This window comes from Hylobates moloch, unplaced genomic scaffold, assembly GCF_009828535.3.
Source record: "Hylobates moloch isolate HMO894 unplaced genomic scaffold, HMol_V3 SCAFFOLD_15, whole genome shotgun sequence".
NCBI classification, from domain to species: domain Eukaryota; kingdom Metazoa; phylum Chordata; class Mammalia; order Primates; family Hylobatidae; genus Hylobates; species Hylobates moloch.
Window position 1 is genome coordinate 34,921,062 of NW_026652290.1, and position 67,924 is coordinate 34,988,985.

General features: G+C 37.7%; 1 protein-coding gene across 2 annotated transcripts; it reads right to left on the bottom strand.

Annotated features, from left to right (window-relative positions):
- Positions 1-26,864: 26,864 nt before the first annotated feature.
- Positions 26,865-53,831, bottom strand: SLC5A7 (solute carrier family 5 member 7). Of its 2 annotated transcripts, XM_032177376.2 has the most exons (9): positions 53,591-53,831; positions 52,028-52,256; positions 48,180-48,293; positions 47,264-47,419; positions 42,448-42,596; positions 38,702-38,845; positions 34,607-34,760; positions 32,132-32,349; positions 26,865-30,608 (listed from the first exon to the last, which is right to left on the bottom strand). In XM_032177376.2, exons 2-9 carry the CDS (start codon positions 52,203-52,205, stop codon positions 29,979-29,981), a joined length of 1,743 nt encoding a protein of 580 aa, XP_032033267.1. In that variant the 5' UTR covers positions 52,206-52,256; positions 53,591-53,831; the 3' UTR covers positions 26,865-29,978. The 2 variants fall into 2 exon arrangements, with proteins under 2 accessions (XP_032033267.1, XP_032033269.1); XM_032177378.2 differs by lacking the exon at positions 52,028-52,256.
- Positions 53,832-67,924: the final 14,093 nt, after the last annotated feature.

Sequence of the window (67,924 nt, forward strand, 5' to 3'; positions counted from 1 at the left end):
TAAACAAATGAATTATTATGAGATATAAATTTATCTCAGTCTTTTTTTTAAAAAGAGGGTTTTCAGTAGAATTCAGAAACATGTCCACTTCTGTACTTGGGAGCCAATAAAATTTTTGTGCTCTCTCAGAGAATTATTAAAAATGTTAGGTTATAGCATATAATGGGACAATAGAGTGTTGAAACATTTTTAGTGAAAAAACTTAAATCACTGGTGAATTCTTTTTCCTTGTCAACCATGTCTTCTTGTAGACTCTTCAGTGTTTCTTCATGGCATCTCAATTTACTATGCAGTAGACTAGACATGTGAGTATCATTTCTGATGCCTTTCTTTAGTCCTTTTCTCAACCCTGCCTGTATTTTCATCACAAGTTCTGTCTATTAAATCCTTTCCACCTATTCATTCTATAAGTACATGAACATTTTTTGAGCTCTCATAATGTGCTTGGCATTGGGTTAGGTATTAATGCTACAAAGTTGAGTATGGCATTACATAAGTCAAAATCCAAACAGGAAAACAGAGCTACTCTGAGTATTAAAAATTAAGGGACTTTCATGAAGAAGTTGATTAAAGAGATGATGGAAGAACTGAATACTTTAACAGAAGACAGTGAATTGAACAGAGATTGGCAAACGCCAGATGTTACTGCAACCTATAGGTATGAGATAATGTCATCAGACCTTTGAGGTGGGATCATCAATGGAACCTGATCACCTGTTCAAGATAAAAGGAGCCATGAAGGAAGCACAGGTGTGACTGAAGATTCTACTAGAGGAAGAAAGTCATGGTAAGTACTCCTCCTACCAGGGAAAGGTGGTAAATGGATCTACAAGAAAGAGGCTTGGGACTTGCACAGACATTGACCTTGTTCATGAGAAACTTGCAGACCAGTATAGGATGTAGACAGCTAAACAGGTAAGGTGTGATTCAGACCCCAAAATACACTGAAAAAAAAAATAAATCATACATATAACTGAGGAGCTGATTCTACAAGGGAGGTTCAGGGTAATGTTTTAGCAATATTTAAAGTATGAATTCGTTTGATGTCAAAGAAAGAGACAAGCCATCCCTAGAAATGGCGATAGTGTATGAAATGCACAGAAGCCTAAAACAGCAGGCTGTGTTTGGGGACCTGCCAAGCTTTAGGACTGCTGCCTGGTGAAGTTTGAGGTCATCAGTGATGCGGAGGGTTGTTGGCTAGGGGCAGAAAATGGTGGATTTTCTAAAATGTAAAAAACTACTTGGGTGTTTATAATCAGGAGATTTGGAGCTTTCAGGCAGTTTGAAGCAGATGAATGACATCATTGGATCTAAATTTTGGAAAGCTCTTTTTGATAAGAATCTACTGTATAGATCTGAAAAGTTAAGACTTAAGAAAATGGCTCTGGTGTATAATGATGAGACGTGGAATTAAGTCAATGGCAGTGGGAATGGAGAGAAAGAGCAGCTGAGGAGAGAAGACAGAAAAAACAGAAGGGCCTGGTGACCGTGCACATGTGAGATAGTTTCAGTGCCTGAAGGGACATTGGTGCCACAAATTAAGAAATAATATCCAGGAAGAAGTGTATGCTTGAGTAGGAGGAGTAACACATGAGTTCTGTTTCAAATGGGCAATAATTAAAATATCTGCAAAAAGTTCACTGAAGCTGGAACAATCAATGAGAAATCTGGGTTAAAAATAAGGATTTGAACCAACCTTGCATCCTGGGAATGAAGCCTACTTGATCATGATGGATAAGCTTTTTAATGTGCTGTTGGATTCAGTTTGCCAGTATTTTGTTGAGGATATTTGCATTGATGTACATCAAAGACATTGGCCTGAAGTTCTTTTTTTTGGTTTGCTTTTGTTGTGTGTGTGTGTGTGTGTGTGTGTGTATTTCTGCCAGGTTTTGGTATCAGGATCATGCTGGCCTCATAGAATGAGTTAAGGAGGAATCCTTCTTTTTCATTTATTTTTGAAATAGTTTTAGTAGGAATGATACTAGCTATTCTTTGTATACCTGGTAAAATTCAGCTGTGAATCTATCTGGTCCTGATATTATTTTGGTTGGTAGGCTATTTAGTACTGCCTCAATTTTAGAACTCATTGTTGATCAGTTCAGGGATTCAATGTCTTCCTGGTTCAGTCTTGGGAGGGTGTATGTGTCCAGGAATTTATATAATTTCTTCTAGCTTTTCTAGTTTATATGCATAGAGATGTTAATAATACTCTTTGATGGTTGTTTATATTTCTATAGGGTCAGTGGTAATATCTCCCTTACCATTTCTGATTGTGTTTATTTGAATCTCTCCTCTTTTCTTCTTTATTAGTCTAGCTAGAGGTAAATCTATTTTATTAATTTTTTCAAAAAACCAGCTCCTGGATTCATTGATCTTTTCAATGTTTTTTATGTGTCTCTGTCTCCCTCAGTTCAGCTCTGATTCCGGTTCTTTCTTCCATTATCCTTGGGGTTTGGCTGCTCTTGGTTCTCTAGTTTAGTTTTGATGTCAAGTTGTTGCCTTGAGATCTTTCTAGCTTTTTGATGAGGGCATTTAGTGCTATACATTTCCCTCTTAACACTATCTGAGCTGTGTCCCAGAGATTCTGATACATTGTATGTTTGTTCTCATTAATTTCAAAGAACCTCTTGATTTCTGTCTTGATATCATTATTTACCCAAAAGTCATTCAGGAGCAGGTCATTCAATTTCCATGTAATTGTATGGTTATGAGTGAATTTTGTAGTCATGATTTCTAATTTGATTGCACTGTGGTCCAAGAGACTGTTTGCAGATTGGCTCAACATATATAAACCAATAAATGTGATTCATCACATAAACACAACTAAAGACAAAAACTACATGATCATATCAATAGACATAGAAAAGGCCTTTAACAAAATTCAACATCTTTTCATGTTAGAAACTCTCCATAAACTAGATATTGAAAGAACAAAACTCAAAATAATAAGAGCTATATATGACAAACCCATAGCCAATATTGTTCTGAATGGGCTAAAGCTAGAAGCATTCCCCTTGAAAACCAGCACAAGACAAGGATGCCTGCTCTCACCACTTCTGTTCAACATAGTAGTAGAAGTTCTGGCCAGGGCAATCAGGCAAGAGAAGGAAATAAAGGGTATTCAAATAGGAAAAGAGAAAGTCAAAGTATCTTTATTTGCAGAAGACATGATCCTATATCTGGAAAACCCCATTGTCTCAGCCCAAAAGCTTCTTAAGCTGATAAGCAACTTCAGCAAAGTCTCTGGATACAAAATAAACGTGCAAAAAGTGCTAGCATGCCTGCACACCAAAAGCAGTCAAGCTGAGAGCCATATCACAAATAAACTCACATTCACAATTGCCACAAAAAGAATAAAATACCTAGGAATAGAGCTAAAAAGGGAAGTGAAGAAATTCTACAAGGACAACTACAAACCGCTGCTCAAATAAATAAAAGATGACACAAACCAATGGAAAAACATGCCATACTCATGAATAGTAAGAATCAATATTGTGAAATGGCCAAACTGCCCAAAGCAATTCATAGATTCAATGCTATTCCCATTAAACTACCATTGACAATCTTCACAAAACTAGACAAAACTATTTTAAAATTTATATGTAACCAAAAAAGAGCCCAATAGCCAAGGAAATCCTAAGCAAAAAGAACAAAGCTAGAGGCATCATGCTACCTGACTTAAAACTGTACTACAAGACTACAGTAACCAAAATAACATGGCACTGGTATAAGAACAGAAACATAGACCAGTGGAACAGAATAGAGAACCTGACATAAGGCCACACATCTACAACTATCAGGTCTTTTACAAACCTGACAAAAACAAGCAATAGGGAAAGGATTCTCTAGTTAATAAATGGTACTGGGATAACTGGCTAGCTATATGAAGAAAATTGAAACTGGACCCCTTCCTTACACTATATATAAAAATCAATTCAAAATGGGTTCAAGAGCTAAATGTAAAACTCAAAAATAAAAATCCTGGAAGGCATAGTAGGCAATACTATTCAGGATATAGGCATAGGCAAATATTTCATAATGAAGACACTAGAAGCAATTGCAACAAAAGCAAAAATTGGCAAATGGGATCTAATTAAATTAAAAAGCTTCTGCACAGCAAAAGAAACTATCAACAATCAGATAACCTACAGAATAGGAGAAAATGTTTGCAAACTATGCATCTACAAAGGTCTTATATCCAGCATCTTTAAGAATCAAACCTATGAAAAAAAAGCTCAACATCACTGATCATTAGAGAAATGCAAATAAAAACCATATCATATCACACCAGTCAGAATGGCAATTATTAAAGTAAAAAAATAACCTGCTGTTGATGCTGTGGAGAAAAAGGAACACATTTGTACTGTTGGTGGGAGAGCAAATTATTTCAACCATTGTGGAAGACATTGTGGTTGTTTCTCAGAGACCTAAAGACAGAAATACCATTCAATCCAGCAATCCCATTACTTGGTATATACCCAAAGGAATATAAATCATTCTATTATAACGACACATGCACTTTTACATTCATTGCAGCACTACCACAATAGCAAAGACATGGAACCAACCTAAATGTCCATCAATGATAGACTGGATAAAGAAAATGTGGCACATAAACAGAACAAAATACTATGCAGTTACAAAAAATAATGAGATGTCCTTTGCAGGTACATTGATGGAGCTCGAGGCCATTATCCTTAGCAGACTAACACAGGAACAGAAAACTACTACATGTTCTAACTTATAAGTGGGACCTGAATGATGATAACATGTGGGCACTTTGGAGGCAACAACACACACTGGCCCTACCAGAGGGCCAAGAGTGGGAGGAGGGAGAGAATCAGGAACAGTAACTAATGGATTCTAGGCTTAATACCTGGGTGATGAAATAATCTGTACAACAAATCCCCAAGACACATGTTTACCCATGTAACAAGCCTGCACATCCTGCTCATGCACCCTTGAACTTAGAATAAATGTTAAAAAAAAGGATTTGAAGAATATGGTGGTGTAGGTCATTGTAAACTCCCAAAAGGTGGATGAAATCACACAGTGAGGATATTCATGAGGAAAAGGGCCAATGGCAAAATCTTGTAATTAAGAGGTAGTGAGAGGAAGGGACTCTAGCAAAAAAAAGGGCCCACAGCACAGAGTATGCGGTGTTCAGAAAACCTGGAAGATGGAGTTTAAGGTCAGTTTCATTTTAAAAGCTCCTCTAGAGAGTCTAATATGCAGTTACATTTGAGAACCACTGAACTAAAATGGTAGGGCTCAAACTTTGGTGTTTGTGAGGATGATCCAGGGGTCTGCATAAAATGCAGGTTGTGTTTCATTAGGTCTAGGAAAGGCTCAAGATTCTTCACTTGGACCAAGTTCCATAGAGCTCCTGGTTCAAGGGCCACATTTTGAAACACAAGAGTTTACTAAACAATCATGTAATGTCTTCCACCATACCCTTAGGTTGTGGTATTTTGTCTGCCTTAAAGAATTTCTTCCCTGGTACCTGTCCCAGTAGATGGGTGTGACTTGTCACCAGAACCTAGCATCTCCTGATGTGGCCTCAAGACAAGGTTATGCCCTGTCCCTACATGCTGCCCTCATTTGGTCTCTAGCCTAGGCATCAGGCTTCTCTGGTTCTCAAAAACACTGCCCAAGCAGATGAACTTATTCTTGAGAAGCCAATGGGAGAAAAAGTTCTGGAATATCCTTTTATTTTTTCTATGGTTGAGTTTCTTCCCCATTACCTGTCCTTTTGCCCTAAGTACTAAAGGCATGAAGGTTATGATAGAATTTTCTTCTGCAGGTAAAGCTACTTTGGTCTTTCCTCTGGTTCTAGACAATAACAAAAATAGAGTTTTCTCTCTGCCTTGGACAAAATGCAGAATTGAGCCCTGCTGCCTTAGGGGCATCCTTGTACAGCACATCTAACTGGATCCAAGACCTCTCTTCATCTGACTCTCCCCCACCTCTATCTATGGTACTGTCAAAAACAAAACAAAACAAAAAAACGGAAAAAAAAAAAACCAAAAACACCTTTCCCACTAGCTGTCCATGGCTTACGTCAGGGTATAGGCACACACTGGCCAGGGCCTGCCTCAAGGAGCTAAGAACAGTAAACTTCATGCTTTCCGCTTCGTTGCAGAGAGTCTGCCCTTGAACTTTGATGTATATGATATTCAGGGTAGAGAAGCTGATGTCCTATGCTTCTGGAGTCCAAAGCAAAGACTCTGGAGGCATGCAAGTTTTAATTGTCCTGTGTTTGTTCCTAGAAAACATGTAGCATCCAGCTCACTGAGACCTTTTAGTCACACAATGCATACATAGCCCATGTGCCCCTTGATTCCTGAGGGTTGGCTCTGCATGGGCTGGAATCGATGCTGTTTGGCAGCTCCAGGCAGGAAGGTGAAGATCCATGTAACCTGCCTCATAGACCCCCAGAGTCCCAGTTCATGCTACCCATTCTTAACCAAGAGAAGAAAGAGAAACTATTATTGATTACCTGTGTACTGGTTGAGATGAGTTTTAGCCAAGCTGGAACGTATCAGGATGGTGAGATTTCGACTCACAAAGGATTTTCTATAGGCACTTCCTATATGCTAGTAAGGTAGTGAGTAGGCACTTAAAATTTCAGAGAGGACTCTAAGTAATGCCGCCAGGAACTCAGCAATGTGGCTGTGGATGTTCTTGGAGTCACAGCCATGAGTGAGAACCGTCAGAGGTCGTCCTGTTCTGTGTGCTAAAGAGAAAAAGGGATCCGAAGTCTGTCTGAGATTTGGTCAGCTGCAGCTTTAAACAGCACAAGTATGAAACCTCAGGGAGTTTATCCAAGTGCCAGGGTGGACTCAAGAAAAATGAAACGGGGCACGAGCCTGCAGAAGAACGGGGGGATTTCTTGGGGTCATGCAAAGAGGTGGGGATGCACCTTGTGAGAGGTCATAGTTTGGAAACTACAGGAATCTTATGGGCTGCTGCCCATGGCCCATTTGTACAGCAACCTCACCATGCACCAGGTGCCTACTCCTGAGGCCCCATCCTGGTGCCCTCATTTCCCAGGTGTGTGGCCTCGGGAATTCCTTTAAGCTCACTGCCCTCTAGAGTCTCATCTGGAACGTGGGATACAAGGGGGTGTTTAAGAAGTTAAGAATATGTGAAGGATGGAGCAGTGTCCAGCATAGTGTGATTGCTTAATAGATACTACTTGTTTTTATCATTGTGGGTAGTTATTCCTTACAAAAGATAAATAATAGCTATGATTGGCGATAATAGTCAGTGAATTATTATCTTGCTTCATAAAATAAAATCCCATACCCCTCAGTGTACCAGTGGAAGTTGTGTCTCCTGGCAGGAAGAGGCAGTTGAATGATAGATAGAACTGTCCCCAACGTCTCTTCCACCTGAGCTCAACTCTTCTATCACTTAGGCCCCAGGCAGATATAGTATAGGGATGTTTCCTGTACCATCTACCTCTGAGCCAAGAGTGGATCCAAAAGTCCTCTGATCTTTCAGCAGAAACAGTAGAACCTATGAAACTTCACCTATGGAATAATAAACGTGAGAGAGATGAACAATGTAAAAAAACCCAAATATCTTGAAAGTATAATTTTCTTTCTGAAACTTATGGGTCTCCATTTTGAGTGAACTCTCCACCATCTTAAGTGAGATCTCAGAACAGAGATCTTTGTGCCCACTCCTTATGGCTGCCCTGCCTCTGATGCCTTCTTAATTGCTCATCTCTCAAAAGTCCCTTCAAAGATATCTCTAGGAAGTGCTCCACCCACCTACAGCCTTCTCTCTGATTTCCCCTTTTTATTCTAAGCTATTTTTCGTGCAAGTGACCTCTACTAAAATATAATGAGGGCATTCTACTGTGCACTCCAAAATAACTGTGTCAGAGTGTGTCCGGAATTGGTGGGTTCTTGGTCTTACTGACTTCCAAAATGAAGCTGCAGACCCTCGCGGTGAGTGTTACAGTTCTTAAAGATGGTGGGTCCAGAGTTTATTCCTTCTGATTTTTGGATGTGTTGGGAGTTTCTTGCTTGTGGTGGGTTCGTGGTCTCACTGGCTTCAGGAGTGAAGCCGCAGACCTTCGCCGTGAGTGTTTCAGCTCTTATGGAAGCGTGTCTGGAGTTGTTCGTTCCTCCCAGTGGGTTCGTGGTCTCACTGGCCTCAGGAGTGAAGCTGCAGACCTTCACGGTGAGTGTTACAGCTCATAAAGGCAGTGCGAACCCAAAGAGCGATCAGCAGCAAGATTGACTGCAAAGAGCGAAAGAGCAAAGCTTCCATGCTGTGGAAGGAGACAGGAGTGAGTTGCCGCTGCTGGCTGAGGCAGCCTGCTTTTATTCCCTTATCGGACCCCACCCACATCCTGCTGATTGGCCCATTTTACAGAGAGCTGATTGGTCCATTTTACAGAGAACTGATTGGTCCATTTTACAGAGAGCTGATTGGTCCATTTTACAGAGAACTGATTGGTCCATTTTACAGAGAACTGATTGGTCCATCTTGACAGGGTGCTGATTGGTGCATTTACAATCCCTGAGCTAGACACAGAGTGCTGATTGGTGTATTTACAATCCTCTAGCTAGATGTAAAAGAGATTAGCTAGACACAGAGCACTGATTGGTGCATTTACAAACCTTGAGCTAGACACAGGGTGCTGATTGGTGCATTTACAAAACTTGAGCTAGACACAGAGTGCTGATTGGTGTGTTTACAAACCTTGAGCTAGATACAGAGTGCTGATTGTTGTATTTACAATCCTTTAGCTAGACATAAAAGTTCTCCAAGTCTCCACCAGATTAGCTAGATACAGAGTGCTGACTGGTGCATCCATGAACCCCGAGCTAGACACAGAGTGCTGATTGGTGCATATACAATCCTCTGGCTAGACATAAAAGTTCTCCAGGTTCCCACCTGAGTCAGGAGCCCAGCTGGTTTAGCCTAGGGGATCCCGCTGCCCACCAGTCCCGCGCTGCGCACCTGAACTCCTCAGCCCTTGGGTGGTCAATGGGACTGGGCGCCGTGGAGCAGGGGGTGCCCCCTGTCGGGGAGGCTTGGGCCCCGTGGGAGCCCACTGCGGGGGAGCTCGGGCATGGTGGGATGCAGGTCCCAGGCCCTGGCCTGCGGGGAGGCGGCTGAGGCCCAGTGAGAATTCTAGCATGGCATGGTGTGGCGTGGCTGGTCAGCAGCTGCTGGCCCGGGTGCTAAGCCCTTCACTGCCCGGGGCCAGCGGCACCAGCCAGCCGCTCGGAGTGCCAGGCCTGCCAAGCCCGTGCCCACCTGGAACTTGTGCTGGCCTGTGAGTGCGATGCGCAGCCCCGGTTCCCACCTGTGCCTCTCCCTCCACACTTCCCCGCAAGCAGAGGGAGCTGGCTCCGGCCTTGGCCAGCCCAGACAGGGGCTCCCACAGTGCAGCGCTGGGCTGAAGGGCTCCTCAAGCGTGGCCAGAGTGGACCCTGAGGCCGAGGAGGTGCCGAGAGTGAGCAAGGGCTGCTAGCACATTGTCACCACTCAAGAGCACCACAGCAAAGGCATAGTGGCTCCACAATCAGAATTGTGTACACACCATAACCAAGTTGTTTTGTCACAGGAGCCAAATGACTTTCTTTAATTTGCTTAAGTATTCACTGAGAAAATATGGTTATAATGTATATTTTTCATTGACATTTACAAATTCAGAGTCTAGTGATGAGAATTAAATTTATTATTCCAAAAATAGGTACCATTTTAATCTAGGTTTATGCTATTGTCCAGATTCACTTTCGTCCTGGCCCCTTGGCTGTGACACACAGCTGTGTGGGTGGTAGCTCAGTTTCCCTGGGTGGCAGACATTGGCATGAAGGGGTTTCTTGTTGACGTTGTGCATGTTAATACTCAATTCAGTAGTTAGAGATCATCTACTTTGTGCCAGGCATTGTGTGAGAAAGTGGGTAATGGAGAGGACATCAGTCCGACCTTTCTGGCTGCCCCACATCTTTTGCAAATTGCCTGTCCATTTGACAATCTCTCCACCTCACCCTATGGAAATCCAACCCGTAATACAGAAAATATATTATGTTTTCTTGCCTTCTTGTGAGCACACACCTCCTTTTAGACTTTCCTGGGAGAATCGGGGGCTTGCCCTCTTCACACACGGAGTATTTCCCATTTCCTTCTTCCAGGGGTGCTGACACAAAGCCTGACAGGCCTCTTGGACCTGGGATCAGGGGACCCTTGAGCCCCTTAGGCTTCTCATACCTAAAATATCATTCCCCTGCGGTTTTGTGCTTCCTCCACCAAATTCCTTCTTCTATTCTATGCAGTTTAAGTATATTTCATTTTTCTTGTAATCTGTTGTAATCCTTTACATTTTCAGAAAATTAACCCTGGTTGTTCTTTAAAGACCCTATATTCTTTTTGGTTTTCTAGGTTGGAAGCTCCTTGTTCACCCACACCTCATGTTGTAAGGCCTAGAGAATCCATTAGTATTATCCCGCTCTGCATCTCCACTTTAAAACATTATTCTTCCTCTTCAAAGCATTCTTTTTCTTTGAAGATCAAAGCCTTCCTCTTATCATCACTCTTGTTACTAAAACTGACAAAAACTTCCTCTGACTCGCCCTCATTCATTAAGGACTTTGGCAATAGGCTTTCAATCTTTCTCCAATGAACCAATGTGTAACTTCGTTTTAACTTTACTCAATTTTAGCTTCCTGCTTTCATGGCTACATTCTGGATTTATAATGGCCCAGAACTTTGGCACAACTTTTTAGCCTAGACATTTACACTGAAACGTTGCATGACCATATTTTTTTTTCTAAATGTCGACCTTTTTGGCCATCTGTCTGGGAACTATTAGTCTACAATCATTGTGCAAACTTAACATGAACTAAGATAACATCTCCAAAATATAATTAGCCTCAATGTTTTATTTAAAAATAAAAGTAATATGTTTTTCATAAACAAAGTGGGCTTATTTTTACAGCTAGTTTCCAAAGAAAGTCATACTTTAAGGCTTACTGCCAATATTTATGTATCATAATTTTGTTTTCTATTTTATATACTGATATTATAGCCTGTAGTGTAGAAAATAAAACAACAACACATCTGTTTTTTTCTTTCTTTCTGCCTCTTACCTTTGGGATTAATATACATGCTGAAAGGTAACAGTCAGTACCTGCAGAGTGTGAGAGCAATTTGAATGTGTTTGCACAGGCATACATCTTCATGCCTAACAAAAGATTCCCTCTGGAGTGCGTGCGTGTGTGTGTGTGTGTGCATGTGTGCATGCGTGTGTGTAGACAGTCTTATAAAAAATACATTCTGCAGAAGAAATTACATTTTGAAGAGAACCGTTTTTTTCATTGCCCTGGAGGATCAGGGTTCAAAATGTATCCAGATAAAGAAGGCTGACTTCTTCCCTTGAGCCATTTGCCATCTCTATGCTAAGCTCCCTTAGTATTTGATGCTGTTTTGGGCAAGTGCAGCCTTAGCCTCACTCAGCCCTGTTCTGCTGCCGCTACCTCCTGGGCAGCAGTCACCCATGATTTTGGCCTTCATCCTGGGAAGTTATACGAGAAAAGAAATGTGTGCATGTGACAGCTCTGCCATTTACTTGTCTGTCCCTAGGCTGGTGTTCAGCCTCTGTAAGAGATGAGCCTATTAAGAATATACTCTTTCAATGTCCCCCGGGAAACATTTTTCTATCTCTTTCCCATTCTCTGCTAAGTATATGAGGGTTAAACAGTTCATATTTAGCCAAGCTTCTAGTTGTGTGTTCAGTGGTGTCCTTTTATTTTTCTTTAAGCCTACACACCAGCTCACGTTGGTGAAGGTGCCCTTTAGTAAGTACAGTCATTAGTGCATTACTGGAGCCTGTTGGTTTAGTGAGTGATTCACACAGGCACTTGGGTCCTTGGGCTGACTTACTTCAGGGTGAACCGAAAAAAAAAATAAATTCAAGAAACTGCAAAGCCCCCTAGTTCAGAAAATACTTGGAGGTGGAAGACATCGACTCCAAAGCCTCAAGTTAGGGCCTGGGGCTATTTGTGGATTTTAATTTGCTGTTAATATCTCCTGCCTCCTTGCCATTTTGGTGTTTAATGCCGTGGCAGAGTTCCAGGAGTTATAGGAGGTACACTGTTGTTGGAACCTCAGAGAGCCATAAGCTATGAGTTTCAACAACAGTATTACTTCAGATTTTCTGAAATGTGTCAAGTGTCAAAAAATACATACCATATTAACATAATGCAAAATTGGCCACAGAAGCAGGTAGATCCTTAACGTTTTCTCCTTTAGGCTAAAGTTTCAGTTTCTCAATAAATTACCCTTGTGGAAGAAACTATATTGCCAGTGTCTCTATTCTGATTCATTGTCAATAAGCTAACAGCCCGAGATAGATAAATAATTACAGGTGTACCTCTGTATCTTTATGTATCTTTATCTTTTTGCGTTACTGAGAAAATATGAAACTATAACAGTTTTCTATACACATATATTGAAATAACCACAATTTTATATTTATATAAATTATATTTGTGTGGTTTTAGGTTGCAATTATACTAGCAGAAGCGTATGTGTGCAATTTTTATAACAAGTATTACATAACAAGAGAGTGAGATTTTAATACAGTAGAAAATTAATAGAGGACTAAAAATTAAGATTATTCAGGACCAAAGTGGCTGATAGAATTAAAAAGAAACTTGCAACTTCTATTTGTCAAATGATAATTGGCCTTAAAATCTCATCCTTTCTGTAAATGGAACAAAAATGTTCCAGCAAGAAATAACATCTGAATTAAAGGGTGTTTGTTAGCCCAAAGCGCTGGTATCTACTTCAGGGTTCTATTTCAGTAGAGTAGATTATTAAATTTGAAGAACTAGCCAGCAGGAAGCTACAGTATTTTCTGAAGATTTAGCTGAAGAGTCAAGTTTCTTTTTGTTAATTTTGCACAAAATTATGAGCTATAGGTCTATCTAGCATTAACTGGAGGTGAGCAAGCCTGATTGATAGGCTCGTTTAAAAGGGAGTTTCATAACCTGTTGGTGAGTGGAACCAGCAGCAGGAGGCTGGGGGAAGGACTTGGGGCAGGTTTGTCTTCCAGGACTCAAAAATAATTTCCTTCTTGAATCATTTAAAAATATATTTAACTATTAACTGAATTAAATTACCTAGATACAGCCGGCCTTCTGTATCTTTAGTATGGCAACCTCCTGTTTCGTATCTGTGGATTCCACATACTAATGAAAACAATAAAAAAAAATATGAGAAAAAGCAATACAGATTAAAAACAATACAGTATTACAACTATGTAGTATTTATGTTGTATTAGATATTTTGGGCTATTTAGAGATGATTACACAGGTTATATGCAGATACTACATCATTTTAGATCAGGGACTTGGATTTTACTATCGTGGGGGGTCCTAGAAGCTGATCCCACATGGGTACCAAGGGACAGCTGTATTTAATCTTAAGGTTACTTCTCCAGTGGTATTTAGTTAAGTCCATTTACTTTCGATAGTGAATTTAGGGAGCTTTATACTAAAAAGGGCTGACTATCCAGGAGGTGCTTTCAAAGCACCACCTTCCCTGGAGGACGCAACAGCTGTGAGCCATCCCCAGCACCTCTGCAAAACCATGATACATCTACAGACTTGCCTATCATCACAATATAATTTTAGAACATTTTTATCACCTCAAAAAGACAACTGTGCTCAGCTACAGTAGGCCTTCACTGCCGTTCCCAGGCCCAGATAATCACCAGTCTACTTTCTAATGTACATTTGACTTTCTGCATACAATTCATATAAATCGAAGTACACAGTGTTTATTTTTTAATATGGATGATAGATTATCATTATTGTGGATATATATTACATGTTTTTATATGTGATACAGCTCTTAGTAAATAAATTAAAAAACCATAAAAATAAAACAGTCATGTGTTTATGAGTTGAAATTTTTAATCGTTAATTATTTTAAATAAATTTTTTCAAATTTGCTTTAATAATTCCTATTGGTAATGAATTCACTATGCACAAAGCAACTCACAACCTCTTAGTTTTGTCTGTAAAATGGGATGCTGTGTAGATTAATAAAAATAGTGCTATGTACAAAGGACATTGCAAACAGTAAAGAATCATTATGACAAGGCTGTTGTATTGCTTCTTTATTTTTTCATCAACAAGGCCAGTTTTCAAACTAGAAAGTTGGAATAACATGATTTAGAGAGATGTGGAAACCAGGAACTAATCACAGAAGAGTATCCATCTCTTTAAAAATAATTATAACTCAAGAGGCTAAAAAACAAACGTGATCAAAGACTCTGGTCAGGCTCTACCCTACAAAACACCGTTACTCTACATTTAAATGAAGAGACACAGGAGGTATTTTACCTAATTAAATTGAGCCCTGAAACTGACATTACATTGCAGGGTCATGTTTTTATCTTTCCTTTTATGAATCTAATTAACAGAAAATAATCACTCATTTGCTGACTGTTCAAGCCTTGCTCATGGAGACCTGGGAATATGGGTATGTAACAAATATCTTTGGTGATTCTGGTTATTAGAGACATTTGGGACATGATGCCTAAGTCGTATTTGTAAGGTGAATTTGCTGACTGGGAAAAAGAAAACAGCACTCTGATTATGAATCATTCCAAGAGTCAAAGCATTATATTGCAGTAAAAAGGAAACACAGGTATTTGTAAAGCATCTCAAAGAAAATGCTGGGTCTGCTACTTAAAACTTTTGTGTGGTTGGGAATGGTACCTTTGCTCTCTCAGCTATTTAACAAAGGTGGATACTATTAACTCTCTCTGCCAGCCTCCTAAAGTTATGAAGGTAGATACTTGGCAAAGACACAGTGAAATCTGCATTTATTTGATTATTAAAATGACAGTTTGCTTGTGGTATAGACGTGATTGGGTTGTATGTACAGCAGAAAGGTCACAGACCAGAGAATGTAACTATGTTAGATTGAGCCAGATTTGGTAGTGCCTTTGGAGTTGACAATTATTACTTGTCAGAAGAACAGAAATATAAGCTTGTTTCTGTTGCAAATGTTCTGTGGTTTTTGAGGCATCTCTGATCCTCTCTGGATTGATGGGGCCCAAGGCCGCCTCTCAGTTGAGTGAGGAGACAGGCTGCACTTGGGAGTCACTGCATAGTCTGAGGCCTGGGTCTCTTGCAAAGGACTGATCGTGGTTTTGCAGAGGTGCTGGGGATGGCTCACAGCTGTTGCATCCTCTAGGGAAGGTGTTGCTTTGAAAGCACCTCCTGGTTAGTCAGCAGTTTTTAGTATAAAACTCCCTAAATTCACTATCGAAAGTAAATGGACTTAACTAAACACCACTGGAGAAGTAACTCTAATATTCAATACAGCTGTCCCTTGGTATCCATGGGGGATCAGACAGTAAAATCCAAGTCCCTGATCTAAAATGATGTAGTATCTGCATATAACCTATGTAATCATCTCGAAATAGCACAAAATATCTAATTAAAATAAAAATCATTGAATTGTACAATTCAATGTACAATTCAAAACAACACTCTCGGGAAGCAGAGTGGAAAAATTTGGAAAATTAGTAGCCCAACACCGAGTAAGCACTGGAGAGGCTGAGGATGGAAATCAGCCTCATTAACAATTAAATGAAGGAAAATTTTGAAATTATTATAGCAAGGAAAATAATTTGAAAATGGTAACAATAAATTCTCTGAATGGGTAGCAGGTTAACAAAAAGTTTTCAAGAAAGGACATTTTTAAAACTTCCAACTCACATCTCCTTGAATGGTATTATATGCTCTATTTATAAACACAATAATTGTTTATAATCCTCTTGCTTAGCAATAGGTCAGAATTTTTTTTTTTTTTTTTTTTTTGAGACGGAGTCTTGCTCTGTCACCAGGCTGGAGTGCAATGGCGTGATCTCGGTTCTAGGACTCTACTGCCTCAGCCTCCTGAGTAGCTGGGATTACAGGCACGTGCCACCACGCCCTGCTAATTTTTCTGTATTTTTAGTAGAGACGGGGTTTCACCGTGTTAGCCAGGATGGTCTCAATCTCCTGACCTCGTCATCAGCCCGCCTCGGCCTCCCAAAGTGCTGGGATTACAGGCTTGAGCCACCGCGCCCAGCCTAGGTCAGAAATTTTAGCAGTCACTGTAATGAACATCCAAGTCACAATAGTTTCTCAACAGCTTTAGCCTTTCTACGCATCACAAAACTATTAAAAGAAAAAAGCCCCCTAGAAGTGTGGCTCACACTTATAATTCCAACACTTTGGGAGGCCGAGGCCTGCGTATCGCTTGAACACAGGAGTCAAGACCAGCCTGGGCAACATAGTGGGATCTTGTCTCTAATTAAAAAAAAAAAGAGAGAGAGGGAAAGAGAAAAGCTAAATTACATAGTCTTATTTTAAAACTATATTTTAATAAAATTATTTTTCTCAATTAAGCAGCTTTTATTTTTTTCTAACGATGTAAACTAATCTGTTGGTGAAATTGTACCTATCATTGTTTCCAAATGAATACTATTTAAACAACATAAATGTATATATTAAAAGTCACTTAAGAAGGAAATACATTATAAAATCTTAATTGATAAAGTGCTTGAGGCAGTGCAGGGAGTAAATGGTAAAATCAGTCATTTTGTTCAGAATGTTTTTTGTAGTATGTTTTATTAAATAAAATCAGAATGTGTTTCCCAAAAAATAAGAACTCTCTCTTTCACAACAATACAGTTGAAAGTATTACTATTGCTTGATCTTTGATTTCTACCAGTACCTAATAAAGTTGTTTTTCAGATTTATAAAACTTAATAAATGATTCTCTTTCAATCCCAGAAATACTCTTGCCAGTCTTAGGGGCTTTTTTGCTTAGCTAACCAAGTGTGACGTGTGTTTGCTGGAAGGTACCTGGATGTACGCTTCCAGCCTATAAACTTATTAATATCTCATTGAGGGAAGCTATCTGAGGTCCTTGAATCTCCATACATCTCAATGTTTTCTAATGACTGCATTAACATGAGCAAAGGTACAGGGGCTGGCTTCTATTCACATTTGTTGCCGTATGATCAAGAACCAGAGGAGAAGACATGTTCAGTTTCATTTCTTCTTACTTCTAATTGGCTGAAACATCTCTAGTAAGCAACTATATTCATTTCTTCTTAGTTCCAATTGGCTGAAACATCTCTGGTAAACAACTACAAAGACAAAGGCAGGGAATCCTATGCTTTGCCTCCATCTTTTTATTACATTTTTGACGTATTTATAAGGATCACAAATTAGGACACTTCCCCTGAACTATTTGAAGGTTTCGGTACAATCTGCCTGAAATCAACAGCCTTTTACTATGGGCAAGAGGCCAGACAAGATAAGTAACCTCCAAATAAATGATGGATGAGCTCATGTGTTTATTGTGGCTGTTCCCTTGGCGAGGAGGGAGGATTAATGTACAGAATATGGAATTCTATAACTTTGTGGGTGAGGACACTAGTCAGTCTTGGATAGGCAATGCCTTTTACCTGGAAAGTTAAAAGCATTCCTCTCATTTGTTTTCATCATTCTAATTTATTTTGTTAATTGTTTGGATTTTGTAACCATTTCTAAAATATGGTTTTAGAAAATGTGAGAAAGTTGTACTCTAGAAAATTACCAGAATTGACATGCCCAAGTATTGGGAAAGTAGGTTTTGACACAAATGGAAGTGGGCTGTTTTGTAGGTTTGCCACTTTCATCCTACTGGTCCAGGGTACTGGATGAAGATACAGGGTTGAGGCAGACTTGAGATTATGGAATCCTTTCAACCTAAGGGAAAATAGGCAAGACAAGTTTGCAAAGAAATGCTGGTCAGATATTTTGAAAGGAATAGACAGAAAAGGGAGATAGGGTAGATACAGGCCCTGTGGGATATTGCAGAGTAAAGTGGATAAAGTTCGGCTTTATGTGGACTGGAATATAATTGTCTCTTTGGGTAAATACTAAAAGTGCAATTGCTGGAACTTCCATTATTTTTTTCAACAAGAATTATGGAAAAGGAAGGTATAATTAGAACTCTGTATGTAAATAAAATTTTTATTTAAAGTTTTTGGGAAACGCAGATTTTATTCAATAAAGTCAATATGCAGGAACTATGTTGAATAGTAGGAACTGTTTAATATTTGAGTAAGCTGACTCAAGATGGTGTGTATCCTTGACTGGTATGCTCCAATGTGAACTGGAGGACACTTGGAAAGAGGGACTAGGCAAGAATTACTTAGGAGTCTAAACGGTCATAGCTTTAAGTGACCTCCTTCAGGGTCCCAGTGGACCTCTTCTTGGGTGGAGACTTAGAAGAGGAAAGTAACTGGGCAAACTACAGTCCCCATCACTGAACCCAGTTTCAGGGCCAAAACTAATACTCGTTGTTTTCCTTCTCTGCTGTCCATTATAAATTCCCTTCATCCTCAGCTAGCAACTCTGCTGGCTTTGGCGGAAAACTTTGTGAGGTACCCAGACTCTCAGCCCTGAAGGGGTCTAAGGATAGGCTGCCACATCCTTTTCAGGCTGGTGTGTTGCACCTGCCCATGTGTTTTCACAAGCAAGCAAGCGAGTACCAAAGACATTAAAGGAATCACTTTGGTTCCAAATGTATTTATCCCTCTTCCCACTGAGTAACAGCAAACCTACCTCCTTCTGATGACCAGGGTCAGAAACCCCAGTTAGGATGGTGACTCCTCTTCCTGCCTGGGATGACTTGATAATGGGAGCTCAAAGTGTCCAAGTGGCAGTGTGGCTATTCGTCCGATGAAACTCTTGGGAAGCAGAGTGGAAAAATTTGGAAAATTAGTAGCCCTACACCATGTCAGCACTGAAGAGGCTGATGATGGAACTGGCTTGGATCTTGTACACTCCATCCTTATGGTGCAATGTGGCAGCAGCCTCTCCAGTGATGGAAGCACTCTCCTGGGATAAAGGTGTTACACCCTGGCAAAGACTCCTGAAGATGATGTATACTCACTGCTAGGACAGCTCCTAGAAACATGAAAATGTTTTGGCCCAGCTCACTGAAGTTGAAGACACCAGAATTGTCATGTCAGACAATGAAGGAAGGGGCCAAAACACTCGGAGAAGCGGGCTTGCTGGAATGGACATGCCAAATAGTGCTGGAAGAGCACTATATGGTGTTTCATGGAAGGTTCAGAGGATCACAACTATAAAGAGTGTGCTGGTGAGAGAGTTACCAGCACCATTAAGAAATTTAGTGATATCCTTTGTTTGACAAGGAGGATAGTAGCAAGAGCCCACTAGTAAACAGTAAGGATGATAGGACACCAAAACAGTAGAGTCCAGGTGGAGGTGCTCAACTATCAGAAGACAGGAGACACAATTATTGCAATAAGCAGCTATATCAGCGGCAGTCAATGGGTGTTTCACTTGAAGAAAGGCATGGGGGTGGTTTCTGGAACACAATGTTCCTGTGTGCTGGGTGCTCCATGGATGATGGATGAGAAAAAAAAAAATGATCTTGCTTTGCTTATAGAGGAGAAGGAGGAAGCTGTGCTCCTCACCTCTTGAGTCTCCTTGGAAACGTAATGGGTATAGGTCGTAATTTCAAGCCTTTAGTATTTAAATAAAATCTCTAAAATTCAGATATACTAATGTGCCTTGGCTTTTATGACCTAGAGGTGTCTCAGATTTCTGGAACTTTATCTCTCCCAAAATATAAGTGTGTAGGAAGGTAACACTCCAGTCTCCCTGACACACTCGAGTGTACATTAGAGCCCTTGCTGGGCTGTGGTCATTTGACATTCTCAGGGGAATGAGATACGCGTTATTATACTTTCAGATCAGATCAAATAACTGGTTACAGAGCTAATTATCATGCTATGTGGCATCTTAGAACACTAGGTCTCTTATAAGAACTTTCTCCAGGGAAGCTGTTTCCCCAGAGTTCTGTGCAATTAGATCACATGTATAAATTTCTATAACCACAAGTAACAGTCAAGATACAGAACAGATTCGTCACAAGTTTCTCATCAGCAATTCCCTCCAGGTTATTCTTCATCAAGACTGTTTTAACTATTTCAGTGCATGTGTTCACTTGTGGGTCACTTGAACATTTTTAGAGTTATTTTTTGACTTGCTTATGGTGTTCTTGAGTACATCAATTTACAGTTTTCTAAGTGGTGTTCTAGGTGTTATAATATACATATATCTCATGAGTGTGATTCCAGAGCTTTGGGAGGCCAAGGCAGGAGGATGGCTTGAGCCCAGGAGTTTGAGACCATACTGGGCAACACAGTGAGATTTGTCTCTACACACACACAAAAAAGTTATCCAGGATGGTGGCACACACCTGTGGTCACAGATACTCAGGAGGCTGAGGTAGGAGAATCGCTTGAGCCCTGGAAGTTGAGGCTACAATGAAAAGCAATCAAACCACTGCACCCCAGCATAGTCAACAGAGTGAGACCTTGTCTCAAAAAAAAAACAAACCCAAAAAGCAAAACAACAAACAATATACACATGCGTTTCATCAGTACACAGCTGTTGACATTTCGTGACATAGAGTGAAATAGGTAGAAAACTTACCTCTGTTTAGAACCCCTTACCCTCCATGTTTTAAATATGTAATTTTCTTAACTATTCCCTCTACACATGGTGGGCACTTTATTAGATGATTTACAATTTTTGCTTTAAACAATCAAATGAAGAACCCTTCATTTGAGAATGTTTTTATTTCCTCATCATTAGTAAAGAATATTCTCCAGATATATAGTTCAGGGTTGACACCTATTTTTTTTTTTTCCTAGCACTTGAAACATGTAGTGTCATTTTCTTCTGGCCTCCATGCCTCCAGGTGAGAAATCAACTGCTATTTGGATTGGAGTTCCCATGTAGGTAGGGAATAGTTTATCCTGTTGGGAATTTGTTCAACTTATTGAAACTTTAGCTTTCTATCTTTTGTCATGTTTAGGAAAATTTCAATTATTATTAGGTTAAAAGTAATGTCAAAAACTGCAATTACTTTTGCACCAACCTAATATTTATGTGAATACTTTTTCAACTCACTCTTTTTCTTCTCTCCGTCTATGCTCCAGTGATATAAGTGCCAGATCTGTTGTTGTCATCAAATGTGTCTCTGATATTCTGTTTAATCCTTTTTGTGTCCATTTTTCTCTGTTATGCAGTTTCAGTAATTTCTATTGTTTTATCTTCAAGTTTGCTGATTCTTTTGTCTGTCATATTCATTCTGCTATTGAGCTCAACCAGTGAGTTTTTGTTCTGATTATTTTAATTTTAGTTCTATGCTGCCCATTTGGTCATTTTAGTACCTTTTATTTCTTTGCAGGCATTTCATGTTCTCATGCTTTTCATTTGTTTCCAGAACATTTGGGTTTGCTCGTGGGAGTCATTTTAGGATGACTGCTTTAAAATCCTTGTCATATAATTTCTACATCTTACTCATCAGCCTGTTGGCCTTTGTTGATTTACCTTTTCTCTTTTAAGTTGTGATTTTCCTGGCTTTTGATATGACTGATATTTTTTATGATATTCTGGATAATTTGAATAGTGTGTTTGCAGTCTCTGGGTTTTATTTTTATTTTATATTTTAGCAAGTAGTCACCCTGTTTGGGTTTAGAGTTTAAAGTCCCTGGCCTACTTCTATGAGCTGTGGATCCAATGGCAATTCAGTTTTTAGTTGCTGCAGCACTGTTCTGTTTGGCTATACTTAATTGGTGCAGCTGGGTCTTCTGCTTCATCACTGGAAGTGCCACCTGTGGGTCTCAAGGGTGTGTTGTACACCTGGTGCTGCTAGGTGGGGGAGGAAAGCTTTCCCCTGGCTGCCCTGCGAGTGTGGCCCATGGGTAGGGTACAGCTGCACTTCCCTGGTTGCTTAGGGAAAAGGGCAGGGGTAGGAGGATGAGAGAGACTCTCATAGGGCAGATGGCCCACTCTCTGGCTCGGTTGCTTTTTTACGTGATCTCAGTGGTCATTGGTAGTTTCTTTGCTATCTATCATGCAAAGATATTCCAGGCTCCTCTTAACATTCTTTGCCACAGACTGGAATCAGCCATTCCCTATAGGGAGTCCTGATTTTCTTTAATGGGAAATGGTATTTGGAAACAATCTGAGCAGAGATTTAATGTTTACTTATTATATGAATGGCACTTCATCATTTCACGTATTAAATAACTGAGGATGTACTTGCCCAAATGCACAGATTAGATTTGTTCCCCTTTTTAGGCACTCATACATGCCCCATACACTCTCTTTTACAACACTTTTAACCCTTAGGCTTCATTGTTCAATGTTTATTCTTCTTGTTAGATGAAATCTGTAATGCTCAGGAGCCATCTGTCAGGCAAATAAAGAAAGGGGAAGCTATGCTTTCATTTCCTGTCTAGGCATCAGATTAGTGATTATGAGTTCTTTATATCCCAGAGATACGGATTCTAAATCAATTTTACTTAACCACGGCTACATATTAGAATAATTTGAGAAACTTTTTGAAAAATACTGATGCTAGTCCCTAATTCCAGAGATTCCAAGTCAATTGGTCTAAGACGGACCCAATACTTCTCAAAAACTTCTCAGTTTCTAGTATATATCCAGGATTGAGAATCAATGATCTAGATTAAAGACTCATTCCTGAATAAAAACTTAATCTAGAATAGCTCCAAGCATGAGAAATACATTTTCTAATGCATGCTATATTCCCCCTCCTGGAAACTGTGTAAAAAGCTCAACTGAGTATATAAAAAAGCAAATTAATAACTTCTCCCCAATTCAGCTCCCCCCAGCTCTCTCATGCCTGTGAGTGGGCTCACAATATAATAGGTTTAAATCCTTGGAATCAACCTTCTGAATCTACTGGAGAATCAACTTTCGTTAATCTCTCAAGTCCATTTTTTTTGGCGGGGAGGTTTCTTGGGTCTTTGTTGCCCAGGCTGGAGTGCAGTGCCTTGATCATAGCTCGCTGGGCTCACACAGTTCTTCTGTTCAAGCCTCCTGAGTAGATGATGTTCAATAAACATTTGTTAAATAACACATAAATAAGTGGATGAAACTCATATAAAAAATAACCCAGTTTTGGAGGGCAGCTTATGGGTCTTAGAAGGCTCAACATAGAGTAGGAGGCAGATATTTCAGAGGCTACAAGAATAGGCCAGTGATTCCAAGGGGCTGCCTGCTGGGTAACTCGGAGTTGTTCAATACCTTAGGCTTTTGCCAACTACCTGGACAAAGTGAAGGGTATATTTATAGTGAGACTCGATTGTATGTTGTTAACATCACAAGATGGGCCGAATTCACAAATAGAGCATTTCTGATGGTAAGACAATAGGACTTAGAGGGGGCAAATGCGTGTTATTTTCCTTGATAAAAATATTGTGCCTCCCCTTTCTATTTTCTAGAAGGAGAAAACGGATAATTCACTAGAGAAGATGGTATCATGGTATCACTAACCAGCTGGCAGTGGCAATGAGGGGGAGGATAGGACATGAGATCTTGGGGTAATTCGAATAGCTTTAGTGTAAGTAATAAATTACGTCTGATCTGACATGGAGGGGAGGTGTAGACCAACATACGGTTAAATTTCAAGTCAGAAAAAGGCCTTAAGGAGCCTTTATAGAAATTTATATCATTTATAGAACATGATTTGATATGATGAAAGGTCAATGAAGCCATCCAAGACCAAACAGTTAGGAGGAAAGCCAGGACTGAAGGCAACATCTCCTAACACCTAGGGTCAGAAGATGATGAAGATAAGAAAGAAGAATCTCCAAAGTAGACTCTAACAGGCCACCAATATCAATGCTGAAAACTTGCTTCTACTTCAGATTTTGTTTAAAAAGTCTTGTTTCAATTAGGAGATGGAGTGAACTAAAATTACTTTTAAGGATTTTTTTTTAGCCCCTCTAAATAATTGTGATATAGGAGACTGCACCAAATGTGTACAAAGTCATAATCAGGTCTTTTTATTTTATATTATGTTTTAAAATCTGTAGTTTTAAAAACTTATTTTTCTGGGACTTCGTAGTTCTCTCTGGAAATGAAATGTGGGAAATATTTACTATGTGTGTTGTTATTTAATGGAAATTTTGCTATACAAATGAAAATGTAAAAATGAAGTTATTATAAAATAGAACACTATGTAGGTTAGATTTTTTCTGAAGGATAAATTTGGACCTAATGTTGATTAACAGAAACCAGAACATGTGGCATTCATTGTGTATGTTCAAACTCTGTGAACACGAACAAATGAGTTTCAGACAGCAATTGCTCTGCATTCAACCCAAATTGTTCCTTGCACTTAAGTCCTAGCTTACATTTTGTGCCCATGGCCATCATCTATGCCTGGGACATTTTAACCTACATAGAGTAATGTGATTTGCAATGCTTTCTTGACCTTGATGTTTTCAAATTTCATGTTAATTTTTATTGGAACCCGTTAGCATGTATTTCCCACCCCTAATTCACCCTCAACATACACATTTATGAGCTTTGAAGGCCAACTTTGGATGATTTACACATTAAAAAAATAATTTTGAATATCCTATCATTGTTATTACTTCTTTAAAAATCATTTCAATCATGTGGTATCTTCTAATGAAATGATCAGAAATACAAATGGCAACTAAGCTAAAGAAATTTTTCAGACTTTCCGAAGTCTGCAAAACTGCCATTGGCTTTTCTCTTTCTGTTCTGTACTCTGGGCACAAAGTACTCTTGATAAGTGGTATTGCCCCAAAATTCCAATATAAATGCTGAGGTAAACTGTACGGTGGACTTAGCCATGCCTAGTTAAACCAATGGTCATGTGTGGAGCACAATTTGGGTGCATGCAGCACAGCATAAAATTTGTGTTGAGTGAGGTCACTGAAGAGCCAAATAAAGCAACTATGACCTATAGGTCAATATATTTTAAAACATATCCTTTTTTCTTCATCCTTATCATAGAATCCATGCTGATAACTAGTTGAATACAAGATTCAAAGTCAAAATGATTTCCCAAAAGCTAGATAAATTTTGTCAGTTTTCCCAGTTGGAAAGACAGTTTCAGGAAAGCTTGTATGCATCATATCATGTACTAATAGCAAGTAAATACCATCTGCATCTGGGAAACTGAGGCCCACAGAGGTTAAGTGACTTGGCTAAGACCATGCAACTCTTGTGGCCCTCAATCTGATGCTTAGCTGCTATTCAAAGCCATGTGTGTCTTGTTCTATAGTCCCACTCTCAACTACTGTCTACCAAGCTATGCTACAATTCTCCGAAAAAGTTTCCTAATGAGGGTGCAATGAAAAATCTAGAGATATAAAAGATCTTAAAGATTATCTAAATAAGAAGACTCACAAAGATAAAAGGGACCCAGAGAGTTTCAATAATTCTCCCAGCTCCATCCATTTTCAGGCCCCAAAAGAGTGTGATTCCTGACACCATCCTTCTACTGTGTTCTCTTCAGCTCCACGTGCGGCACTGCACTATCAGAGGCTGGTTTCAATTACTTCTTTCAGTAATACCTACTTCTCTAAATTCTATCACTAGGCTTTTAGTCTTATCTGGTTTATGCTTTTAACTGCCTCTATATGACAAACTGATAAACCAACACTGCAGTTTGGCTCCAAAATACATAATGCAGTACCTCTTTTAAATAGGTAACTATAGTTTTTCAAGCAAAAATAAGAGCAGAATCACCACATATTCTCTGACTTTAGATCATTTAAATAAGATACAATGGCTGTTTTTACTGTTTTGGAACTTTTCTTGAGGTGACAGTATAAAAATTGTAGAAACAATAATTATCATTATCCCAAAGCTTCCTGGATCTCTCTCAAGAATGTCTGTTCTAGGAGAATGTTAATGATCAAATTTAAGCTCTCTAGATACAATGGTTAAAATGAAGATAACATCCACGGGCCCTAATATTATATTCAGATACAGTCTCTTTTCTGGCTCTTAATAATTCCCCCCACACTATAGATTTGTGATAAAGCAAAAATGTATAATTTTTTATACATTGTACAAGATGACAACTCGATGTGATGTTGCCCTGACATATCTACTTATTCTTTCCTTCATTCGTTCCTACACTCATTATAGACCCTTCTGCCCTATATACATCCAAAGGCACTAATGCTTATTATAATCAAGGCATGAAAGGCCAAAGTTCTTCTGAGAGTGTATATAACTATATGTCTAAAGACATCTTGAGAGAGTAAGATGAGAGATACAGAGCACATAGTTGGAGCACAATGACAGCCACTTGTCACTTAGAGATTGACTTCATACAACAACTGTTGGTCAGCTGTTTAGTTTGAAAAATGCAGACCTTCTTTATGTGATTAGAATGAATGTAATTGGAATCACCTGGCTGGCTCAGTCAGTAAGCATGAGACTCTTAATGGATATTATTCTATTGATTTCTTTGATTTACAAAAGACCTGTGTACAATGGTAGAATGTCTTTTCCAAGAAAAACAATTTACATTTGTTTTTGAGCTATGATATATATTGCCCCAAGACTTACGTGAGGTGCAGCATTTCCACTTGGCATTTGCCTATCCTCCAGTAATGAGATGGTTTATTTTGATTTCACCGCATAATTGTCTTGAGGCACCATATATATTTAGTTTAAGAGAGGGCCCCCAAAAGCCAAATTTAGACAGTGATATCCTAAATTGACCAGCACAATTTAATACTTTGCTGTTACACTTAAAGCATTTACACAGTTGCAAATATACTTATTTTAAGCATAATTTTATATAATAATTTGACAGACAAAAATATATGTTCTAGAACCATTATATGCATCTGTCTATGAAGTAGCAAACTTACAATAAATTATACATCATACCAGTGTAAATTTACATGAAGGCTAAAACAGAAAAAGAAATCATAATTTATGTTTAAAATATAATGTTAATTTATTATTTCCAAGTAAAAAGAGGAATAGCCATTTTATTAGATTCACTTATTTTAAGCTTATATTCATTTCATATTCACATAAAATTCATTACTTGTAAGTGTATCAGTGAAGCTGTATTTTGATGCTAAGTGTTGGAAACAACTTGTTGTTGATATTGCAGTCCAGCTACAAGCTTGCTGATTTGAATATGGGTGGGAAAAAGAAGCATTTAAATTACTCAATAAATATGTTACAATCATATCAAAAGTATGAAAATAAAATATATGTTTTCTTCTAATGTTTTATCCACAGATATTGCCTTCCAAGGTTAATATAGCCATTGTCTAAATGTTTTGTTTATTTTATTTTCATTTGAGAGCAGATTTTGAAAATCAGGTCTACTGATTGAAGCTAGAAGGACACGTAAATGTCTGCGTTACTCATTATGTCAAAACAGAGCACATGATGGGTACAAAGTATACTCTTGCACATTTCACAGCTTTGTGATACAACTGTCTTGGAAATTGGGTGGAAATTCATGCACAAATGTGCATAAGTAAAGACCTTGTGACCACTGTTTCCTTCCTTGCAATCTTAAACTTTTTTGTACTTGAAAATCATGTTGCTAACATTTAGCACATTTGTGGATTAATAACAAACTAGTCTTTTATATACCTACTTTGAGGGTAGGTGAGGAATAAGGGGTTAAATACAATATAATATCATTTATTGGCTTAAATTATTTAAATTATCTAGTTTTAGTATTTTGAACAGGGCAAACATTTTCCCCGTTTCCGTCTATTGTGAGAAATTGAATTACATGGAAGAAATTTTTACTGTTAACCCTTTTTCCCCCACTGGATTTAAGTGTGGTTGTTGGGACAATTGTTGCCCAACAGAATGGTACAATGTAAAGAGACCTATAGAGAGACTATGCCTCCCTGTTGCATTATATGACAGTATGAGTGAGGTGTTTCCTGATGCACATGGTGGAAGTCTATGCCTCAGCAGGTTGAGACAGATGCTCAGGGTGACAGGATGGATAAAATCCACCGTTCAGGTAGCATGCTGGGGAGCATGGTGCATCTGGAATAATGGTGTTTGCCAGGAATTGTAGTCTCCAGCAATTAATTACTTTTATGTGTCAAATTTAGTATCTGTGGTTTTTCTTTAATGAATTTCTTGCCCCTTTCTCTTTTTTCAATCAATACCTGAGAATCGTGGACTCCCATACTTACTGGTTCCAAATATATACTCCTTCCATGTACTCCATAGGGTACTGAATAGATTCTGAGAAAATAGATGAATAAAAGTAATTCTCTTTTCATTTAGATATATATGATATGCAGTGAAGATTTTGAATGCAATGTAATATTCACCATCAAACTTTGATAAAGCACTGAAAATATGAGACATGTAAAATTATTTAATTTCCTCTTTTAAAAATTATCCTAGACATTAAATTCATGTTTAATGATAAAGATGTATTATTTGATGCTTTGAGACAATTACAATTAAATCTTATAAAAGGAATTCTAGGGTCAAGATACAACTTTTATTCTTAATGCTAAACACTAAGTTAACTTCCTTTTGTTCATGAGTTGCAAAAAAGAAGTATTTTTGAAAAAGAAGTGCTTTAGTTTCAACAATTCAGACTGACTTTCTTTATGGGATCAGATTCCCTGATCTCTTTTCAGCTCATCACTTCACTTTGCTTTTGTAGACATGGCTCCAGTTATTTCTATAATGTGTGACTGGTGTGAAAACACTTGAAATGGACACAAATCAATACACACACACACGTGTATGAGTGTGTATGTGTAACAGCAGAAAAGGAGCAAAATAGTATTTAATGACCAATCTCATTAATGTTAGCTAGACATCAAATGTTAAAATCGATGGCTTCTTCAGTTTAGGACTGATTTTATTTTCTGCTTTCTTCTACATTTTAAAATTCACTATGTACTTTTTGTAGTAGTTATTTGTCTAGTCTCTAAGACTGGCTTATGTGAAAAAGTGCCAAAGAGTAGATCCTGTAACACTAAATCTTTCCTATTAATGAATATCTAAAAATTAGTAGAGTTTGTTTTTTCTCATTTTACTACTATCAAGAGGTGTTGTGGGGGCTTCCCATAATAAGTATTCAATGAAATATATGTAATTTAGCAGTGTGCCTCTCATTAACCATAATAGATGCTGTGTAGCTACTTCTCCTTACATAAGGCCCAATTTCACTTCTAATATTAACTTATGTATTAATTTAGATATTACTTATTTTATCATGGGGCAAAACTTTATATACTTGAGATAAAGATAAAAATGTACTGTTCTTCCCATTACTTTCTGTTTAATGAACTTATTGCTTTAAGGTTTCTTAATAATCCTTCAGGTACTCTTGTTTATGCATATAGTAGCTATGGAAACATACAAATTAGCCCAGTGCTCTTCTACAAAGATGGATTCTGTTTTCCTATCACCTTGCACATAAATAAATGCCAATACATAATTTTTTGTGTGTTTTCTTTGCCAGTGCTCAGAATATTACATGCCATTAATAAAAGAATAACAAATTGCATATTCAGCAAATGTTATAGCTCAGAACATGAAAGAAGGGGTTAATCATCACACTAAGAAAAATCAGCTGGTTAATTCATTGCACCATTCAAGGGAGTTACTGAAGTTATTCTCATAGCTTCAGTGCCATAATGAAACTAGACTCATCAGTGCATTAGCAAACAAAGTTTGTATCAAAACTATCCAGTTTCCTTTTTCTTAGGCTTTTTCACATCTACTTCCTTTTATCATAACAAATATAAAAACTCTATTTGGCCCTTTGTTCTCTAAGTGGAACTTTACTTATTTTTTATACCTAGCAAAACTATCTAGCATCAAAATCAATACTACTATGGATGAGAAACAAAGTTGTTGCTTTCATAGGTGCTTCCTTCTAGCTTGGCTTGTATTTGTGCAATTGCACTTTATATGAATTTTTACCATCCTGAACATTGTTTATATTTTTAATATATTTTTGTATGCTGCATACCATCTCTCCAGAACTACCCTATTATAGTGTTCTGTTTGCGAAAGCAGTATTTTATTTAGATGAGGTCACTGTAAATTATCTTCAGTCCCAGACCCTTCTGGACTGGAATCAACATCAAGGAAGGCCTCTTTATTGGTGAAAGTTGAGCTGAGGGTCATGCTCTGTCGCGGCTTCACAAGTGCAAGTTCATCTAATTTAATATTTTCATTTTTGACAAGAATTGTCTTATCCATGTTTTCTTCACTGTGTCTTGCAACAACAGCATCAAATACATCTAATTTAGGTGGCAAGGTTCCACTTTCAAACAGATATTTGGCTAGACAAGAGATGCAAATGTTGGTTAAGAATGAAGTAACCATGGCAAGTGTTTTAAATGGGAATTTCTGATTATATATACCATTATCATCAGGGTAATAGCCAGGGTAGAAGATCAAGGGCTGAAGATACAGATATGGCTCCCCTCCAGTTATTCTCAGGAAGAGGCCAGAAACATAACCTGCCACAGCCCCATAGGTGTTGGTTCCCTTAACAAAGAGTACACAAAGCAGCTGGGGGAAGATAACGATGTAAACAAGGTCAGAACTGAGGTACCAGAGCCCATACACAGTCTTCGTCAGCAAGGCCATGGCTGTTGCAGATGCTCCAAACACAAACACTGTGATTCGCATGACCCAAACGATTTCTTTGTCCGAAGCCTGTAAGAAATTGCCACAGTGTCAGCTTTTTGCACAGTGTCTTGGCTTATTTAGGCAAAGGATGAGACATATTTTTTGCTTCAAAACTGGTCTAAAGAATTCCCCTGGTTCAAATGGCTCAATCTATGGGAAAACCCAACTACAGCTACAGCACCCAAAGCAAATAATCAAGGTGACTTCCTGGGTGGACCTTTGGGAGGGGTTTCTGTGTACCAGATGCATGACACACAGGCCACCTGAGCCTTTTCCTGAATGCATAGGGGGAAAGGCAGGATGAGCTAACATGGTGTCAGAGAGGTATAATAAAGCAAGGGAGGATTTCCTCACTTTACATATTAGGGAAGAGTTCTTATGTGGTTTATCTCTTTGTGGAAGTGCTACCATCCTTAAAGCTAACCATCTTCTGGTGCTCTTGAAAAGACACATGCACACGTATGTTTATTGCAGCACTATTTACAATAGCAAAGTCATGGAACCAACCCAAATGCCCATCAGTGATAGACTGGATAAAGAAAATGTGGCACAGGTACAGCATGGAATACTATGTGGCCGTAAAAAGAAATAAGATCATTCCTTTGCAGAGACATGGATGAAGGTGGAAGCCATCATCCTCAGCAAACTAGCACAGGAACAGAAAACCAAACACCGCATGTTCTCACTCATAAGTGGGAGTTGAACAATGAGAACACATGGACACAGGGAGGGAGCAACACACACTGGGGCCTGTTGGGGGGCGGGGTGGGCGGTGCAAGGAAGGAACTTAGAGGATGGGTCAATAGGTGCAGCAAACCACCATGGCACACATATACTTATGTAACAAACCTGCACGTTCTGCACAAGTATCCCAGAACTTAAAGTAAAATCAAAAACAAAAAGGAAAATGCCTTGTCCAAGGAGTTCCTTTGGTTAATTAAAAAAATCAAATCAAATCAAAACAAAACAAAGCAAAAGCAAAAACACTGGGATTGTTTTGTTAAATAAAACCTAGAGAGAGGCAAAGCTTTAATCAAAGAAGAAGCATGCTGTTTTGCAGCCACTTTGATTCAATAAAGAAAATCAAATTGAGAGGATACCTTCCTGCAAAGGTGGACTTGGGAGTGCAAGTATAAAGCAGTTCAGAAGTTACAAAAATATGTCTCGAACAACTTACCATGCCCTGCTTCCACCAAGATTCTCCAGTGTCACAGAGAATTTAATTATACTAAAAGTTTTGCTGGATAGTTTAGGTTTCATTACTCTTTCAGCAGAAAGACAAGAAGGTTAAACGATAGCCGTGTGACTGTACCTCTTGGGAAATAATTATATTGATTTGTTCCCTTTAGTATTGACATGAATAAGAACATGTATCGATAGCATCCATTCAGCATAGGTATAACTTGTTATTTAATCTCATATGCTTAAAGTACAGTCAGATTTAACATAGAATATTAATAAATATATAATACTGTATATACAACAAATACAACATCAGCAGCAGCAAGAGCAATGCTAGTAAATGACAGGTTGAAAGAAACTCTTCTTACATTTTGTCTGAAGGAAAGCTGGTAGATGTTCCGTGCAAACATGGAACTTGCTGACAAGATGGAAGAATCTGCTGATGACATAACAGCAGCAGAAACAGCACCAAGACCAAAGAAAGAAATATACACAGGGCAGAGATACTGCAGAACAATTGGTAAAATCATGTCTGCCTCTTCTGTAGTCTTGGGATCTGGAAGCCCATATGCAGTCTGGTTCCAGTCTGTTGAACAGAATCAACAACCATTACAACCACCAAAGAACCAAATGTTCTTTATCCATCTGGGGTCATCCTATTTACTAGGTTGTTTTGAAATAAACTCAGAATCATGTACATTAGTCTGATGTGAAGTCCATGTGCTGGTCAAGTGGAAATGTCTTATATCTCCTGGCTTCTAAAGGGTATTGGATATAATCAGTGTCATTCACAATGCCTGCACAGACACTGGTGGTAAGATATATATTTCCTTTCTGCAATGATGGTGTTACATTGCCTAGAATCATAGAAAACAAACTCTCATAAACGGAATTCTAGAGTATTCTTTCAACCACTTGGAAATGTAGTAGGACACTCACTGTTTCTTCTTTAAGGCTCAGTTATTCATGTGTAAATGAAGAAAGACAATACTAGGGCTATTCTCAGCCATCATCTCTCTGTATATAAACTTGGTTTTGAAGCTGCCTCAGCATTACTTTTCTCCTATTTCCACATTGCACAGAATTTCACTAGATTAAGAACAGTCCCTTTTTATTGAATAAAAAGTACAGTCATGTGGCTGAAATTTTCAGGAAGTTTTGGTTGTGGGTAGGGTAAGAAGACTTGAAACTGATTTATCTTTGAATACATAGCTTCTTTACTGGTTAGTTGTAGCATGTGTTGAAGAACTATGGAGTCCTTAAATGTTCATTAGCATAGTCGGCTTTTTATTTGCTGAACTTTTTTAATATCATGATCATTGGACCAAATAGGAATTGTTCTCTTTGGATCCTACCATTTTTTCTTCCCTCATTTTCTATTACAATTGTGACCAAAGTCTGCTTACATGCAGCCATCTTTGTGGCCTTAACTGAGATGTTATGATTAACAGAAATAACAAACAGGAATGTGTATCTAATCCAAGAAAAAATAGACTTAATGCTGTTTCTGTTAGCCTCTGTTCTTACAATAAACACACACACACACACACAGAGACACACACACACAGACACACACATGTCCATATATGTTTTCTGCTTGTGAGAGAAATACTGTCTTTTTTTTTCAAAGACAAACACTACATACCACCTTTGTCAGTCATCTTTACATCTTTTGAAGTGTTTGTCTCCTGGAAGAGCAACTGGAATGGAGAGTGTACACTATGAACCAGGACTGCTCTCCTAAAAGTTAAACAATCCAATAAAAGACTCTACTAATTGAAAGTCAAAGTTGCTGTAGGAACATCACCCTGGATCACCTTACAAAATACAACAGGGCAAAAGGTGAACTTTAATCATTTTATTACCTCTACCTAGAAGACGCTTTCGAATTTAGATTAACATGATGTATTTTCATTGAGTGCTCCTAAAAGTTACAGCACAGGAACATAATGGTCAGCAGTAATTAATATATTTAATTAAATTAAAGGTGAGCTTTTGAACATGTTCTACATAGAGGCTAACAGGGAGATAAACATTTCATAATGCTTTTTTTTCAAAACCATTTTTTAGTAAGTTATTCTCTAAGTGACTTTGTTTCTTAGTTTGTCTTGACCCAAACACTTATTCATCGCTTTCTTCAAGAAAGAAAACTCCTAATTAAAAACTGCTAAAGATGTAGAGCAGAAAGCTCAAGTTCAAAGTGATCTTTAGGGAGGTCATGAGGATGACAGGTAAAGTTCTCTGACTGTGACTCTCAACTCTGGCTCTCAACTCACCTAGGGGTTTTAAAAGAACACTAGTGCCCATCTTTGTCTTCAGTTATTAAAATAAAATTCCTGTGAAGTAGGCCAGATATCTGTATTTTTAAAAGATCCCCCCACCATTCCCCAGCTGATGTGAGCATGCACCTTGGTTGAGATCCACTGCTGACAGGAGTGCATATAAACAATGGATAAATACACCAAAACTGGGAGGAGGGTGTGCTCACCAATGTTTCATAGTGGAGTGAGCAATCAAAAAAATTGGAGGCTGGGCACAGTAGCTCACACCTATAATCCCAGCACTTTGGGAGACTGAGGCAGGTGGATCACCTGAGGTCAGGAGTTTGAGACCAGCCTGACCAACATGGTGAAACCCCGTCTCTACTAAAACAAACAAACAAACAAAAATTGGAGGCTGCTGAACTATAATACAATTTACTGAATGCTATAACAAATATATAGATATGAATGTGATGAGAAAGAATTCACTATGTGGAGGTAAGAGGGAAGTGGGACAGAAGGGTGTCTGGATGGGGATTGGTAAACTAACTGGCACATATGGTGAAGCTGCAAGAGATTTACCTGTTGATGCTCCAATGGCCCCAATGAGTATGGCTGGGACAGCCATCACCAGGCACCCGAAAGCTGCCAGGAAGGACAGCACTTGAGCATAGGTGGCTGAGGATGAAGAGAGAACCCTCTGGAAGTACGCTTGCCATGGGATTCCACCCAGCATCTGTGTGGGGAAACACAAGGATGGAGAGTGAGTTAGAGGCAAACATCTATTTTTTTAAAGAGTTTTATTGCAATCATATTTAGAATAGGCATAAGTACAACTTATGTTTGCTATGATCTGATGTTTATTTTCCCCCTAAATTCATACATTGAAATTTTGATCCCCAAGGTGATGGTATTAGGTATCAAGTTGGCAACTTTGGGAGATGATTAGCCCATGAGGGTGGATTCCTTATAAAAGAGAGTGAAAGGAGTTTTTTTCCTTCCACCATGTGAGGAGGCAGCAAGAAGGTGCCTTCTATGAGGATGTGAATCCTCACCAGGCAGTGAATCTGCCGGCACCTTGATCTTGGGCTTCCCAGCCATGTGAAAAACTGTGAAAAATAAATCTGTGTTGTGTATAAGCCACTCCGTTTATGATGCTTTGTTACTCAACTGAACTAAGACAATGTATCATCAACTTTCAATTATACAGAATTTCCTCAAGTTCTTTTTCTCTATAATTACATAGAGCAATTATTTCTTTTCATTAATTTACCTATTTTGAACTGCTTTTAAACTACCCTAGAGGCCTTCAATTTGTTATCATCTGGTGGTTCTAACCATCATAAAATATTCTCAAAAGATAATTAAGATTTTGAAAGTATGACACTTAACCTGAATCAATGCAACCCAAAAATATTTATACACTCCAATCACGTGCCAGGCAATGTAATGGCTGTAAGAGCACAAACATGAATAAGGCATGGTTCTTTCCCTGGAACTTACTTTCTAGTATGAGAGTCAATGTATGTGGTGTTTTCCACAGTGAGCATTGCAGAGTGCTCAAGGCAATACAGCCGGCATCAAATAAAATACTAGAACTTCTATGTATATTCATTTTACTTTGTACCTAAATATTGTATGGTTGCTTTTATTAAATGATTTACATCATACATTAGTACAGAATATATAAGCAACTGATAGATATACATACCTATATTGGAATGTGCTTAAATTTCTTATTGAGCATATACAATCAAAAATGTTTAAACTATAATGCAATTTGTTGCATGATATAAAGAGGTCTGTATGGGAATTAAAATGATAAACCATTAATTATTTGGGATGAGAAAGAGGTGGTAAGAAGAGACAAAGTGTAGCTGCATGTTAACAGGAAAACTTGCAGAAATGAAGTGCAGATTGTTCATAGGCTTTGAGAGCATTTCCACAGGTGGAGATGGAGGGAGAAGAGAGTACCTGAGAGAGAAACTAATAGGAAAAAAGAAAATAATGACACGACCAGGCGGCTGAGACCACTGGGTATTTGGTATGATGAGAGGTCAGTGAGTGAGGGAGTGGTTGGAAGAGAAGCTGGAAACATACTTTTGGCTAGATTACTGCTACTTCTGTTTCTGGCATAAAGTCAATATTCAATAAATATTGGTCACATGAACGAATGAATGAATTGATAAATGAGCTTGCCATAGCACAATGCATTGAAGTTTCATTAACTGTCTGTCTCTCTCATTGGGCTCTGGGTTCTGGGGATGTCTGTCTTATCATGGTCTCACCTGGGCGAAGCAGAGTGTCTGTTACATAGATACAATAACAATCTCCTTCTTATAAAAGCCATATATGTTCAAAAGTAATTAAAGGAAAAAATTTGAAAATTCATAACCCCATTCCTCAAGTCTATATTCTTCCAAAACTTTTTCCTTTCATTTTGTGACCTGTTTTATCAATATATCATTAATATCTTGCATGTCAATGACTTGAATGGATTGATACATCATAAATTACATATTCATCACCCTGGACATTTAGGTCATCAGAAGTTTTTAAGTAGGGTAAAGTCTGACTTCATCTAGAAACAGAAGCTCTCATGATACAATAGACTGAGTATTTGTCCTCCTAAAATTCATATGTTGAAACTCTAATCCCAACATGATAATATTCAGAGGTGGGGCCTTTGGGAAATAATCAGGTCATGAGGGTGGAGCCCTCATTATGGGATTAGGTCCCTTTTAAGAAGAGGTCAGAGAGCTCTCTCACCCTCTTTCCACCATGTGAGGGCACAACGAGAAGTGTACAGTCTGCAACCTGGAATACTGCCGTCTTTAGAACCCATGCTGGTACCCTGGTCTCAGATTTCCAGCCTCCAGAATTATAAAAATTATATTCTGCTGTTTATACATCACCCAGTCTATGGCAAATTGTAACAACAGCCCAAACTGACTAAAGTAGGTAGTAATATGGAAAGTGGGCATGGGGGAGTAAGAGGTGGGCAGGCTGCCATCAGGGAGATGAGTGGGGGTTATCATAGTAGACCAGGTAAGGAATGCAGTCTACCTAATAGAGAGCAAACATGGGGACAGTGTGTCTCCAAGTGTGACCAGGAGATACACTGACAGGATCATTAGCAGGACTTGACAAGTCATCTTCATGTAGGGGATGTAGGAGAGACAACTGGAAGATCAAGACCATCGATGCAACATTTCAAGGCTGATTTCTATAGCTCATTCATTTATTCAACATGCACTATTTCATTTTAACTTGTCTTATAATTTGAATCATGAATATGACTAAGTCATATAATTTTTTAGAGCTGGAAGAAATTTAGCCATCACTTTATATAATGTCTCAGAGATGAATAGTCTGAAGACTAAAGTGTGGTGTAGAGGAAAGGATTTTGAGGACTTAATATTCTATATCAATCTCTAACTCAGACAATGATGTGATTATTGACAAAGTGATTAATTGTTCTAAGTCTGATCCTCTCTATGATGTAACCATAAGCACATCTACCATGTAGGTGTAGTTACATATACGTATTTACTCTTACTCCTTCAGTTCATGATTTTAAGCCATTCCAGAAAAAAGAGAGCTAACAGATTTCTCAACAATCCTTAGGCAAAGAAGCCCTCCAGTCCACTACTGGAAACATATTTTTGCCATATTTTCCATTTTTTTACTGGAAAAGACACAGTCACTTTGAGTGTTGAGGTAATGCTAAAATTCAGCCATGTGCCGTAATACAAAGTCATACAATATTGCCAACCTTCTACAGAGAAAACAAAAATAACCAATTTCCCTTTAAGCTTAATAGAAAAAGTAATCATTTCTTTTTTTAAGAAGATTTTGTTTTTTGTAGAGATGGGGTCCTGCTATGTTGTCCAGGCTGTTCTCAAACCCCTGGCCTCAAAGTGAGGCTTCCACCTCAGACTCCCAAAGGGCTGAGATTAGCAGGGTGAGCCACCACACTCTGCCATAATCGATTTCTTACATTGAAATCAAATACAGTGTGTTATTTTCAGGCCTAACTCCTCTAATTAGCACAGTTGTAAAATCTGGTCAGTTCTTCTGGTTGTTCCCTCTTGCCTCAATGGGATCAGCCATTATCTCTTCCGTGTCCTCCTCAAAGTGCCTGCACCTTTGCCTCAAAGTTCTGCCCGTTTTCAAGCTTCCTCTGGATCCTGAGGGCTTCTCTCTTGGCATCTTTCCTGAGTGACACGTCCCTTTCCAACCCGCCTCACTTAGGGCCTCTAGCACTACTAATTCACTTACTCTGTAATTCAAGAGTGAATGAGAGACTTATTTCATAAGTTAGGTTTCATGCCCTAATTCAAAACACAAAATAAAGCTTTTACGAGGTTTTGCCTTCAGGTTGGGGAAAGTCCTGGGGGTAGGGCATGTTATTCCTTGACTTACATCACAACGGAAATGAGGACACACCACACAGAACACCTCATACTGTCCCCTTAGGGCCTCATTTGTCCTTCACCCTGACACTGCCAGCCATGATAGTCCGGCCCTGGCTCCACCCTCCCAATAGAGAGTCCTCAATTCAGAAATCGCCATGAGCCCACAAGCACATTTTTTACTATGAATATGAAAATCGTGAAAATAAATTTGATTTTAGGAACAATTAGATCACATTCCTCAGGTAAGAGCATTACTTACCAACAACAGAAAACTATCAAGCCAAGAGTAGACTTCAGATGAGTCAACAGTTCCCAGCCACGGCTTTTGGTATTTGGCATGCACAGCAGTGAACCCGATGTCGGCGACTGCAGGATGTGACAATGCAAAGGGGACGCTGATCCACTGCAACAGAAAGTGACACTGGAGCCCTAGGCGATGGTTTTCAACTGTCTGATATATGCAAGATTTATACACCTCACACACTGCACAGCTCAGTAGTTCCTCTAGTTCAGACAGAGAAGGACTGGCAATCATGTTCTCTGTTTTTTGTTGGGCACCATAAAATACTGATTTAGATAAATTAAAATAACACATTGACTATTTCTATGCTTGATTATGCGATGTCATACAAACTATAGCAGCAGCAACATAAAATCTCTAGGAAGAAAATATTATATTTGAAATATCTGTCAATCTATCTATCTATGTATCCATCTGCCTACCTGTCATCTATCTATACACACACACACACACACACGCACACACACACACACACACGTAAATAGGTAGCTATTGAGATATATATCCCCTTGTGTGTGGGTGGGGGGAGGAGGGGAGGGATGTGGATTGTTTTTGTTTTCCTCTTCTGTTAAATGTTGGATAAGACAAACTTGAGTTCTAATAAAGAATTGTATTTCTCAGCTGCTTGGGAGGCTGAGGCAGGAGAATTGCTTGAACCTTGGAGGCAGAGGTTGCAGTGAGCCAAGATTGGACATTGCACGCCAGCCTGGGCAACAGAGCAAGACTCCATCTCAAAAAAAAAAAAAAAAAAAAGAATTGTATTTAAAAAAAAAAAAAAAGGTGCCGAGCACTGTGGCTCAGGCCTGTAATCCCAGCACTTTGGGAGGCCTAACTGGGTGGATTGCTTGAGCTCAGGAGTTCTAGACCAGACTGGGCAACTTGGTGAAACCCCATCTCTACAAAAAATACAAAAATCAGCTGGATGTGATGGTGTACACTTGTAGTCCCAGCTACTCAGGAGGCTGAGGTGGGAGGATTGCTTTAACCTGAGAGACAGAGGCTGCAGTAAGTGGTAATAGAGCCACTGCACCCCAGCCTGGGTGACAGAGCCAGATCCTTTATCAAAAAAAAAAAAAAAAAAAAATGGCCAGGCACAGTGGCTCATGCCTATAATCCTAGCACTTTGTGTAGCCAATGTTAGAGGATTGCTTGAGTCCAGGAGTTCAAGACCAGCCTGGGAAATACAGTGAGACCTGGTATCTACAAATGATAATAATAAACAAAATAAAATAAAATTTTTTAAAAAATTGTATTTGAAATATATATCCATATAAAAGTGTGTGTAGACACACACACACACTTCTATGTTTTCTGTGAATTAGGGAAAGATATCCATTCCTTAAGGGAAAGATAAGATATCCATTCATTAAAGTAATAAGAAAATATGTGATTGAGAAATATATGGGTGACATATAACCCTTCAAAGATGGGCCCAATACTAGCAGGTAGAAGAATAAAGAATTGAAGGAAGAGATGTTTAGACGGAGCAAGTCAAAGAGTAGAAGAATATATGGGGTGTGTGTGTGTGTGTGTGTACACTCACACCCACGTCTGTTGGTGACAGGCTTTGCTGGCAAGGGAGTAGCTCGGGGAAATTGGAGAGATAAAGATGGATGTGTGGAGAAAACTCAAATTGCAAGCTAAAGGATTTGTATTTTGTTTTTGCAGGCAACTGGAAGCTAGAAAAAATTCTTTTAAGTCTTAAAAAGTTTTCAGTGGAATGTATTCTGAAATTTAATAACGTAGACATTAATAGTGAGTTTAGCGAAAAGGAAGAGTCAGGGACAGTGGTAGGCGATTTCAATTCCACCTAGATGAAGGCCAGAAGTAAAGCAGTGACATTGGAAATGAAAAAATATTGGTACTAAAAAGGATTATGAAGAGCGAGTCAGCAACCCTTACAAGAAGGAGAGAAAGGTCAGAGAGAGGGAAAATGAAAAGAAAAACCTCAAGTTTACAGTTTTGGAGCTCCAGGGGTGATGATAAAATCAATAACAGAGAATTTGAAAAAAGAAGATGGTCTAAGGGGTAAGTTGATTAATTATGTATGCTCATACAGCAATTAAAGTTTGGAAAACAACATTATTTAGTCTTTTATTCAGCCAATTCAATAGGGCCTTATCTAGTGACCAACAGAACTTCTTTCCTTATCAATTTGGCTACATTTTGTGGCAGAAAAAATATTCTAACATATTTGCACTGTCATCTTTACACTTGTATACTTGATTTATGCACCCGTGGGTTTTAAGTTCTAGTCTCATACAAAGCAATGAGAAATCACATATATCATCAATAATAGGTTCATTCCCTGGGGTTGTGTTTCTTGGAATACCTAGTGCATCAGTTATGAGAGCTGTCATTGCCAAACCAACCTGGCTCCTGACATTCCGAAGAGGGATTTATTTCTACGTTCCCTGTTTTATTTCTGGAAGTTTATGTTGATGCTAAGGAAAAATCAGAATTTCAGCACGGTCCACTTAATTTTGGTAATTTAAATACAAAATAGTAGGAGTCCTTGAGCAAATTAGATATTCTCATATTCAGTTACAATATGAATGGATGAAATTCCACGAAATGCAAATAAAATGTCTAAGGAGAAAAAGAGAAAATACTAAAATCTTCGCTAGCAGATGTAAATTTATAGTTAAACTGCACATCTAATTGTAGTCTGTTTTTTAAAATTTTTCCTCTAGGATATTATTAGAGATGCTGGAAAATTTATAAAAAGGAGAGAAGGGCATGAGATTACTTCTTCATTTTTAGTTTCTAAGTGTCTAGTGTCAAAAGTAAAATATAATGAAATGCTTTACATTGTAAGATAAATAAATAAAGATGAGGAGAATCAAGAGTACTTAACCATCCTTGGGAAAATGAATCATGATCTCTAGTGTTAGCTTGCTCTGTCTGTGGCCTTTGCAGAAGGGCACTGCCCCTACAGAATCTACAACTGGGATAATATATGTGTATGATGAGATAATGTACGTGAACCCGTGATAACCCTAGCCCAGCATGGACACACCAGTTTTTATACTTCTTTTGATACATCTTAGGTATTGAATATTATATGCATAACTGTACTCTTCACATTTCTTCAACATTGACTAAAATATGTTCAGACACACAAAAGTGCTTTTAATATAGTGCTAATAATACTAATAATACTCATGTCTCATAATTATAATAAAAACAATAGATAATAAATCTTTCTGGTGCCTTATATAATTGAGAATTTTCTTTGTTTTTAGACCACAAATAGTGATGATTAATATTTGAAATCTACAGTTTTCCAATGGGATCATTTCTATGTCTTATGAGCATTCTTAGGATTCACCAACTAACGTAAAGGGAGACTTGTACAGGTTGCCACTAAGGTTTGAATTTTGTTATCTCTGCCGAGGAAAATGGATTGCCTTAAACACTAAAAGGACATCATGCATAAGTTTCCATCAAATCTAGGCATTAAGGAAAGAAAGACCTAGGCCTTTCTAACAATCCAATGGAGAACACACTTTTCTGTCAAATTTTATCAAAATGACGAGTTTTTCATCTAATTAATTTATGGAGAAATTTGAAATTTCATATATGTGACTTAGTATGTATTACTTATGAGGGAAAATAACATTTCTACTCATTTTTAATGTTATTATAAAATACATTACCTTTTACAGAAAAAAAGGAGGAGAATCTTGAGTGCTCCCACTTACCAGCCCTACAAAAATGCAAAAGAGCTGAACGACATCAGTGTAGGCCACAGAATAGAGCCCTCCCACCAGCGTGTACAGAGTGGCAATGAGTGCAGAGATGATGACAGAAATGTGCACATCTACATCGATGATTACGCTGATGGTGGCTCCTGAAACAAACAAGAGAGTGCTGTGGTCAAGGTGCCCAGACAGATTCTGCTCTTTGTATAAGGACATAGTGAAAGTTCAGTGATAAACAACATTTTTCTCTCTGTCATATGAAATGCAGTGGATGATAACACCTAAAGTTAATTTTTATATTGAAATTTGTATATCTTAATAAACTCAGTGAGATACGTACTTTTGCTTTCTGAAATTACTGGTTTGCTAACTTATTTATTTGGAGGACACACAGATCCATGGTATGGTTATGGAAGACCCTGAATTACTGAGAAATTTAATTACATTACAAGAACTCAAAATAATTTCACTATCTGGAACTCTGACTCAATCAAATACAGCCATGTGTTGCTTAACAATAGGGATGTGCTCTGAGAAATGTGTTGTTAGGTGATTTTACTGTTGTGCAACTTCACAGTATGTACTCACTCACAAATCTTGATGGTATAACCTACTACACACCTAGGCTACATGGTATGGCCTATTGCTCCTGGGCTACAAACTCATACAGATTGTTACTGTACTGAACACTGTAGGCAAGTGTAACATGATGGTAACTATTTTAATATCTAAACATCATATCTAAACATAGAGAAAGTAACAGTAAAAATATGCTATTATAATCTTATGGGACCACTGTCATATATGCAGTCCATCATTGACCAAAATGTCATTACATGGCACATAACTGTATATGAAATACGTTAGTCACACCTATGAAAAACACAAGGCTTTCTGAGAAACATGATCACCCATTTCCACATTTTACAATTAACATTCATTTGCCATTTTGCATTTACTCTGCCCCCTACTAGCCTTTGATAGCTAACAAATGGTTAAGGCAGCAAAGAATTGAGAAACATTTGTAGGAACAAATTATCAAATTGGTAAATGTTATGAATCAATCTCTCCCTCTTTAATTTGCGACAGATCACTCTTCTTTTATTTAATTGGTAGAACATACCAGTCCTGCTCCTAGAATACCAATATACTGAAGAGCCTAAGATTTGAATATCATATTTTTAAGTAATTTTCATCATCAAAATTTTAAACTTCTCTTAGAAATCAAATTTATGCTTCTCTTTATAACATTGTCTATTGTGTTTGTTGGTCCCTGTAGTTCCACTGAACATATTGAGGTATGACCAGTTTGGGCCGCTGTGGTTCTTGGACTGACAGTTCATAATTCACTTGTTGCTTTACTAGCCCTTTCCCTATTGTTCTCAAAACTATACAGTTTACATGTCACATTATTAAATGCATACATGTAATGGATCTATGATTTTGTGTATCATCAGTTGCAGCCAGCTGAGTTGTCTTACAAGCTACCCCCATTCCTCAATCGGCACGCTAGTAGTATATGCAACCCACTGGAGATGAAACTACATTATCTCAATATAAGATGTGTTGATCCAAAACATCAGTAAGAAATATTTTTCAGTGCTTTTGCTATGGTGATAAAATAAAATTATTTTCCAGAGTAAAGATCCATTAAAAAGAAAAATCTAGTAAGAAGTTGGAGAGGCCGGGCGCGGTGGCTCACGCTTGTAATCCCAGCACTTTGGGAGGCCGAGGCGGGCGGATCACGAGGTCAGGAGATCGAGACCACGGTGAAACCCCGTCTCTACTAAAAATACAAAAAATTAGCCGGGCGTGGTGGCGGGCGCCTGTAGTCCCAGCTACTCGGAGAGGCTGAGGCAGGAGGATGGCGTGAACCCGGGAGGCGGAGCTTGCAGTGAGCCGAGAGCGCGCCACTGCACTCCAGCCTGGGTGACAGAGCGAGACTCCGTCTCAAAAAATAAAAAAATAAAAAAAAAAAAATTGAGATAAAATTTTCTCTAAAATATTTTCTGAATAATTAAATCAATTGTAGTAAGTAAAACAAAGTGATACTTTGAGGTATGCTAGGAAATATTAGTCTACTCATGAAGCTATAAAATAAGTATACTGCAAAGTTATGAAAATCCACTGAACTTGAGCTGTTAGAAGTATAAATACACATTTCTTCAAAAAGTTGTAAGATGTCAATTTCTACCAAGACAGTTTAAGATTCTCCTATGTTTCAATGGTGAACTATACACATACACAGTAACGTGGTAATAGATCTTATATATTCTTGAATATACCAAATTATTTGTAATAAACACTAAATTTTAATTAAGTCCAACTATTACTTTTTATTTGTGCAAATTTAAAGATTACAGGTGCAACAATGATGTTACCTGGGTATACTGCATAGTGGTGAAGTTTAGACTTTCAGTGCTTTCATTACCCAAATAATGTGCATAGTACCCAGTAAGTAACTTCACACACACACACACACTCTCTCTCTCTCTCCCAAAGAGTTCAAGCAATAGCAGCAATATTTTTATATATGTTGTTTGATACATGTGAGTGTTTAGAAAGATACACACAATAACATATTTTACATATGTAGTCATGCATTACGTAATAATGTTACCATCAATGATGAACCACAAATACATAAATTCTCATAAAATCATAATGAAGCTGAAAAAGTCCTATTGCTTAGTGACATTATAGCTATTGTATTACAATTGCCTATAGTATTCAGTGCAGTAACATGTTGCACAGGTTTGTAGCCTAAGAGCAATAGACTATACTATATAGCCTGTGTGTGTAGTAGGCGCTACCAACTCGGTTTGTGTAAAGACACCCTATGTTAGCACAACATCAAAATTGCCTGCTGATGCATCTCTCAGAATGCACCTACATCCTTAAGCTGACTGTATATTGTAATACAGGCACAAACATAGACACACATATATACAAAACTAATTATAACAAAGTTCACAGTTTCGTTACTATATTTTATATTTCCAAAATACTTTAGAAGTGTTTGCTTATTAATTCTATTATTTCTTCAGAGCTGTGTTATACAAGTTGATCTTTATTCAATGAGTGAACGTTTTGTATTTTGTTATATAGTCAGCCCACTCCTTTTTTGATACCTCAGCAGGTAATTTGTTCTTAAAATTAACATTTTTTGGTGTTGAAAACAATGGCAAACAAGCCCCCATTGCAACTCAGGTAATGAGAGTCAGGTGGAAAGGGAGGTGTAGTTTTACACGTAATATCATTAGAACACAAGAGCAGCAGTGGGTGTGGAGTATTATTATCCAGCACCAGAGAAGTGCAGCATTTTCCACCTAGTTGTTTTTTTTGTTTTTTTTTTTTTTTTTGAGACAGAGTCTCGCGCTGTCGCCCAGGCTGGAGTGCAGTGGCACGATCTCAGCTCACTGCAAGCTCCGCCTCCCGGGTTCACGCCATTCTCCTGCCTCAGCTTCCTAAGTAGCTGGGACTACAGGCGCCCGCCACCACGCCTGGCTAATTTTTTGTATTTTTAGTAGAGACGGGGTTTCACTATGATGGCCAGGATGGTCTCCAACTCCTGACCTCGTGATCCGCCCGCCTCAGCCTCCCAAAGTGCTGGGATTACAGGCATGAGCCACCGCGCCTGGCCCCCACCTAGTTCTTACTGTATTTTACAACGATCAAATACTCTTGTTTCTGCAACAGTCACTCTGTTTTATAGTTGGGAATCAAAAAAATCCTGACTAACCTGCGGGATGAAATTGGATGTGCTGAAGGCGGGGCAGTGCACACCTTTATGGGGAGCTTCCATCTCCCAGCTGCCTCAACAGCCTCAGTCAGGTCCCACATTCTCAACTGGCCCCATGTAGTACACATCTAAGCCTGTGTCTCTAAGGGTAGATTGGAGCTGAGGAGACGCTAAGGCATGGGCAAGCTTTCTCATGTAAGTCACTGAGAAGACATTTAAACTGAAGGGGAAATTCTTGTTGCATACTATCATACTTAATTTTTCCACTACTAAACCATAACGTTGAACTTTATAATATCAATTTATTGAAATATTTCAAGTTTGTAGTTTTGCTGGGTGACTTACATTATTTACCTATTCTGTCAGCAGAGGGCTGGTGATATCTCACTTCTCTAGGAATGTTATTGACTGCTGGAACTGACTCTGTTTTATGTATGTTTTTAATTAGACATTTTATTTAAAAAGTCAACATCTCTAAAAATATTAGTGCTTTTAAAATAACATGCAACACTGTTGTCTCAGGAGTTTAGATAGTTTTATATTTGTGTTTACGCCAATTAACATGGCAGTTATTAGAGGAAGAACAATGGGAGGTAAAAAGTTCTCAGTTTGCAGAAAGATCACTTATTGGAAGAAATTAAGATATAAATCATTTATTTAAATTTATTCAACACCAAAAATATATATTAGTATTCTCACTAACCCCTGGTTCATGAATCCTTGTTTTAAACATTTATTTTCAGTAAACTGCACTTTTTAGCTATGCTTAATTCATTATTCTTTGTTCAAACTCATATATGACTCATAAAAGCAAATTGATCATTATAATTCATGGTTATTGGTCTAACGAGGCAATTCAAGTATAGAAAGTGTAGTTGAGGTTTTATTTAACCTCTGCCACCATATTGCAAGTAAACGTAGAATTTCCATTAAGCCTTTTTGCATATAAATACGGTTCAGTATATGGTTTTAATAAAAATGTCCTCAGAAGCCAAGGCTGAAGAAAGTAAGGTTGTGTGTCTGATGTTTAGTTAACTACAGAGATGCAGCTAGAACAACGCAGCTGGTCCTTACCCAAAGCAGAGAAAATTGCTGCAGCCCAGAACATTTCTCCCATCAGTGCAGGAATAAACAGGAGTCCGCCCATGCGTTTTCCATAGATCTGCTGAAACGGGTCTAACATGGTCACATACCCCTTTGAACGCATAGGTTTTGCAAAGAACAGGCCACCTAAAAATTAAGCAACTGTTTAGGAGAAAATAAAAAAATGTAATATAATAGTCTCTTACTATGCTGCCATTTCTCAAGGGAAATGCATTTTTCAGAACACCTGTATGGATTGAGGAACAAGCCTGCAAACAGTACCAACCTGCCATAAATATGAGGTTTAACAATCTAATATAATTTATTTAGTACACTTACCATTGTATGTGTCCAAAGGACAAGTGGATCCTATTGAGGTATGTGAATTGAAAAACATGAACCAGCACATTGCTCACTTAAATGCCTCAATGCATTTCTATCACTCAACATAGCATTTAGAGGTTTTGAATAAGCACAGATTCAATAAGAGCCTTTTGAGTGCCCAAAAAATGAGGTACCTTCTGTTATATAATACCTTTGACCTCTTATTCATTTGACTTGCTAAAAGAAATACAGGTACATTTCAAGTTGATTCATTTTTAATGATATATCCATACTTGTTTTGAAAGAAATAAAACATGATTATGGTAAGAAATTCACTGTACTGATAGCCACAAGATCAAAGGATTTTTAGAATATATTCCATAACCAAGAGATCAAATAATCTAAGCATTAGTGTTCTGCTACTTACCAATTTCTAGTAATGGCTCCTTAAAGATCTCTGGGGACATTTTTTTTTTTTTACAAAGGTTATTCAGAGTGTTTGACTTGTTATTCCACTTGTTATTTATACTCTTGTTCTGTATACTTTACTGAGTGAGTCACTGAGATTTGCACTTTCACTTACCTAAAATCAGACTAAGAGAATATCCGATTGGTGCCTGAGCCCAAGCTAGGCCATAACCTGGTACATAAACTGCTTCAGCTGTGCCATTGATATACCCTCCTCCGACCCAGGTAGCTGAAACAGAATGAAAAGTGAGGGAGTGATACTGTCTCACCTGTTATACCTACATCTGCCTGCCAAACCAGTGGCTACGAGAAGTTACTGAGCACCCGAAATGTGACTAGCCTAGATTGAGTTGTTTTAGGAATATAAAATAAACACCAGATTTCAAATGTTTTTTCTTTCATTAATCACATGTTGAAATGAAAACATGTTGAATGAATTGCATTACATAAGTTATATTATTAACATTAATTTATCTATTTCTTTTTGTTTTTAGAGGTTTGTAGAAAATTTAACATTATGTTTGTGGCTCATATTATATTTCTATTGGATAGTGCTGCCCTAGATGTTTTCTAAATGCATTGAGTCAGCACTATTTTCATGGTATTATATATAATATAGTCTGAGGTCATGGGGTAAAATTTCTTTATTTCAAGGCCCTTCCATTTTAATTGTATTGATTTTTTTATACTGTCCTCACGGAGTAGTGTGTGTGTGTACATGCATGTGTGTACACATGCATGTATGTAGGTGAGTGTATGTATGTGGAAATGTGCTTTTCACTAATAGAGTCTTTTCTTGAACACTCTGGGGATATCAGAGCTTGTAAATCTTATCTCCATCACCACTAAGTTGTACTTACTACCTTAAATTATTAGGAGTGAAGAGAGGATCGAGATGACACTTCTACTACAAGGTGTCCAAAGTGAATTTAAATGTTACCTTAAGGCCTAGATTACCTAGCACTCAGAAGAAGGTAAAATGTGAATTGTATACATACTTGCAATTCTATATTTTAATATGGCTCTTTTAGTAAGATATTTACTATTTGACAAGAAGTAACAAAAAATGTCTTATTCAGATAAATAAAATTTCTGTAGCACAATAGCTGAGGGAAGGAGGTCAAAGAACCAAAGAAAATAAATTTTGACTTAACAGGTTTGAGCCAAGAATGATCTACAGATTAATACTTTTCTCTGAATAGGCAATGTAATACTAGCACCATTTTCTCTGAGGAAACAGTATAATATTGAATCCTTGCTGAAAAACTAATGTTGAAGAGAACACTAAATCTTTGCAGTTTACACCTTTTTGAGGTTACAGTAGAGTCAAAATATTCTAAACCATCCTTATACAGAATTTGTGTAAAGTTATGATGGTCACAGGTCGGTAATAAAAATTTATCAGATATGAGGCTGAATTCTAGATTGCATCATCCCATTAGGAATAAAATTTAACTCTGATGAATTTTCCAAAATCTCAGTTAGAATGTAAATAAATGAAATAATATCTATACAAAACTACCTGGGATGTGTTTCTATTGTGTTTATGCCAAAATTTATCTGGCTTTTAATCTAATACAAAGCAAAGAAGAGGAAGTCTTAGGATTGACATAAAAAGATTTTCCTACATAGGAATTTTAAGTACATTTAAATGAAAAGTTTATATACAAAATCCTGGAGACAAATACATATTTAGCAATCACTCCCACCTTTGCAGTAGCTTTTACATTCAGTGTTAACAAATAACAAAAATAACAAATGGCATTATTTGTTTTCTTATTCTAAGCCCTGCTGAAGTTTTAAAAACGGCTTTTTTTTTCACTATGTGTGTAACCATGACCTGAAGAAATGAATTCTTACAGGCAGAAAACTTGAGACTTTATCTTTCTACTAGGCAACTGGAATTGCTAACACGTCAATGTTTTACTGCATAAAGTAAATGGTCTGATGGTCTTACAAGCACAAAGCTCATTAGTGATCATTTGTCATTGTGTAAGTCTACTGTCCCTTGTCCAAAAAGAAAATTGGTGCCTGAATCATTGCAACTATTGTGATATAGAAGTGAGGGCTTGGCTACTTACTAAGATTTAAAAGTCCCCTTTATAAATGAATTTAGTCTCTTCTATAACAGTATTTGCTCTCCTTGTTTGTATATTTTGTGTCAGATCCATGAGTGAGAACATAAACTCTTAAACTATATTCATTTTTAAAAGAATCAACATTTTTTATCTCTATTCTTTATAAAATATATCCAAGTCAATCAATCTGACAAGGTTAGGTAGTATGGTTCAGATTTTAAATGAATTATGATATTGACTAAGGTTATTTTGAGTTCTGAGAAAGAAAAAATACGTTTTACAAACTGAGGAAGATCAAGGCCCTTTATAAAAAATAGCATCATTCAAATATTTTCCGTACCTTTTAATAGCTTATTAGGTTGAAAAAAAAATTTCTAAATGGTAAAAACAAAATATAAAATATTATTTTTATGATGATATTAAACAGAATATTAAATGGTAATAATAGAGGGCTATAATTATTTTCAATAAACAAACATTTTGATATACAGCAGCTTTCTTATTCTTTCTACAGTGTTTACAAACTGTGCACTTTTTGAAAGAAATAAAGTGAAACTAGTTACAGGGCTGCATGTGGCACAGCATGGGGTGGTCACCAGCCATGGCCACCGGAGACCTGTGTTTGGTTCTGGCTCCAGCCCTGGACCTTGTTAACCTTGTAACCCGGGATCTCCACTTAACCCCAGATGCTCATCATAATGCTGTTATAAAGACCAAATGAATCCACGTACAGTGGGTGAAGAGTTAAACAAAGATAAAATGTCAGTGTCTGAAAGATAAAAGTGATGGCTCACAATGAACACTCTAAGTTTCAGATTGCCAAAGTCAAGGGGTTCAGAACATGAATGGCCTCTCCCTAGACTGGTTTGATAAACTATCTGATATACATGGTGAATCATTTTAAATTGCACTTCGGGACTGAAATTGGGCATCACTTGATATAATTTCCCATGGGATATTTTTCCAATGAACACTCAGAGTTCTTGCTATGTTGCAAATATTTAAAAACTCTAAGACTCTATAATGAAATATGTGTTGTTAGTGCAACTGTATTAAATATTAAACATATAATTTTAAGTTGATGTTTTTCAGAATTATTTTCAATGACCAAGAAGAATATAAAAAAGGAACAAATCACCCTTTAAACAGAACCACCTTAGTGCAAACTGTTAGCAGCTCCTGATAACATAAAGAAGGTTTGAATGAGAGATGACTACAGATGGTGGCCTGGGGATTCCTATGAGGGCACGCCCTAGCTTTTCCCTTTTATAACAAGGTTCATGAAATCTCTTTATTAGTGCTGTGGAGTCATAACATGTGATTGTCTTCCTGTGCGGAGTTAGTTATTAAATGAAAGAATTAGGTTTCAAAACAGGGAATCACTCAACTGGGAATATTATCACCCCCCAAATTTATTTATGCAGATTAAAAACCATCACTAGTTGGTATTCATTGACACTTATTTAAATCTCAAAGTCACAACTTTATACATGTATTACTGGACACATTGAGATGCTGCCTATCACATTAATTAGCAGATACATAGCTTGTAATACTAGGACAGCTTCCCATTCCCCCACCTCTTTGTTTTTACTCTGTTTCCACCCGCTCAACTGCCCAGAGAGCAAAGATTTGTTTCATGGCTATTCAGTCCAGTGATTTATTATAAAATCATTTTTGTTCAAGTACTACTGAGTTGAAACCAATTTATTTTTAGGTTTTAAATGAATAGAAAATTATTTTAAAAAATATATAACTAGTGAACATAAAGAATCCCCAAAGGACAAAGAGCAACATTTGCTTTGTCACTCTGAAGCCACACGTTGCACACTCACAGATGCCAAGGAAGGGAGGACTGCATGGAGCCGGCGGCGTCTGAACGTACCTGTCATGGTAAATCCACCAACCAATAAACCAATATCTCGGCCACCAACTATGATGGCTTCGCTGCGCTCTTCTGCACTGCCACTGTTTTTGGTTCTCCAGGCAGCCCATATTCCAACCAGCAAAATTAGAAGGTAGAACACGATGATAGCTATCAGTCCTTCCACATGGAAAGCCATTTTTATCTAATGATCCAGATTCTTCTGCAGCTGGCTACTTCATTAAGACCTCTGAAGAAAATACAGGGATGCATTATAAATCAGTTAAGCACTATGCACATGTAGGCAGCCAGGAATAAACCAGCTGGCTCATGCGAGATCCTGTGCCACTCACAGAAAGAGTACAACCCTGAAACCACACGTGAAACGGGCAGGTACCAATAAGTGTCCACTACATTATCCTACTTCTATTTAACAATTTAACATTATTTTGAGTTTGCAAGAAACAGAAAAAAAAATGGAAATGTAGTTTAACAAATGGAATCATAATCCTTGTGTGTTTCATACATGCTTTAAATTTAAAATTAACCTTGTCGTGTATATCTTAACTCAGTAACTGTCAAATCATTTACAAAGAGTAGGGCTGTATTTGAGTTTTAGAACTAAGTTACTCGTCTAGAATTATTTATTCACGTTAAGTGTTTCATAAATGACTATTCTGAAAATTTTAAAATACCCATTAATTTATTCATTCTTTTGCCTGTCCTTTCAAACAACTTCAGAGAATGGGTTCAGTAGTAATCTGATATAAAAATATCTGAAAAAAATCTTTAGAAAAATCCATTTCAAAAACACATCAAACTCCACATTTTCAACAAGTTTCTGTAGTTCAAGTTACTATAGCAACTAAGTATGTTTTTTGTTGTTTAAAGGGTCCATTCTCTTGATCTTCTTCGCCCAATATCCTTCATTCAATTCATCCCCCCCCATTAATGGTACATACAGGAAAAGGTTTTGTTGTTGTTGTTGCTGTTGTTTTAAACACAATTGCCTAAAAGCACAACGGAAGCGTCAAAGATATTAAAATCAAGTCTCTTAGAAGACAGATGTCAAGTTCGAAAGCATTCACCTTCTGAAATTCTTGTTCTCTTTTATTTTTATTTTTATTTTTTTTACCTTTGTGACCACGGCTGTTCCATGAACCCAAACTCTCAAACATAAGTTTATGGGGGAAACTCTGGTATTTGAGCATGCAGGTGGGTGAAGAGACTTTGGGGGAAAGAATCAGCCTCTCTGGAATTTAAAGGAGGCAAAAGAAGCGCCCGCGGGCTGGGTCTTCTCTGCCTTTGTGAGCAACCGAGCAGGCAAGTTCCTCTCCGCAGCAGCCCAATGCTCTCCCGGCCCCCTGCGGCCCTTCCTCGGCCCCCTCTACCCATCTCCTGCGCCCAGACTTTGTAGCCTCTTGCACCCTGACAGCAACGGTGCCAGACAGCAAACCCGCCCTTGCATCCCACCGAGAGGGAAAAACGCCGCGTCCCTCCCCTCTAAAACCGCCCGGGCTCGGTGCCCAAGGCGTTTCCGAGGGTGCGGGCCCCTAGGCGCAGGAATGCCCGCTCCGCTCCTACCTGGAGTGGTAGCTGCACGCGAAAGCGCTCCGCCCGGGGCCGCCGCCCCCTGGAACCGCGAGGGGTGTGGGTGCGAGGATGCAGAAAGGGAGGGTGCGGGGTGGGTCAGGGGTGCAGTGCGGAGGGGGGCAGGTCGGTCAGGGCGGCTCCTCACTCGGCGTCTCCAAGAACCTGGGAGCGCGCAGAGTTGACAGGTGTTGGCGCCGGCGGAGGGCGCGCGGCGCAGGGCGAGGTGGCAATCGATCGAGTATTGGGAAAAGTCTCCTTTATAAGGGCGGCCAGCGGGGGCGATCGTCAGAGCTCGGGAGGCGGACGTCAGAGGGGAGCGGTGCTGGGGCGTGTGCTGGGGACGCTGCCCTCGCGAGGAGGGTGGATGTGCGGGATGCGAAGGAAACGGGGCCCAAGGAGCTGGGGGGCAGGCTGGGCTCTGGTCCGCTCTGCCAGCCATGGTATCCCCATCCCGAGGCAAGTACCTGCCACTCCCATCTCCTCCTCCAGAAAACTGGGCAGAGATCCCTTAGGGTCATTCCCATTCCAACTTCTCATCCCTCTGGTTGGAAGCTGGGAATGGGGAGGGTCTCAGAGGATTGTATTTTCAGAAGCAGCAGCTGGAAGCCTAGTGGAGAGAAGTGTCCTGTTCTTTTCTTCCCAGGTCAGAGTCTGGAATTGTTTCCTGAGGAGTCTCTCTGAGAGGGAAGGGGTCCTCTCCCGCGGCCTCTCCTGGGCCCTGTTGGAAGCTGTTCCTGGCGTCCCTGGTGATGGGCTCCCTGAAGGAGACATTTCAGGAAGGTTTAGAAAGTCCTTTTTACATTCATACCCCAGCCACTTAAAAGCAGGGCTACCATGAAGGACACTAGGCGTGGTCCAGATTAACAATGAGGTTATCACAGAAGCCAGCCAAGATGGCTTTCCTGGTAGAGCCCTTTGGGCAGCTGGCCTGCTGAATATCCTATTCCAGCTTATAAAAAATTGCTGTGTTAGTTTACAATATATCCATATACCTACCTATTTTTATAGATTATTTATATATTACACATATAAATATGTATCTATAGATGTATTTCTACATCTAGGTATATATGGATAGATGCAGACACCTGTGTGAATGTGAATGGAGGAAGAGAGAAGGGTGGGAGAGAATAAGATAGAAGAGCCACAAGCCACAAAGCCACAAGCACTCTGGCCACTTTCTCACTTCTTTCCACATTCCACCATGAGAGTGTATTTAACAGTGAAATACACAAATCTAATAAGGGATAGAATAAATAAGAGTGCCTCTGAACTAGTGTTCACCTCTCTAGGCCAATCAGACCATCTCCCCTTTTCTTACACTGGATTTTGAAATTGACGTTCAAATTTATATTACTACCCCTTTTCTGTCTTCCCTGTATAAACAATAACTGCATCCAGCTACCTCTTTTGAGGTGAGAAAGCCTAGGGAGTTCAAACAGAAATTAAGATGGGCCAAAAGGCCTGCAAAGATAGTTATTTCCCCTGGGTTGTATGACTAGTTCACTGATTTTCTGGAAAACACTTAGGTTGCCTTTTAATATAACCCCATTTTTACATACAAATTTTATTAATTTAAGAAATTTTAAGGAACTGACAGAGGGAAACAGAGATGGGATTTCATATAATTACCTATGTGTTTTAAAAGAGGTTCATTCATTCATTCATCCATCCATTCATTCATTCATTGTTTTTGTCTTCTATAACTCATTTTCTGATTCTGGGCCTTAGCCTCAGGTTAACTGATGTATTTCCTGCCAGAATATACTTATGATGATGATGACACACAGCTTATTGCTGTAGCAGGGCAGGCACAGGCAATTGCAGTGTCTGAAATAGTGCACAGGCCTAAGGTCAGGGAGTTTGACTCAGATCCAAAGAGAGACTGAAGAGGCAGCCGTCCTCAGAGAACATCACCAGCCTTTTGGTATGAGAATTGGGAGTGCAGCCAAAGCACACCTCTGAGAGCCCACCTAATCCACTTTGAGAAGCCAGTCTTGCCAGACTCTGGACTCAGTGCCAGATCTGAGAATGGACAATGACCTTGACAGTGGCCAAATTCTGCTCTGGCAGAGCGGCTGTCCCCCATGACAAGAAACACCAGTGGAAAATGACAACTGCTGATGTATTGAGTCTAGTTCTGGGGAGACATTTTCTCATTTGCTGAGTCCTTTGCACTCTGTCTGATCTAAGGATGAAGCTGCATGTGAATTTCTGTGGGAAGGTGTAATTTCCCAGACACTCGTTTCTCTTTTATCTTTAATATTGGTACTTTAATATGTACCTCTTCCTCCACTCTCCTGAGAATATGTGATCATGCATGGACTTAGGGAACTACATGTCAGTGGGAGATCAATTCCCACTTTTGGGGAGAAAAAGCAGGTTTTGCATTTACAAATCATTTATTTTTTAAAAACACATTTTCTAAGTGCCTTTAACATTCTGAACACTGTCCTCGGTACTGAGAATACATGTAGAAAATGATACAAACATTGCCCTCAAGTAACTTATCAATGAAAAGAAGAAGGAACAAACAAGCAAAAGCTCCACTTCTACTTACTATTGTAAGTGCTGAGAGGGATGTAGCGTATCTGTACACACAGATTTTAGGGAAAGTTCAAACAAAAGGTCTTAATCAGGTGGAGGAGCGGGGAGAGTCATTTATTTAATAAATATATAAAAACACCTGGCCAGGCACAGTGGCTCACGCCTGTAATCCCAGCACTTTGGGAGGCCGAGGCGGGTGGTTTACCTGAGGTCAAGAGTTCGAGACCAGCCTGGCCAACATGGTGAAACCCCATCTCTACTAAAAATACAAAAATTAGCCTGGCATGGTGGCACATGTCTGTAATCCCAGCTCCTGGGGAGGCTGAGGCAGGAGAATTGCTTGAGCCTGGGAGGCGGAGGTTGCAGTGAGCCGAGATCGTGCCACTGCACTCCAGCCTGGCTGACAGAGCAAGACTCTGTCTCAAAGAACAACAACAACAACAAAACACCTGCTGCTTTGTGCTAGGTATATACTCAATTGATTGAAATGAAAAGATGCCTGTCTTTAATAGGTTAACAGTCTCTGACCTTGCCATTCAAAGTACACTTCATGGAACAGCACCGTCAGCATTACATTTTTTTTTTTTAATAACCGCTTTGGTAATTCGAAAATGTCATCGCTTGGTCTATACATTTTGAACATGTTTCAAATATGATCCAAATGCATATTGAGATTGTGGGGGCCCATTTTGCTTCAGTTATTATCCTTCCTAATGCTCCAGTTTCCCCATACAATGTTAACTCAAATCTTTCATACTTTTTAATGGATTACATTTAGCTTAAATTGAAATTGTCCAGTCATTTCCAAACCAGGGTGACTATCAGAATTGTAGAGTTCTTTAGAAATTGCAGATACTAAGGCCCCACAGCATGAATTCTGACTTTGTAAATCTTGGGCAAGGGTTTGGGAACCTGGTTTTCTTTCAACCCTTCCCCAATGATCTTGATGACAAGCTGGGATTGGAAGACTATGTTGAGTTTAAGAGTGGAAATAACTTTGAAAGTCAAAACAGACAACTTTAGCTCAGGTTTACTAGTTATGGAATCTTTGTCAAATTATGTTATCTTCACTGTGTTTTAAAGTGGAAATAATAAAAGGTCATTTCAATCTCATAGGAGTGTGAGGATTCATTGAAATGGCGTACAGTCAGCCCTTTACACCCACGGGTTCTACATCCATGGATTCAACCAATTGGGTATTGAAAACATTGGGAAGAAAAACACGTCTGTACTAAACTCATACAGACTTTTTTTTCCTCATCAATTTCCAAACAATATAGTGTAACAACTATTTATATAGCATTTACATTGTATTAAGAATTGTAAGTATTCTAGAGGTGATTTAAAGTATATGTAAGGATTTACATAGGTTATATGCAAATACTATGCCATTTTGTAACAGAGAATGACCATCTGCAGACTTTGGAATTAGAGGGTGATCCTAGGTATGGAGGAATGACTATATTTTGAAACATTGAGTGCAATGCATATTTTCCCTTTGGTACTCAATATATGGTAAGCAATTGCTGCTGCTGCAGTTTTTGTTACTGTTGCTTTGATTCATTATTGAAGCCTGCTGATGTTCTGGCCTCTGGTGGCAGTCAGTTATTAATACATTTCTGATGCTGTGGATAAATGCATCTGACCTTTCTTTACCTAATGGTAAAGAAATATTTTGCTAATAACCTCAGGGGTGCATCAGAGGTTCATATATTTGGCAAACCACACCATAGACTAAAGTCTAGATTCTATTTCTTAACCAAATTTTAACATAATCCAATTTATGCCTTTGTAGATTAGGCCAGAAGTAGTGTCAGTCATCCACTTTCATAGAGATACATGTGGAAGCGTCCTTTAGGCCAGAAGTAGTGTCAGTCATCCACTTTCATAGAGATACATGTGGAAGCGTCCTCTCACTGCTTCTTTCTCAGCCTTTTCTCCCTCAGCTTCACACTCAGTCCTTAGCAACAGTTTCCGGCTTTTTTTTTTAAGGCACTTTTTTTCCCCCAATTAGTATGAAGCTAACCCTTTCTCATTCTTTTAGACTGAACTCAGATACGGAGCAAAAAGAAACTTCCCTGATTTCTGTCTATAACCAGACTAGGTCATGTGTTCCTTTTCTAGGCTGTTCGCCCATGGTACCTACTTGTATATAACAATGGTCTACAGATCACATGCCTGTTTCTCGATTAGTCTGTGAACTCTGTAAAGGGGACTACCCCATTCCATTTACCTTTACCTACAGAGCACTTAGCACTGTGCCTGGAATACTACTAGACAAAAACTTAGTTAAACTGTATTTGTTTTACAGAAGGAAAATATGAGACTCAAAATGAGTAAATATCTGAGAAATCATTTAATCAAAATCTAAAGTAGAAAACTGAGATTTGGAAGAGGCAACATGACCTTTCTGGTTATTAAGTACATATATGTCATCATGGGTTTAAATTGCATTGATTTGTATAAGGTCACACAACCAGTTAGTGGCAGATATAAAACGGAGTTCTCATGCCTCCCAAATGAATGATTTTTAACCTTGGGTAAATAGTGCTTTTACACTCAATTTGATATTACGCTATCCCAAAATTGTACATAGTCTTTATTTAAAAATTTATATTTATATTTATATTTGCAATCACTATAATTTAAAAATGCAGTCATAAGAAAGATGGAGAAAAAATAGCTTAGGGATTAGAGCTGGTAGGGGTAAGACTGACATTTTTGGTAAAAATTCTATTACATCAATCTGAGCATGTTAGAACAGACCTCTATGTCCTCACTATAACAAAAACACTAGAATTAATCACTTGAGTACACATCAATTTAGTTGAAATGCAATTGCCCAACAAATGCCAAGTTATTTTCTTGTGTCCTTATGATAAATGACATATGGTGACTAAAGCTTCATACTTCTAAAACAAGCAGTTATATAGGAATTATACAGTGGTATACCTTCATCGTCACAAAAATGTATGACAGTGATAAAATGTATCTCAGAGTCAATGATTTCTCTCCATTGGTAGTATTAGAGTTATTCTGTGCAACATTTCTATAGTTCTTCATATCAGGATAAGATATTTTTCCTTCTGGTTATTATTCCAGTATTTTATTATGAAAATTTTCAAAGAAATATCAAGGTTAAAACATATATCAAAGTTAACATCCATATACTCACCACCTAAATTCTACCATTAACATTTCTTTATCAGTCTGTCTATCTTTTTAACCATTTATCAATTCATCTCATTTATTTGATGCTTTTCAAAGTAAGTGGCACAAGTACAATTCCCCTAAATACTTCAGCAAGTGTATTATTAACTAGACATTAATAATTATATATACATATATATGTGTCGTTGTTGTTGAGGTAAAATTTATATAGAATGAAGTACAGGACTCTTGAGGGTATGAAATTCATTTAGATATATTAAATAAGTTTTGATGTGAATGCAAGAGTCATTGTAAATCAAACCCTGATCAAGATATAAAGCATTATTTTTGCCCCAGAAATTCTTTTATATATTTTCTGAGTCCCTGCCATTGCACCTAAGAGACAAAGAATGTTATGATTTTTCTTCCACTATACATTAATTTTGTCTGTTTTTGAACTTTATATAAAGTGAATCATACAATGCATATTTGTACTTCGCGTATTTCTGAGACTCATTTATAGTGTTGAGTGGAAAATTATTTCTTTATTTTTTCCTATCATATTCTATTGCGGGATTACACCACAGTTAATTATCTATGTTCTAATTGATAGGCACCTGGGGTGTGTCCAATTTTTCATGATTATATGTAAAGCTGCTCTGAACAAGTATTTCTGTGAACACAGGTTTTTATATCTTCATATCCTTGAAAGCATTTGGTGTTATCAGTCTTGTTTTAAAACATTTTTATGTATTTTCTTTTAATTATCGTTATTCTGGTGGTTATGTAGAGATAGGTCATTGTGAACTTAATTTGCATTTTCCTTATGCCTAATAATGTTAAGCACGTTTTATGTGTTTAATGATTAATTCTAGGCCTTCTTTTGTGAGGAATATATTAAAAAGTTTTCCCCATGTGTGATGAGTTGCTTGTCTCTATTATTGAATTGCAAACATCATTTATACATCAGGGATATCTGCATCCTACATATGTTTTGTGAATATTGTCTTCTAGTCTGTGGCTTGCCTGTCCGTCTTCTTAATGAGACTCCGAAGTTTTCAATTTTGAATAATTCTGATTATTTTCTTTAGTTTCAGTGTCCTCTCTGTAAACCTTTCCTTATCTCAAGTCAAAAAATGTTTTTTTCTTTTAAAAACATATAATTTTAGGGTTAACATTTTGTTCTATGATTGATCTCAAATTAATATTTGTGTATGGTAGAAGGAAATATTACATCATTCTTTTTCCAAATATTTTCTGTCTCATTCTCTTTCTCCTCCTCTTCTATGTCTTTGAGTATATACATACAAGACTCTCTGAATTTGTCTACAGAATCTTAAGGTTATTTTATTTAATCTTTTAAAAATGTTTTTCTGATCGGATAATTTTTATTGATACATCTTTAAATTCATTGATACCTTTTTGTGATCTCCATTATGCTGTTACCCCATCCAATTCTTTTAAAATTTTTTTTTTTTAATTATTATACTTTAAGTTCTGGGTTACATGTGCAGAACGTGTAGTTTTGTCACATAGGTATATATGTGCCATGGTGATTTGCTGCATCTATCAACCTGTCACCTACATTAGGTATTTTTCCCAATGCTATCCCTCCCCCAGCCCCCTAGCCCCCACAGGCCCTCGTGTGTGATGTTCCCCTCCCTGTGTCCATGTGTTCCCAACATTCGTCTCCCATTTATGAGTGAGAATATGTGGCGCTTGGTTCTCTGATCTTGTGATAGTTTGCTCAGAATGATGGTTTCCAGCTTCATTCATGTCCCTACAAAGGACATGAACTCATCCTTTTTTATGGTTGCATAGTATTCTGTGGTGTATATGTGCCACATTTTCTTAATCCAGTCTATCATTGATGGACATTTGGGTTAGTTCCAAGTCTTTACTATTGTGAATAGTGTTACAGTAAACATACATGTGCATGTGTCCTTATTGTTGAATGATTTATAATCTTTCCCTTTGGGTATATGCCTAGTAATGGGATTGCTAGGCCAAACGGTATTTCTAGTTCTAGATCCTTGAGGAATCGCCACACTGTCTTCTACAATGGTTGAACTAATTTACACTCCCACCAACAGTGTAAAAGCATTCCGATTTTTTCACAACATCTCCAGCATCTGTTGTTTCCTGACTTTTTAATGATCATCATTCTAACTGGCGTGAGATGGTATCTCATTGTGGTTTTGATTTGCATTTCTCTAATGACCAGTGATAATGTTTTTTTCATAAGTTTGTTGGCTGCATAAACGTCTTCTTTTGAGAAGTGTCTGTTCATAACCTTTGCCCATTATTTGATGGGGTTGTTTGCTTTTTTCTTATAAGTTTGTTTAAGTTCTTTGTAGATTCTGGGTATTAGCCCTTTGTCAGAGGGATAGATAGCAAAAATTTTCTCCCGCTCTGTAGGTTGCCTGTTCACTCCGATGATAGTTTCTTTTGCTGTGTAGAAGCTCTTTAGTTTAACTAGATCCCATTTGTCAATTTTGGCTTTTTTTGCCATTGCTTTTGGTGTTTTAGACATGAAATCTTTGCCCATGCCTATGTACTGAATGGTATTGCCCAGGTTTTTTTTCCAGGATTTTTATGGTGCTAGGTCTTACGTTTATGTCTTTAATCCATCTTGAGCTAATTTTTGTATAAGGTGTAACGAAGGGGTCCAGTTTCAGTATTATGCCTATGGCTAGCCAGTTTTCTCAACACCATTTATTAAATAGGGAATCTTTTCCCCATTGCTTGTGTGTGTCAGATTTGTCAAGGATCAGATGGTGGTAGATGTGTGGTGTTATTTCTGAGGCCTCCGTTCTGTTCCATTGGTCTGTATATCTGTGTTGGTACCAGTACCGTGCTGTTTTGCTTACTGTAGCCTTGTAGTATAGTTTGAAGTCAGGCATATTTTTTGTTCTGAAATTTCTACTTGTTCCTTTGGAATTGTTATTTGTGCTGAATTTCCTATCACTTCATTCAGTATGATGTATTTTCTTTATGTAGTCAAGCATAGTTAAAATAAATGCCTTGTCTGCTTATGGAAACATCTTTGCCATCTAGGGTTTGTCCCTGTTATTATCTTTTCTAATGGGAATTGGTCACATTTTTTCTGTTGCTTCCATGTAGAGTGATTTAGCTTGTATTCTGGATAATATGAATCATAAATTTTGGATCCCAGCATATTCTTCTAACCACTTTTGCTTTATTTACCATTTTATTTTCATCTAAATACTGGTTTTGTCTGATTTTTAAAAGTAAATTATTGAGGTAAAGTTTACATAATATAATTTCAACATTTTAAAGTGAACAATTCAGGGGTATTTAATGCATTCACAGTGTTGTGCAACCATGCCTGTATCTGCTTCAAAAACACTCCAAAGTAAAAACTCTTACTCATTGAGCAGTTTCTCATCACTTCCTCACTCCTTTCAGCCCCTGGCAAAACCAATCTGCACTCTGTCTCTATAGATTTATTTACTTTGACTATTTCATATAAGTGGACTCAAACAAACTGTGATACTTTGTGCCTAGCTTCTTTCACATGGCACAATATTTTGGAAGTTCATCTATACTGTAGCATGTATCAGTGGTTCATTTTACTGCAAAGTAACAGTTCATTGTGTGTGTATATTACAATTTGTTTATCCACTCATCATCTCATTTTCTTGTTGTACTCTTTGCATGAAATATCTGCTTTATTCATTTCCCTTGGGTCTAAAGGGAGTCAGTCTCTTGTACACAGAAGACAGAGAAAAATTTTTTTTAAAAATTTTGTTCTTGCAATCTCTGCCATTTTTTGGATAGTCTAATCCAATTACCTTTAAAGTAATCACTAATAAGAAAAGATTTATTTTGGAGATTTTGCTATTTGTTTCCTGTAGATTTTATAACTTTTTTATACCTTTTTCCTCCATTACTTTCTTCTTTTCTTTAATATTTGTGTGGGGTGTGTGTGTCTGTGTGTGTGTGTGTGTGTGTGTGTGTGTGGCTTTATCTCCTTCTATTATGGTCTGAATTTTGTCTCCCCCAAATTCAAATATTAAAGATCCAACATTTCATGTGGCTCTATTTGGATAGAGAGCCTTTAATGGGCTAATTAAAATTAAATGAAGGCATAAGGGTCACGACTTATTTTGATAAGATTCTCCTTACTGCTTATAGTATAATGCAAGAGAAGAAGAATAAATTGAAGGAAATATTAAGCAAAACATAATTCAAAGAGAACTTTATCCACTTGTTTACAGTGTGAAAATAAGAAAGTATGTTCTGGAGAGAACACCATGGGTGTAGCTGAAATACCATTCTATAGAGTGATTATCCATGTATTTAATCAGCTGTCTTAGCTGAATCTAGAAATAGAGATCAGATTATAGCAGCAGAAATATTGTTGGCTGGCATTAAAGAGTTGATAGAGACACAGGACGTAATAAAAGAAGGCTACCCGATTTCTGAAATTCTACAGGATGGGACAATAGGGCTAGTGGCATTCATCCATTCATTTCTAACTTTTGTGACTTAAGTTTCTCTTTTTTTTAATTTAGGCATATACACCTATAAATTTCTCTTTAAGAATTGATTGTGCAGTTATCCTACAGCTTATGGCATTTTTCAAATTTTCATTCATCATAAAGTGTCCTTTATTCTGTAGCTCTTTGGATTTTTATTAGTGCGATGTTGAATTTTCACATATTTATGAATTTTGCAGTTTTTCTTCTAATATTATTAGTTTCATTCCATCGTGATTGCAAATATTATATATGATTTAAATTTTTAAATCCATTAATAGTTGTTTTCTGCTTAACATATGATCTATGCTAGAAAATGTTGCATGTACACTTGAGAAAAACGTGCATACTGCTGTTGAATGCAGTGTTCTGTGCATATCTGTAAGGTACGATTGGTTTATAGTATTGTTCAAGTCCTCTGTTGCTTTTTTCCTGGTTATTCTATCCATTAATGAAAGTGAGGTTTTATTTTATTATAATTGTTCATATAACTATTATTTCAGTGCTAATTTCCCCTTAATTATGCACATGTTTGCTTCATATACTTTGGGGCTTCCTGTTTGGTGCATATATATTTATAGTTGTTATATTTTCTTGGTGAATTAACCCTTAAAGTTATGTAATGTCCTTCTTTTACTCTTTTAACAGCTTATTATAAGTCTCTTTTGTCTGATATTAGTATATACACATATTGGTTCAAATGTTTGATGGTGTCTCCCATTTCCCTTAGGCTCTATTTAATTTTCTTAATATTTTTCTATATTTATTCCTTAGACTTAATAGTTTCAGTTTCTCATCTTCAAGTTTACTGATTTGTCTTGTGCTTGTTTTAAACTGCTGTTGAACCCATGTAGTAAATTTTTTGTTTCACTTATTACAATTTATAGATCTATAATTCTTTTTAGTTTCTTTTTACAATTTTGGTATCTATTGATATTCTCATTTTGTCATATATACAGAAATATGACTATATATAGTCATATATATGTGTGTGTGTGTGTGTATATATATATAAATTTCTTTTAGTTTATTGTCCATGTTGCCTCTAAACCCTTTGTGTATATTTAAAACAATTGTTCTAAAGCCTTTATCTAGTAAGTCCAATGTTTTCATTTCTTCAAGGACAATTTCTATTTATTTTGCTCCTTTGAATGAGCCATGATATCTTGTTTCTTTGCATGCCTTGTGACTTTTGGTTGAAAATTAGGCATTTTATGATTAGAATGAGATAACTCCAGAAATTAAAATTTCCCCCTCCCCACCCAAGGTTTGCTGTTTATTTTGATTATTAAAATTTGTAGTAGCCAAATTTCTAAGGCTTTTCCAAATTATTTTGCAAAGATTATTTCTTATTGCATGTAATCACCGAAGTCTCCATGCCTTTAACTCATCAGCTAGTACTTTGACAGAGGTTTATTTGAGTGACAAAATAGCAGGAGGGTAGGGAATATTCACCAGATTGTCTCTGTGCTGGTGTACTCCTTCACCACTTAGCTTTACCTTCTCTGAGTCTGGAGATTATCCCTAAGTGAAAGTATAAGGCCTTTGCAGGGCATTTATAAAAACGTGACTGTTTTTATCTTTGATGTTTCTGTGGGGAAATATGAACTTGGTGATTCCTAGTTCACAATTTCGCTAATGTCACTCCTCAGTGTCTCATCAGTTATGGGACTCTGTGATTTTATCTTTATTAGTCTCTAAATATTTTATAATTTACCTCGTGATTTCTTCTTTGACACATGTTTACTTATAAGTGTGTTTTATTTTCACATATTTGAGTTTTTAAAAAGTTTTGTTCTGTTATTGATTTCTAGTTTTATTTCATTGTGATTAAAATATACTTTGTGGGATTTCAATATTTAAAAGTTTAAGACTTGTTTTGTGGCATAAAGTATGTTCTATTCTGGGTAATGTTCCACGTGCACTTGAGAACTTTTGTTGGGTGAAAGTTCTGTATATGTCCATTTGGTTTAATTGTTGTATAGTGGTATTGGAGTCCTGTTTCCTAGTTAGTCTGGCTACTATATTTATTATTAAAGTGAGTTATTGAAGTCTCCAATTATTATTTAGAACTGTCTATTTCTCCTTTTAATATTTTCAGTGTTTGCTTCCTTTATATATTTTGGGGCTTTGTTGTTTGGCACGTGTAGGCTTACAACTGCTATATATCTTTGGAGAATTGAGTCTTTAGGTAAATAATAATCTTTTTTGACTCTTATAGCAGTTACTGACTTGAAGTCTATTTTGTTTGATACTACAGACTCTCCATCTCTCTTTTGGTTACAATTTGTGTGAAATATCTTCCATCATTTTTTATTTATTTGTGTCTTTGTATCTAAATTGAGTCTGTTGTAAATAGCATACTGTCAGCTCATGTTTAAATTTACCAATCTCTTTATTTTATATGGGTTAATCTCTTTATATTTAAACTAACCAGTAATAAAGAATACTTACCTTTGCCATTTTGCTATTTGTTTCCCATTTGTTTAAGTCTTGTCTATTCCTCATTGTTTCCATTCCTCCCTTCATTTTGTTTATTTTTTCTTATTTCCCTCTATGTACCTATTTTTAGTTTTCTTCTTAGTAGCTACACTGGGAATTACAATTAACATTCTAAATTTCTAATGATCTAGCTCAGGGGTGTCCAAGGGAGAGAATACAGTCACGGGATCTTAGTTTCTGTTTCTCCTTGGGCCAGTAAAGCCCCTTCCTCATTTATCTTATCTGCTTATCACTAGAGACAGAAAGTAAAAATCATGGCTTTAGGCTGTTAAACACCTAAAACAAAACAACAACAAAATAAGACAGGTCGAATAAGTTTGATCTAGTTCAAATTGATAAAACTTAGCTTTAATAACATGCAAAGACTCTTTTCCAATACAGTGCTTTCCCTGCCCCATATATTGTCATTGTCACAAATTTCATTTTCACACATTGTAACATGGATGTGTAATCATTTTTATGAATTTGTGTTTTAAATCCTATAGAAAATAAAAAACGGAGTTACAAACAAATCAAAGTTACTTTGTCTTGATACAACATCCACCTGTTTGCTATAAAACTTTGTTTTATAGAGTTCTGGCAGTTTTTTCTATTTCTGCTTGTTTCTGAAATTTTTTTTGGAGTGACAGGATTTTGGAGCTGTCTACTATACCATTTTGCTTATGTCACAAGCAGACAATTAATATGGATGAATTCACACTGCAATCTCTGTCTTCCCTGTGGAGGGAGGAAACTCTAACCTTAGCTTAGTTCTTTTAGCTTTTGATGGTCTTTTTGGAGTCTGCCTTATGCATGTGTGGTTCAGAAGTAATCATCTACAAATGTTGATAGAGTTTGTACACAAAATATAAGGCTCCCCATTTTCTCGTTTCCAGGATTTCCTGTCTCACTTTCCAGCAGGTGTGGTTGTCTGAACTTTGTGTTCTGATATTTTAAAAGTAGAAATAAAGATGGTAGGTTTTTCTACTGTAGTATTTACTGCCTTGAATAGTATAAAATGGAACCTACCTTCAATCTTAAAGCCATAATAAATGAAACACTTGTCCTGTGCCATTTTTTTCTTTTAATTATTAACTTTTCTTCATACCTGCCTAGGTTTGATTTTTCTTCAATACCTTCATTTACTTTTATTTTTTTGCCCAGAATCTATAGTTATCTGTGGGAGGATGTGTCTGACCCGAGTTTACTTGGCTAAAACAGAGGAAGAACCTGAGAAGTGTTTTGAACACCATCCTGATACCTTCTGCCATACACAGTGGGTCAAGAAGAGAATGCCAAGTTCTGGCTCTTCCTTCCCCCAGAATATAATGTAGTCACCTTGCAAATAGTGAAATGTAAGTGTGCTTCATTCTACAAGAAACCTTTAGCATTATGGCGTGACTGTCCAATATGTTTGTGGGAGCTGCGAGCAGAAGAAAAACCTACCATATTTCCTGAGTTATATTCCAACTCCCTAGGCTTTGACACATACCAAGGAGACATGATGCGTTTTGAATTGTCTGATCTGAAATCACATTTGAGTTACATTAACATGAGCCACCATGGAAGGAATTACTCAGTAATAAATATCTGGCCAAAGTTCTTAGAAAAGTCAAGAGTGATCCAAAAAAATAAAATATAAATG

Bases quoted from the DNA above. Each gene is read 5' to 3' on its own strand.
- SLC5A7 (XM_032177376.2), bottom strand. From the start codon at position 52,205: ATGGCTTTCCATGTGGAAGGACTGATAGCTATCATCGTGTTCTACCTT. The intron at 48,294-52,027 runs GTACGTTCAGAC...ATTCTGTTTCAG, and splicing joins TGGTGGATTTACCATGACAG to CTACCTGGGTCGGAGGAGGG. The intron at 34,761-38,701 runs GTAAGTAATGCT...TTCCCCACACAG, and splicing joins TTGATAGTTTTCTGTTGTTG to ATGCTGGGTGGAATCCCATG.